The following is a 61,747-nucleotide window of genomic DNA, read 5'->3' as shown; positions in this document are numbered from 1 at the left end:
CATACGGTTCGTGCACATGCATATCCATATAATAATCTCGCTTCGAGATAATACTTAAAATATATACGCTGTCGTATCTGTCGTTGTTTTACGCGTAGGTGAGAGATAAAAAGTCTTTAGAAAAGTGCCCCACGGCCAGTGAGACAATCTTCATGCAAATGAACTTTTCCTCGCTGATCGTTTATCAGATATATACAACCGGTGAACCATATGGCGTAAAAGATTGGACGCTTTCTCGCAAATCTGGCATTTCTGGACTTTATTAAATCACGCTAAATTTCATACTCACGTTTTGCTTAAAACTTTATTATCTGGTGAATTGTGAATTTTTACTAAGAACCAATTTATTCCAATTTTCGAATATAGAATTGCTCATTTATATAAATTTTATTTTGTATTTTTATGTATTTTTTGTTAAAACCGTAAAATGTAAAATATAATTACTTAAGGGTATTATATTAATTATGATAACGTTCTATTTCGGTTCGTGTGATATGTAATAATTGATTAAAATAATTCAAAGTTGCATGAAAATAAAAATCAACGCTTATTGTTAATGTGCAAGATCGCGAAACCGGAATGAACACCGGTTAAAGCGAGCAAGCGGATTCTCGTGTCGGAAACGCGACGAATTCAATCGGCTTGTTCTTGATCTTTTTTTTCTCTCTCTTTTCCCCTCACAGAGAAAGTACTACCTGAAAGCATTTGCAATGTCGTTATACGCCATATATTTTCACGAATACGATGGACAATCTGGATACCTTTTTGCTTACTTTTTCTTTGATATAATTTATATCGAAATTTTTCGTGGTAGACAAGATGTTGTCATTACAAAAAAATATATGTACTAATCTTACTAAAATATTAAATATGATTTTTTTTAGAAGAATAAAGTTATTTCGGTTTAATATTACTCAATCTTGTATCATATGTTATAAATAAATAAATAGAAAATACGTTTGTCGTGCAATTGTAATGTTATCCTTTCTACATATTTTTTGTGATTATTGTTCATATTATTAACTATTTAAAGGGAAAAATGTAATTTAATAAAATTGGCTCTTTATATCTAATATCTTTTTTATATGTTGAATATAAACTTCAGTCGCGTCACTATTATTAATAGAAATTAATTTTTAACACGTTATTATTATTTCAATAACGCGTTTGTTATATATCCTACGAAATAATTTAAAAGATATTTTAATTTTAACAAGCCCAGGTGCTTTCTGGCTCTTCGAAAATAGATCCCACGGAAAAATATTTGCACTTTATTTGTGATTGCATTATTTAACAATCATCCTTGAAATTATTTCAATGGTCAGTGATGGTATTCCTCTATTTTGGTTTCAGAGGCAGCCTGGTACTGCTGTGTATATTGGTTATTGTGGTGCCAGCACTACCGTCGACAGTCAGCCAGTTCGATATTTCCGGTAAGCGCACTTTACCGCAGAAAAAAAAAGAGCATTACGTCTTGCGTTAATACATTATTCATTCATCTCGCGCGCCACTCTTAGCGAGGTGACGCTAACACCCCGCGGCCTGATTTCGCCATAGACTCGCGTCGTCGCCGCAACGTTTTTCAATCCCTGTCCGCGCAGCATCCTTGCAAATTGTTTTACATTTCCTTGAAAGAGGAGCTTAGCATGCCTAAAGTATCACCTTTTCTTTCACGTGCAACGTTGTATTTGTCAAGAAAATTAAGCCGGACGTATTATAACGCCGAGAATGATTTATGCTGACGTGTACGTATGGAGATAATGATAATTATAGTTAATGGTATGCACACGCAGAAAATGTGCAATCTCTCTCTATTGGGCGAATATATCCGGATTAATAAAATCCGACAGATGTCTGGTTTGCGAAAAGGATATGCAAGATCGGCATTTTTATCGGCATTTAAAAAGATAACAATTTTCACGGGACAAACTTCAACAGTTTGCACGAAGGCTTGCTTAGAAGAGACACGTATATATTAACGCTTCTTTGCATAGCTACTTTTTTTAATCCTCTCCTTATCTTCTTTTTTATCGATAGCATATATTTGTCAAGTGAAGTAATACGTTTAAAATATTTTGCGGATTATGAAATGGGATAAAATAGCATGCTTTGTTTATTTATTACGAGCATATACCACTTTAATAGGAGAATAAGAAGGAAACCATGACCATTCCGACGATTAACGTATTTTTTACATTTGCATAAATGTAATTGACCAGTATCAACCTTTATAACCGGTGGCGGTATCACCTTTGGACAGGAACGTTGAATAATTTACAAGAAAACACACGCTGACTAGCCTTGCAATTCTCAGAAATCCTTTAGCGTTTTTCAGGATGTAACCGTCAAATTGGTCTTGCACAAAAGACCACAATTACGTGATTGGCGAAGTAGTAGCATATAATTCTTTTATCGGTTGTTAATCGGCGATAATCTTCACAGTAGTTTCATAAAAAAATAAGAAAATTATCAAGGGGTATGTTGCGTGTACGTGTATATTGCGGCCTCGCTTTCTGTCTCTCTCTCTCTCTAAAATTTCATTAAAATATATATGGAGAGATAAAAGCCCAGGTGTAAGTCAAATTTTTTAAGATATTGACCCGTGTGCATAATGCAATCTATACAATATATAAATTGCATCTATGCACACGAGTCAATATTTTAAAAAATTTGACTTACACCACTATGACTTTTACCCCTCCATATATACAAATAAAATACTTTGTAAAAATCGATATGTATAGAAATATTTTGAAATATTTTCTGTATCGTAGTGATCTACTGATTTTGTCGTTCATTTAGGAGTGAATTGCTGAAATGTTAATTGTGTAAAGGAGGAAACGGAGACTGGCGTTACCAATTTAAAGGAAACGAAGAACAATAGTGAGACTGCTCTCACGTCGGCACGTAAAATCGGCTTATGAGACATTAGAATCGTAACATTGTAAGATTGCATCATGATTTGAGACGGAGGGAATCCTTCGTTAGGGATCTCAGTAAGCGCGATCGTTATTTAACCTGTGCCGCGTTACACGTGCTTTCTTTCATTCACGTATCTTTATCTCGTCACGTGTGCACGTGTTTGGCAATCGGTATCACGGCACAGGGATTTTAATTCTGAAGCGATACATGTTTGAAGCATGTATGCCAAGGATTTTTTGTTTACTCTCTGTTCGAAATATGTAAGAAAAATATACAATGCGATAAAAAATTTCTAATTTTTTCACAAAAATGATTATTATTCTTGGTAGAGCAATTCTAATATCTTTAGATATCACTTAATTTTTAAGGAACCAAATTCGTTCAAATTATAACCGTTGAAATAATTTTTATTTAAAAAGATAAATAATTTTACACTCCTAAATGTCAATGTGCATAACGCGATTTTTATATGTGAATGTGTTAAAAGATATAAATGTTTATAACGGTCTGCACATTTCTTGTTACAGAGTACGTCTACGGGGTAGATCATGATTTGCAAGCGAGAGCACGCTCGGCCATCGAGGCGGAGAGATTCGCCTATCGATCGTAAGTTAATCTCTGTTTTCGAAGATACAGATCGATCGCTAAAACAGCACTTTGTCACCCGGCCATAAATTCCTGAGAAATGCAACCCGGTGAAAACGCGCGTACTTTCCAAGTCATGCCGCCGCACGATTAACGACCGTAATATATTACAATCCGGTTTATTTTGCTTTTACAAATTCTGACGGCGAAATTTAAAATTTTGCCGAATTAACTTTTATATAATCTGTCTATTTCAATAAGATCCGTGATAGTACAGGAATTCCGAAAGCCACGTATGCGCGCACGCACGTCGTCGAATGTATAATGAAGTCGGGTCACGATCGGATCGGGAGAGAAAAAAAAATACTATTGTGGGCGTCAAGGAAAACGGATCTCTCTCTTCTCTCTCTCTCTCTCTCTCTCTCTCTCTCTCTCTCTCTCTCTCTCTCTCTCTCTCTCTCTCTCTCTCTCTCTCTCTCTCTCTCTCCTCTCTCTCTCTCTCTCTCTCTCTCTCTCGTCTCTCTCTCTCTCTCTCTCTCTCTCTCTCTCTCTTCTCTCTGATCGTCTGTAATTAATGAGAAATTAATTTTCTGGTCCGCGAGATAAAAGAGAATATTCGACTTCGAGAGAATGTTATTTCTCTATTAACATCCAAAACACCATCGATCAAGGATTACACAAATTTTTGGTATTGGTATCTATTACTTTTTTTAAATCTCTCTGAAATATATAAATGAATGAGATTTGTAATCTTATAACAACATGTATATTAGCTCGATAAGAGTCTTAAGGATACTCGTATATTAAAACTGATTTATTAGTTTCTGTTATATACATTTTATATGTTTTATGAGGTCAGACATCCTTATTGGAGTTGATAAATCATTTTAAATCACATGGATTTATATTACGAATGCATATATACAAAATAAATAATTTCTAAGAATGAAAGAATTGGAACTCAAAATATTTTAGCTTACAAAACAATATAAATGATAATAAAGGCGAATAAAACGTCTATTTTTTTGCATCATGTCAAATAGAAAAGAAAATTAAAAGAATATTAATTTTCGTAAAAACTAATTTTTTGAATTTGCTCTGTGTATATGCATCTTGCAAAAAATGATTCTGGAGAAAAGAATCCTTTGGATCTAAAAGATTTCGGAAATTTTAAAAATACAATATGCGAGGCCGGGTTTTAATTAATGTATCACTACCTCGTGACATCTGCCAGTGATATTCGCGGAAATTAGCTAGACAGTCGGCGCGCCAACAGTTTGCATAACATTTTTTATTTTTATAACTAAAACATTTATTAACAGCAATTAGCATGAAATCGCTGTAAAGGCGCATGAGAATGCAACCTATTTGCATCGTGGTCAACGTGAAATATAGCGCGATGTCAGATGTTTCACGTAAAATGAAAAAAAATGGCGCGCGTTAATATTATAATTTGTATAATGCTACGCGGTAGCGCTCAGCGATTTCTCTCTCTCGAGAAATTGAACTAAAATCAATATGCATAACGGAAGCTAAAATGTAGACATTGCTGTAAAACTGCCAATATATACTAAAGACGAACAGTGTTGACCGTCTTTTCGCAGGAATGTCGTCGATTTTACCAGGAAGGAAATTGATTCCGCCATGACGTTTGCGATTTACTTGCATTTTTCGCGTGCCGGTGACATAAGAACGAAATCGTCCGATTTTTTTCGTTTAAATAAACTTTTCTTTTAAATAAATTCAAGATTTCTTCTCTCCCCTCAACAAATATTATCTGACGTTATCATCAAATTCCCAAGTATAATTTTCCAAAAGATCAAATAAAACTGGAGATACATTATAAAAATAATTACATACGTTGTATATATTCTTATATTTTAAATCCTTCAATTATAAAAAAAATATGATCGATATAGATTGATCAAGAAAGTAGCTGTTTATCTCTGTTTCCAAATAGAAAAGCGCCGTTCCCAGCGGAAGTAACTCGTGTATCAACAGTTTTATTAGTTTCCTTTTGTCGACGAGAATGGATTTCTAGTTTATTGACTCGATCGACAAGTTGTCGCACGTGCTTCGACGAGCTGGCGACATTAGAGAACGACAATGATGACGACGGCCGATCATGGCCACGTGTACACATATGACATATCTCGCAATGTTCGTGCACGCCTCCTCCCGTGACCAGCAGCCTTCTCGAGGTCGAGGAAAGGGAATAGCGGCCGGCAATGGTGTTGCACGAGAAATCTTCCTCGTGACTGAAATGCCGATGCCGGATCGGCCGACATCGCCGGCTCTTTTCCTCGGCCATGAAAGTAAAAGCGCGCGCCGTGCGCGAGAAAAAGGGGGAAATGGAGCAGGAAGGACGCGTTCGCGGCTTCTAGCGGAACTGGATTCCGTTCTACCACCATCGAGCGAAAGGAAGCGTGTATAGATAGCGAGATCCGCGACGCGAGGAAAAAAAAAACAAGTCTTGCCAGCGGGCAGCAAAACCTACATGCTTTACACCGCCGTGACAAATATATCGTGATTATTATAGAATTCTTACGAGAGTTTTATTTGCAGAAAATCTCGTTTCAGTGAATCCGCAAATTGTTATAACTACGACAAATTGATTCTCACATATTTTGCTTTGGCAGTAAACTAAACAGTCGCACTTTTATTACAAAAAAATGTATTTAGTAAGATTTATCTATTTTTTCAATAAGATAAATTTTAATTATACCAAAGTATCTCTTTTTTCCATTTTGTTGCAAAATTCAGAAAATAATTCCGATCCCAGCGATAATATCGCGACGATTTGCAATAAAAAAAAAGAAAGAAACTAAGAGCGATACGTTATGTAAAGAAGTAAAGATGAAAGAGGCAATAGAGAAGAAAGAATGATGGAAGGGGAAGTAATAGCTATATTATGTTAACGAACAATTACTGTTTTACAGGAAATGATTGATATATTACTGGGAAGAGATTGCTATATTCACTCTCTGTAATGAGTATCAAGTGGTAATTTCCAGTAATAGACTATTACATACGCTGTATTAAATTACTATACAGACATTCCTAAGAATTTTAAATGACCTCTATATTATGTTCTCACGCATCTTACTCCGAGTGATTTATTTTTTTCAATAAGATTAGGAAGTTAAATTTTTTTCACGGTCGAAAAGATTTGAAAGAATTACGATTTAAAACCGTATACCCTACCAGTTCTATCACTCAAGCTTATATATACGCTTGCTGTTAGCGTATACGTTTAGCTTCGTTCCCTTCGATTCATCGTATCGTTTGCTCGGATATAATTAAAGTTCACTTCTCTTTCCAGGCGGGCAAACAAGATACAGTCTGTCAACGCAACTTGCCGAGTCCGTTCAGAAAGGCCCTGTCCACCGAGCAAGTACAGAACGCCCTCCGGCGCTTGCAATAATGTGAGACACCCTGCCTGGGGTGCCAGGGGTTCCCCGTTCCTCAAATTATTGCCATCGGAGTATTCGGATGGTAAGAAAATGCACAATATACCTTTTATATCTTCAGCACGTTGTTTCGCCCAAAATATTAAATTAGCTATTTGACAGAATAAATAAATAGAACGCGTTGATATCAATATAAATATGCGAGAGGTATTGAGCATTTCTAAATACCGTGAATAATGAGTTTAAAAACCGCATATACACAATCTATTTTTAGATCAGAAAATATCAAGACTCGAAACTTTCGTTCGTACAAATGATTACGTAATTGTTGAGGAATTCGGCCAGTAGCATCGTTGGCATTCGTAGTCGTCGCGAGAAAAATTATGAATTTCAACATTGAAAGTGAAGAGAGAACGTTAAAAATTAATAATAAGACATTGCCGTCTCCCAAATGATCTCCCTTCATTTAGATGATTGATGTTTATTGGAACAAGAACTTCCGTCTATTATCGTAATACCATCCCCCCCCCCCCCCCGATTGATGCAGCATCGAGAATGGAAAGTGAAAATTGGAACGCGCGTGTTAGTTAGACAAACGAGCCTAGATCCACTTCGTTGTCGGCTCGTTTGGTATGGCCGATACGCGGGGCCTTAGAGAAGGCGGATTAGCATGCGGAAAGGCGCGCGCGCGTGCTCGGGGGGAGGGGGCCCTGTTGAAATAGAGAGTTTCGTGAGTGGGTCTTCTCTCCGGCCTGCTGTGCGCTATATCAATTGCAACATCGCGTGTGTGCGCACGCAACACGGACACTTAGGTATAAAATAATAGAGGATCTCGCGCGCGATCCGCGAACGCGCGTCGCGCGTCGATCATTTGCGCCGGCCGTTACGTGTGCCCGCACCGCGTAACACCGTTACTTCTCTCTCTTTCATTCTCCCCTGTTTTTCCCGGAAAGAAAAAGCCTCTTCCTACCACCGGTCGCGTGCTTCTTCACCGCGCGGCGGCATGAGTGTCGGTTAGTTTTTTTTTTTTTTTTTTATGACGCCCGGTACTGATCACTTCTATCCTTGTTTCCGGGACATTCGTTTTGTGATGGATACGTGTATATGTAATCGCTTTTATACATAAAATCATATATTTGTTATATACGTTATAAATTTCGAAATCGAGCACTAAATAATTTCTTTCTCGCTCATTGTTAGGCTCTAGCATTAATAAACAGAAATATATTTAAAGTTTTTTATAACATATAGAATTGTGTACTTGAGGAGGATATTATAGTTCGGTCATTGTATTTGAGATAACGTTGGCGCAGAATTTTATTTATAACGTTTCGTGAAATTTGCTTTAGCAGAAAGATAAGGTTTTAAGGAGTTATTTCCGCATTGCAGAACTGCATCCAGTTATCAGTTATACTACATGAAAATATGGATATTGAGAGAGTATAAATGATAAATCGTCAAATTAATTAGCTCAATCTCTGATAAGACTCTACACTTAAAATTTATAATCCACACACATATAAAATTATAAATAAGAATATATACGCGTAAAATATATTATATTAATATATTATATTAATATATATATACTTTTAAATATATAAAATATATTTATATAATACATATAATAATATATTTTAATTATACGCGTATATGTTGTGTATTCTGATTCTTCAAATATTTTTCGTATTACAGTTACACGTAAAATTGTAAATAGAACTTTGCGAATTATGGGTTACCTAAAGTTAGTTGAACTCTTGATGTTTTCGTGCTAACTAAGCGAGAATTAAATTCGCACTACCAAATTATTCGGAGTCCGGACTTTTGGCGATATCCCGCACGTAAAAGAGAAGGAAAGGCAGGCAGCTGGCGCCCATCTCCGGGAAAAGAATTCAAACGAAAATATGAAAGTGAGAAGACCGAAGAAAGTGACTGTGGTTCTTCTGTGGGCAGTGGTTGCCAGACGGCGCCTTTCGACGTCGTTGACCCCAAAATACCTCGATGATCGCTGAATGCCTTTCTATAAATTTTCATTGCGCTTTTACGACAGAATGATCATGCGAGAAGATAAATACCTTGTTATATATTACGAAATAAAGAATTTTAGCTTGACAATTTTTCAGAATCAGTCATATTATGTAACAAAAGAATTGGTCGTATATAAATCTGATTTATGTCAAGTTATGTCAAGTTATTAATACAAGTCAAAAATTTTCAATTAATATACAAATATATTACGTCACAATTGGAACACACAATAAATGCACAATTCGTTCGTGTTTTATATACATAACAAGTTTCTATATTGAAATGAATCTGCATGAACGGTTTGTTAATAAAAAGCATTAAAAAAACGACGAGATTTAAGAGAAAATTTTTCCAAGTTTGTTTTAATAAATATGTAAAAATTACCGCAATTAGAAACAACATCACAATTAAAATAGTTCAGTATTTATCACAGTTAAAATAGTTTTAGTATTTATGGGTCTTATTTTTCCTACCGTTAGAAAAATCTCATTGATGAGAGCGGTGGAAGCGGAAAGGATGAAAAAATTAATCATTTTCCGCCGAGCATAAACGCGCTGTCGTCATCATTGATGAGTTGTGCGCGTCACGAATGAAAGGGCCACGCGTTCATTGTGTAGGAAGAAACCATTGGCGCTCTGTGTGTAACACTTACTGCGTGATCATTAAAGAGCGACGCCTGTGCGTAACCATGACACAGAATTTTGACACACATTGCACTTTTCGAGCCCGAACGAAGAGCCGCCTCCTTCGCGGCTCCTTCGCCGGTAGCGCGTGTCGGCGTGAGTCATCGTGTGCATCCGCATTTGAAACATCGTCAAATTTGTTCGCGCATTTTCATTAATATACACATTAAATATTTTTATATCTTTCTCTATGATTGATGCATTATTGTTGACGTTAATTTTATGATCATTACATCGTTCTATTTTGTTAATCTGCACTCACTTATCGAGTGCCGACATATTCAAACGTGGGATGCATTAATTGTCACCTTGTGCTAAGTATTCGCATCCCGATATATTCTCATATTGTCTCACTTCGCACTCCATGCGTAATGCTACACTCTTGATTTCCATTGTATTCATTTCGAAAAACTGCTTTCCGTTTAGAATAATCGACTTTATCATCACGCTCGCCATATTCGTGATCTTTGCAATTATCGAAGATGAAATATAAAACAACGTCATTGAAATTATGCCGTTCAAATTGGCAAAAGATAATTTTAATTTTCCAATTTCCGAAACTGTTTTCACAAAAGTGAGACATAATATTAAAAGATCTTATTTTAACATTTTTGATATGTCTTTTTATTAGAATCAATTCTTGTTTTGATTTTATCATAGTTATAAAAGATTTAAAGAAATTCTTTGAATTTTTCAATCATCAAATCTGTTTTTACCTTAATCTTTTATTCCTTCTGTTTGGATGAGTAACAGTCGCGAAGATAATTAGTCATGGATGTATTTAAGCTCATTAATACCATTCATCCTTTCTATTAGAGAGTTATAATTGCCTCAATAGCAACACTCATTCAAAGAAGTCTTCTTTAAGAAGAAACCATTCTTACCCATGGCATAAAAATAAAATGAAATAAGTGCAAACGATCGAAAGTTGCTTGTCCGGAAAAAACAAATGACATTGTACATGTTTCATGAACGTATTTCATAAATACAATTAACTGTTGCATTAAACATGCGAAGTAAATGCCATCATATTTCTTCATTTCCCTTGTTTCACACATAACTTTCTTCATTAACATTTTTTAGTCACACTTATATTTTCTCTTGTTAATTTAAACTAATTTCTATGTAAAGCACATCTATAAATACGAATTTATGAAATGTGAAAAGACTGTTGAAAATTCAGTGCTGCATCTAGTTTGCACTTTTTATTGATCTTGTCGATGACATCCTGCGAAGTAGTTCCCTCCCGGAGATCCGACTCGGGGACTATTTTACCTCCGAAATCTTTCATTCCAGAAGATGTCATCATTATCAGATCTCTGTATATACGTATTAATGTAGTAGAATTTCCCCTTTGTCTTTCACATCGCAGTATCACAACCGCCTAATCAGTGATTGGCGTCTGTATGTGTTCAGTATCGCGCCTGCCGAGAATTTTCTCCAGCCTCGACCTGATAGTGACTTAGCTGCTGCCCTATGTCACTTATTGTTCTTTTAGTCGCCTCTTACGACAGGCAGAACATACCATGGGACTATTCTACCCCGGTCCCATACAGGGAATAAGTTAAAATTCATATAACGTAAAAATTTTTAAGAATATTATTATAATTACGCAAAGCATCGATATAACGTAACGTTGAAAAACGAACGTTGCTTTTCTCTCTGTTTTAAAAAATTTATATAATTTTAATGGCATAATTATATCTAAAGCTAAAAAGAAAAATGAGAGAAAAATAAAAATATGGGGAAAAAAGAGAAAAAATATACAAAAAGCGAAGATACGAAGTTTCCAAATTCTAACGAGCTCGTATTTTTATATGTCCGCATCAGGCATCTCAAGACCGCGTCAATCGGTGGGCACTCACAGTCTACCTGCACCAAGCGACGTCATCTCCCGTATTCTGACATCCTCCCCGAGGGTGGGAAGTCACGAGGGTTTGACTAGTCTCTCCGGCGTCTGGTCGGAGCTGGTGCTGCAGGATATCGCTGCCACCATACATCCGTGGGTCCCGAGGATAAATGCTGTTCCAACGTGCAGCAGCATCCGGAGTGTTACGAGATGCGCGACGAAGGATTTGGCTGCAGAAGTTACTGGCGATCGGTACCGAGTTTAACGGTGCACGGTTGTCAATTCGAAACGCGGGAGCAAATGAACGGTGTCTCGGCGTATTTGGACGGTTCCGGTATCTACGGCGCCACCGATGACAAGCTGCATCTGCTCAGGACCTACGACGACGGCAAGGTCGACCTGAGCGCCTGCGAGTTGTGCAACCGGACCGATCGGGACGCGCTCGGGCTCCTGCATCGGGTCTTCCTGCGCGAGCATAATCGCGTGGCGGAGAGACTGGCGGAGGCGAACGTGCACTGGGACGACGCGAAGCTCTTCTTGGAGGCGCGCCGCATCGTCGTCGCGCAGCTCCAGCACGTCACCCTCAACGAGTACGTGCCGGCGATATTGCGGGAAGCCGCAGAGGTCGATCACGAGCTCAGACCACTCGCGAACGGCTTCTACGCTGGCTACTCTTCGTCCAACAAAGCGGGCACGTACCACGCAGTGGCGATGGCAGCTCTCCGCGCTCTCGTTTGGACGCGTGCCGATAAAATTGGGGACCTGGAGAGTCACGTTATCACTTCCGCTAATGCCATCGGTCTCGAATCCGCGCCGGACGCGGCCGCCTGGTCCATGCATATTGCACGAGATCACGGAGTGCCCGGATACATCAAGTTCCTGGTCGACTGTTTGGGAGAGAGTGTTAAGGTAAGCTCGATACCACAAATAAATTCTACGATTATTATCCTTTTTTTTATAAAAAGTAGTAGCAACGTGATTTTTTTATCTCTGAAGAACCGCCATCATTTTTACACATTTTTTAGTTTCCTAAAATAAAAATATAAGAAGTTGTCATGGTAAAATAAATATCATAAATCAAATTATACATTATTAAACATGGTACTCTTTTGTATTGTCTAATTGCACAATTAGAAAGAAGACTTATGAAACCAAAAATGGCGAACAAAGGTCAGCACGAGAGAGATATAATGATACTTTATAGCATAACATAGAATTAGATTTCAAAAAGGTCCCAAGAAAACTTGCATTTGAAATAACATTTTTTAACGATAAAATAAATTTCGTGAGTTAATAATCCAAAAATAATTATAAATGTGCCTATAAATCAGTAATCAATAAATTAATAATTTTTATTTTATCAAGAAACCTTTTAAAATCGTTCTTATTTCGGGGATATTTTCGATGTCTCTATACAATTGCTGTAATAATTATTTCAATTCGCTTTGATACAGATCGAAAACTTCACGGATCTAGCGAGAGTAATGCGATCCGAGCACGCGCAGATGCTAAGTACGATTTACGCGAACGTGGAGGACGTGGATCTTCTCGTGGGCGGTATCCTGGAGACTCCGGCTACGGGCGTCGCTGTGGGTCCAACGTTCGAGTGTCTTCTCAAGAAGCAGTTTGTGACGATGAGAAATTCCGACCGCTTCTGGTACGAGAACGACATCCCTCCGTCAGGACTGACAGCGACGCAGCTGGTCGAGATCAGGAAGGTGTCCCTCGCTAGTATTCTATGCGCCAACACCAACATCCGTAGGATCCAGCCGAGAGTGTTCATCCGACAGGACCAGTACCTGAACAGCAGGATCAACTGCGAGCAGTACGAGTCCCTGAATGTTGCGGCGTGGACCGAGGATCCGCTGCCACTTCCTGCGATGATGCAGCACAGCTCGATAAACACGAGCACGGGTGAGCCAGTGCAGCTTCTGCCGGAGATCAGCCCCGAGGTGCTCGCCGCCGCGGTGAAGAGAGCCGAGGAGGAGCTAATCGAGCGGAAGCAGTTGGAATATAACGCCTGGCTGGAGCAGAGAATCGCCGACCCGCGATCACCCGCCGGCACCGCGGCCAGCTTCTCGAAAGCCAACAAGGACGCCCTGCTGCTCGCCAACTCGTCCATCATGTACGAATTGGCTACGAATGAGATTCTAAATGGCGTGCACGGTCTTCGGCGCAGGAGGCGACAGATCTTCGACAACACGGAGAACGTCCTGGGCTTCCCCAACATGAACGAATTCTCCGACCTGCTGCAGAACGTCGATATCTCCGGTTTCCTGAATCACCATCACAAGCCGACGAATCACGAGGAGGTCCACTGTCCCGTGGACGATTCCCGATGCGATCCAACCACGCCCTACCGAACCCTGTCGGGTCATTGCAACAATCTGCGCAATCCCAGCCTTGGTAAATCGCTGACCACCTTCGCCCGCCTGTTGCCGCCCGCTTACGAGGACGGCGTTTCCAAACCGAGAAGCACCTCCGTTACCGGCGCGGCGTTGCCGAACCCCCGAGTGATCTCCACCGTGATCCACCCCGACATATCGAATTTGCACAATCGCTACACGCTGATGGTGATGCAGTTCGCGCAATTCCTGGATCACGACTTGACGATGACACCCATCCACAAGGGCTTTCAGGAGTCGATTCCCAGCTGCCGATCGTGCGACTCGCCGCACACCGTCCATCCCGAGTGCAATCCGTTCCCCGTGCCGCCGGGCGATCACTTTTATCCCACCGTGAACGTCTCGTCGGGCGCGCGTATGTGCTTCCCGTCGATGAGATCGTTGCCGGGCCAGCAGCATCTGGGTCCGCGCGAGCAGGTGAATCAGAATACCGGTTTCCTGGACGCGTCGGTGGTCTACGGCGAGAACTCGTGTATCTGCAACCTCCTGCGCGGCTTCAACGGCCGCATGAACATCACGACGCACCCGAATCGCGGCAGGGACCTATTGCCGCAATCGCCGACGCATCCGGAGTGCAAGGCGCGATCGGGGTACTGCTTCATCGGCGGTGACGGTCGCGCTTCGGAGCAACCGGCCCTGGCAGTTATGCATACCATGTGGATACGCGAACACAATCGCGTGATGGAAGGTTTGCGGCACGTAAGTCTTCTCTTTTGTCGTTCGACTTTTGTCGATTCAATGAAAAAACTTTCTGTCGTCATATATTCACTGTTAAATATTAAAGGATAAAATTCAAATCAATATCTTGAGTTAAATAATTTTTTGTTATTTTTAACTATTTATTATTTTAACTCCATTGGTTTAGTTAAATTAACATTACTTTAGTTAAATTGACGATATATGGAGTTAAGAGCAGTGGCGACCTAACAGAAATAGTAAAAATGACTTAAATTGAGTATAATTTGACACTACGATTTGGGGGATTGCTAACACCTCGCTAACCAGATAAAAACAATCTTTCCTTCGTTAATATGACAATTTTTTTAAACAGGTGAATCCTCACTGGGACGGCGAGAAATTGTTCCAGGAGACGCGACGCATCATTAGCGCGATGCTGCAACACATCACGTACAACGAGTTTCTGCCGAGGATTCTCGGCTGGAATGCCGTCAGCCTGTACGGTCTCAAATTATTGCCCCAAGGTTACTACAAGGAGTACTCGCCCACCTGCAATCCCAGCGTGCTCAATGAGTTCGCCACCGCGGCCTTCCGAATCGGTCATTCCTTGCTGCGGCCGCACTTGCCGCGCATGGACCGCAACTATCAGAACATCGATCCGCCCATCTTGCTGCGTGACGGATTCTTCAATCCGGACATGCTCTATCAGGAGAACATGATCGACGAGATGATATGTGGCTTGGTCGCCACGCCGATGGAGACGTTGGATCAGTTCATCACCGGCGAGGTGACCAATCACCTGTTCGAGCAACGCGGTATCCCGCACTCCGGCGTGGATCTGATAGCCCTGAACATTCACCGGGCTCGCGATCACGGACTGCCGTCGTACAATCACTACCGAGCGCTCTGTAACTTGAAGAAGGCCACCACGTTCGAGGATCTGTCCAGGGAAATGGCGCCGGAAGTGATAGCTCGGATGAAACGCATATACGCCTCCGTGGACGACATCGATCTCTTCCCGGGCGGTATGAGCGAGCGACCGCTTCAGGGTGGCCTGGTCGGGCCCACCTTCGCCTGCATCATCGCCATTCAGTTCAGACAGTCGAGGAAGTGCGATCGTTTCTGGTACGAGACCGACGATCCCAACATCCGCTTTACCGAGCATCAGATGGCGGAGATACGCAAGACTACCCTGTCCAAGGTGATGTGTGAGAACATGAACCACCAAATGGACATGCAGAGAGCGGCGTTCGACCTACCCAGTAATTTCTTGAACCCGCGCGTACCGTGCAGCTCCATGCCCCACATGGACTTCTCCGCCTGGCGAGAGACCAGACACGGCTGTCAGATCGGCGGAAGAAACGTCGCGGTCGGCGAGTCTGGCTTCCCTACGCCTTGCACTAGTTGCGTTTGCACCAATGAAGGCGTAAGTATGTTCTCTGAATGAAAAGAAAAGCATAAAAGCTCGAATCTTCCTGTTTCCAACTCGAACCAAAGAAACTTCATCTTTTTACCATATATAGAAAAAAAGAAGTGTTAAATCAACACTTATGTACTCGTATACATACAACAATCTATAATCTTGAAATTAGATCTTAAAACCAAGTCTCTTTTTTTGCAGACGCAATGCGCCTCACTGAGAGTCACGGACTGCAATCAACTTCTACGAGAGGCTTCTCGAGAGGCGATTCTGCGGGACGACGTGTGTACCGCCCAATGCGGTTTCGTGCTGGCAGCCTCGGAGAGTAACGCGAGGCTACAACAGTTCACCACTCCTAGCGGCTCGGGTTTCTCTGGTTTCCCGCCACACACGAACAATATAAGAAGTTCGCCGACGCCAGCCTCATTCAACGGCTTCAAACTGCCCGACCTTTCGCAATTCATCGGCTGAATCCGAAAGAGATGGGAAGACTTAAAATTCATAACTCTTTGTTAACTGATTTATCGTATTGTACGCAGGAAACGCACTGCCTTTACTTCGAGAGACTGTACGACAAACGCGATCCTAAAATTTCATAACCGGTCAGTCGTGCTCAAGCTCAATACTATAAAGGGAAAAAAACAAATACAGCGGACAGACAGGGGAGAGGGACAGTGAGCATGTTTTAAACATACGCATGACGTAGGAGATACTTAACGGAAGATAAAAGAAAGAGTACCTGTCGGCGTGTAAATATAGATGATAAGACGCAAGTAGTTCACCGAAGGAGATCGCATCGTCGAAAAATAAAAGAGAGCGGAAAGACACGCGAACGGGACATGGAACTTCTTGAATTAGGAGGTAGCGATGGTTTCAAGACACATTGAATCATGTAGAATATAACATAAATTTTGAATATTATTCGAAACAGAAAAATTGTTGAAAGTGACTTTCCGGTTTCGAATAATATTCGAAGCAATTTGAATTTTTACGTAATTAGATTATATTTGATATCTTTTCAAAAGGAGATTAGAACACCTGTCACATTGCCAGGACTAACGCAGTAGATAAACGCACGTACAAGTAAACGGCTTGTATTGGATTGTCGTGCTGTACATTATGGCGATATTACGTTACCGCGGAAATTAAGATCGAAATGATTACAAAGCATGTCAAAATAGACACGCGATATCATGTGTGCTGTGTGGTACGTGTCAGCGTCACGTATCGATATGTCGTTTCGTGTGTTTGAATGATGAACGGTATCGGCTCGGAAGAAATACAAATGCAACGTTCGTTATGAACTTGTCTTTCTTTCTCTCGTTACATCTCTACCTAATTTTGTATTATAATAACGTGACATGTATAATGTTAATAAATGTTAATATTTCTTTTTCATTGTTGTTTCTCCTCGTAATACAAACAATCCCGTATCCCCCGCACTTCCGCGAGCTCTGAAATTGGTCCTCACTTGTAGTTTTGGAATAAAGGCCACGGTGGAGGCGGGCGATCTCTGTCTAGATGGATGAGTTATTTACAAGAATTTCCGGCGGCCCAAATCATAAATATTCGACGCGTTTTAATTTACAGAATATTCATCCACTCGAGTTTGGTCCGAGAGGTCTGCTTTTAGGCTTTCGGAAAGACATCTGGAGATTTTCTTGTCTTATTGAGGTTCAAGTTTAACTTGCAGGAACTTCTTGTTTATTATTAACCACGGCGACATTTTCTTGTATTGTGGGCGGCTGTTCCACGCAGCGCCATAATCCGTAGGTTTTGCCGACTACGGTCTGCCACAGTCTCAAGGTACCATCCTCGGATCCGCTAGCGTACAATTCACCGTCCGGTGAAAAGCGTACGCAGTGTACAGGCCCAAAGTGTCCCTTGAAAGATTCTGTAAATTCAAATTTTACATACAGTCAGGATTTTTTTTATTAAAGTTGCTAAATTACAGAAAATAAAAAAATTTTACCTATTTCCGCCCCTGTACTATAGTCAAACTTGTACATTTTGAAGTCCTCCCCACCACACACAAAAATAGTACAATCCGGATGCAAGCTGACACTGTTGACTTGAGTCGGGGCATAAATTCTTTTATCTTGGTTAATCTGACAAATTGAAAAATTGAAACAATTATTTCCATATGAAAACAGCGTTAATCTTCATTATTATAAAAATGTTTTGATATTATTTTAATATTTAATATTTTATAGGATGCTTGGCAAAAAGCCTATATCCTCTTCTCAAATTGGAGCAAAACTAGGAGAAACCCAAGGTTTCTTTCGTCTAGAATGACTCTTCGAAGAACTGTTACAACAAGGAGAAAAAATGTTACGTACTCTTTGCTGTCCCAAAAGGTAACAATGTTAGAGTGAGCGGTAGTAATAATGCTTCCATCTTTCGACACCTCCATGGAACTTGGAACCGCAGGGAAGTCTAGTCTCTTAACTTCTTGCCCGCTATTTCTGTCCCATACCCTCAGTGTCTTGTCATCTGCGCAGGTAATTAAAGCGGTGTTATTGTCGAAGAAAGTGACGTGCCTAATACCGCTGGTGTGACCTGAGAAGATCTGAAAAAGAAAGAAATCGAAACATTTTACATTAACCCAGATAATTATTGTAAATCGTATTTATATCATTCCCCGTCTGTGCTTTTTCGAAGAACGTCCTGAACTGATTGACACATTGGTGCGATAAGTTAGAGTAAAACAAAATACTTGTCTCTCTAACTTATTGTGTACTAGTGCGCCACCAGTTCGGGAAGTTCCTCGATAAAGAACAAACGGTTTATCAGTTTATATAATTTTACCTGTGGAGCTGCTTCTGGTTTATTAAGATCATAAATGCGTACAATCTTCTCGTTAGAGCCAGTACACAGATGATTGGAATCGGTACTAAAATTGACAGATTTAACTATATGATTGTGCTGAAAGGAATGGACTTCCTCTCCTTTAATCGCGTCCCAGACTTTGGCATTAAAATCTGCTGCGCCAGTCGCAGCTCGCGTAGCCTCTGGATTTAAAGCTACACCCCACACTGCCCCTTTGTGTCCTTCAAACGTACCGATCCAATCTCCAGTGTCGCCTTGCCGCAACATAGGTTTGCCATCTAAAAAAAATTATTTGCTTCTAAATATTTCATCCACATAATATCATTTATAATAATTAAATGTGTCATTGATAAATATATATGTATAACATAAAAAGACATTTAAGTCGATTTATTTCCAAATAATTACAAAAATATAATTGATAACACATTGAATTAGGATTAGGAAATAAGCAATTTTAACTCTTTCGAAGCTTCAGCTTTCGCAAAAATTATTTCACAGGATAGACATATTCAAAACATATTTTACTGTAAACAATACTCTTTTCCAAAGCTTTTTTTCCAAATATTTTAACTTAATATATCTTTGACAGAAAAGCAATGTTTTTATACCAAATATTATATTACGCAATACATTTTATGCTTCAAAAATATCTATTTTGTAGAATATTTAGAGAAGTTAAAGCTCGGAAAGAATCAAAATTGCTTATCATTTTATAATCCAAAAATTTTCATGTATCAAGCATATGACTTGCGTGGAACATCGTGGAAAATAAAAGCGTTTAAAGCTCTTCGATTAACCTCAACTAATAATAATGACTCATCAAACTACATTTGCTGCAGTGCGTCACACACGGGGCACGTTAATGGTTTAATTAATCCCGTTCAATCTCCTGACGCGAATCGAGCTGCCGTCGCGTCGCGACAGGCAGGAAGAGATCGCGCGCGAAGCGGCGTCGAGGTCGAGAGCGTACGCGCATATATAACCTCGAAGAGCCTCGCGGAGCCTTGGGAGCGACCGGAAAGAATCGGGCCAAGGCGATCGAGAATCGGACGTGCGGCCGAACCGATCGGGAGTCGGGAGGGAAGGGGGAAAAGAAATCGGAGCGAGAGACGCGACGACGATCGGTCTAGGCCGATCGGGGTCTCGCCCCCGTGTTTCGCGCAAAACTCATGTCTCACCTTTGCACGCCGAGATGAGGAAGTACCCGGACTCGGTGACGTCGGAGAAGGCGAGGTGGACCACGGGTCTCGTGTGGCCGCTGCACGTCAGCGGGGTCTGCCTCAAGCTGGCCATCGCTCCGTTTTCCTGGTCGCCGTCGGCCCCCGTTTTCCTTATTTTTTCCTTCGTTTCCTCTTCCTTCCTAACGACGACGGGCGGATGGATGGTGACGCGCGCACGCTTCCACGCGACTTCCACTGCGTCCACGTGCGCTCGACTTGGCCGCTCGGCGTACGAAACACGACTGAACTGACGCGGGAGTCGGGACGCCGACGGCCACGACGGCGCGGTGCCGATCGCCCGCGTACCGACAAATTAAGTCCCGAGGCAGGAAGAGCGTCGCGGACGCGCGGCCTCGTCGCCGCGTCCTCGTCTCCCTTTTTCTCTCGTTCTCCCGTCTACGTTCCGCGAATATATCGCTCTTTCTGCCTTTCCGAAATGAGGCGCGATCGTTATTTACGCGAGCCCCAGCACTCGCCAAGCGCAAAACTCTGCCCGAACTTTGCAAATTTATGCAGTTCTCCGCGTCGCGGGATTCGGAGTTGACTTGGCATTGGTGCTTCTAGAAGACATCTGGGTCGCGCACGAATTCATTTTTATCTCAACAAATAAGATATATGTTATCGTATAATGTAGAAATAAAAATATAGACATGTTGAAATATGTATGTACGTGAAATATATTCTTTTTGCGTGACAAATAAGCGGCTTAAGGGGATTCGAAGGCGGGATAAATCTTCATCGATTTTAGATTTAACGACGGAAGATTACTGGAAGATTACGCAGATTGTTGTTCGTCGCACGTCACAGGAAACACGTTGAATTGTCCACGTTTAAATTGTCAACACACCGAGGAAGCGAGCAAGCGGATACTCCAATGTTACTTGCACGCTGTGCGTAATAATACACTATTCTGAAATAGCACTTATTATTCAAGATTCAAACGTTTCGCATATCTCGGTCAAAAAGAACCAAGAAGTATCTAATTTGGTGGAGTAACGAAAAATTATCCATGAGAGAGTGTTTCCTTTAATAATCCAGTACGTTTTCCGATGGAAATATACTCGTTAGAAGTATAGATATCAAAATCTGAGCGAATCCAAGATCTATTTTTTAATTTTTATATATATAATAAAAAAAGATGAAGATATATAATACATACGGTTAAATATTATCGAATGAAATTTAAACCTATACATTGAGTTAAATAATATTTTGTTATTTTTATACCACGTCGTGTCGAAATTTATTATTTTAACACCAAACAGTGTTATTTTAACTTCATTGGTTTAGTTAAATTAACGACATGTTAAGTAGGGGAACACTGGCGACTTATGGGAATGGTTAAAATTGACTCAAATTGAGTATAATTTGACACTACAAATTTAACAATAAGTATACAATGGTTTACTTTTTCCTCTTTTCTTTACTGCGTGTGCTTCTATTATATATCCACGCATTTTATTGTCGGAACATATATCGCCTTGGCCCTGTAAGTGGTTTCTTCCAGATCCTTCGCTCGAATCACGACCATGAATTAAAACAGCTCTCCCTCCCTTCCGCTCTTGGTAAGTAACCTTAGCATTTCATAGAATGCGCGTTTTTGCAACGTGCGTTTACTGTCAATCACTTGACATACGAAGGATAAGATTGGAAAAAAAAAATTGGAGAAAATTTCAAGATGATTGCAACACATATGAATCTGACCCCGATACTAATCAATATACCAGTGATTAATATTGCCTCGTAAATAACTGTCTTAATTATGCAGAATTTACACGATAGAAAGTGCAAATAAAAAAAAGTGAGGACAAAATCTACATCGATAAAAAATATTATTCATTTTTATAATATTTTACTCTAAATGATGAGAAATCTCATAACGTCTAAATATGACAACAGAAATTCAGTATAAAGTTTATTGATTATTTAGAAATTTCATTCGTTTTTCGAAAAATATTTGAAAATAAATAAAAGCTAGATTAAATGAGAATTACACAATTATGTACTGTAATTTTAAATAATACGTATGTACAATTAATTGACGATATCTCGATGTCTTTATATATAGAATCATACGTGACTTGCGTATATTGTAAGAGTGCCTTTTCAGACTGCCAACGAACGTCCTCCTCACGAGCCGAAATAGCTCAGTTGGGAGAGCGTTAGACTGAAGATCTAAATGTCCCCGGTTCAATCCCGGGTTTCGGCAGAAGCAAATTTTTTTTTTCTTCTTACTAAACGACGTTAAGGAAAACGATTTATTAATCCTATTCGCGTATAAAATACACCCCAACCTCAAAAACTTCTAAATTCATAGATATTAAAACTTTTTCTTTCGATCGAATGCTGCACAAATTGTTTCACAATTGAGGAAGAACGCTTATCTTTTACGCTTGTCTTTATCTACAAGATAAATAGAATACTGTCAACTTTTATTTAGAAGATAAATAGAGTATTACCTACTTTTATTTAATTGTAAATTAGCAAAGAGAACAACGAAAATTGAAATATAATGTTGGGATATAAAATACACTCCATATGGCTACGTTCGGGGAGCGCGCTATTAGCGCTATTGCATCATTCTGTCTTTATCGCTCATCAGGTATAAAACAAGGATAGAATAAGCAAATAGCGCTGATAGCGCGCTCCCCGAACGCAGCCTAATTAACGTTAAAAAGAACGTTAAAATTACTCACCGTGTAAACAGTGTAGGGTTAATAGCCAATTAATAATAAATAAATGCATGTCAAACACTTTAACTCGGGAAGCGCTTCCCGGGTGATTTTTACACGAAAAATCGCGTATCGAAAAAATGAAGCTCACATCACAGTAATTTCAATGTGCTCCTTTCGTTTTTATTTATTTGTTTTGTTTTCCGTATACTTTTTTCAATGTTGCATAAATCTATATATACATATTGTCCTCGAATACTAATAAATTATAAAACAATCAAAAATATGCAATATGTAATTAACAATAATGACTAATTGGAGCGTAAAAATCACCCCAGGTGATTATTTATGCAGAAAAATTCAAACGCCCGTTCCCGGGTTTAATCTTTTTCATCTTTTTTGCACATTGCTCCATTTTATCGAAGCATACCTTTAAAGTCCAGTTACGAAATACCGAGAGATATAGCTACAGCATTTCAGACATTCCAATAGATCAACTTTTAATCAAAGAATACAATGCAACGGCAATAACGGCGTGATTGCATTGAACGGTATATGCAACCTCATTGCTTTGGAAAAAAAAACTTGGGAAAATTGAGAAAAATGCGTTCTCGATGAATTAGGACGATGAATTGATTCCTCAAGTTTTAAAAGGGGTAAAAGTCAATCTTTCTCGGTACTTTCCTCTCGAACCTCGAAAGCTGCGAGCACACGCGCTCGCGGCTCGCGAGAATCCTCGTCGTTTCGAGTATCGGAGCAGCAGCAGCCGGGGCGGCAGGAAGAAGAACAGAGGACGAAGCGACGCGACGGTCCCGTGGTGCGCATACTCCCGAGGAGAGGACCCGCTGCACCTGCCGTGCCGCGGTTGGCGTATTGAGGATTGGTCGCTCGCAGTTGGACCTTGATGTGCGTGGCGTGAGTATGTCGACCGCTGGCTGCGCTGGCAGCCGCGCATACACGTAGAGCGAAGGGCTACCGAGGGGGAGAACTCGCCTTCCGCGGCGACGGCGACGGTCGCCCGTGCTCCAAGGCCGTTTCAAGGCCCTCGACCTCGAATGTCAGCGTAGAGAAGCGAAAAAAAAAAAGACGCGGAGGGAGAAACGCGCGTCCGTGGCCTTCGTCCCGGGGGGGTAGTCGCGCCGCGCGAGAGCTGCCACGAGGTTTCACGTGCCTTTCGCCGATTCGGCGCTTCCCAAATTAGCCGGCTCTCCGTATTCCACGCTTCGCGGAACGATGATGAGGCTCCCGCGGATGCTGCTCGTCGTCGGTTATCTGCTGCGCTGTCACGTCGCCCGTTCAATAGCCGGTGAGTGTATTGTACGAATTTCGCACGTATTTGCGAGTGTACATATGTTTCCTCGCGCACACCTGCCGCATTTGTGCCTTCCCCAATTGTCGCCGAATGAGGATGTATGTTATTAAATTTTAGATTTAAATTTAAAAATATATTATTGCGTTTTGTGAAATTGCATTAAATTTCTTGGTACATTTAACACGTTCTGCATTTGAAAAATGTACGAATATAGATTGCACGTGCAATGTTTAAATTTTGAGAGAAGAATTTAATCGCGGAGGGAGAAACGCCATATCCGACGCTGTTCCTCGTGTGAAAATAAACACGAATAGAAGCACACTTTCGTATCGAAAAAATACTGCAAGGATTAATTTTGCAACTCTCAATCTCCTGAACATCTGAAAAACACCCAGCTAGAAAATTATTTAAGCTGTTCATATCATGTTCTAATCATTTTTTTTAATATATAAATTGTTTAGATTGATATATCAAAATATGAAAAATACGAAGCAGTCAATTTGATTTAACAATTGGTAACTAAATAAAATATTTATTTAAAAAAAATTATTTGCATAAAAAAGTAAAAAAATCACTTTATTTAGAAAAAAATACATTTTCCTGAATATCCTTTCTAAATATCAGACACGTCACTTTGATATCGTTTCTTTAAAATTTTACTTTCTACTAAAAACAGTGATCTTATTTAAAATTTAATTTAAATTTTAATTACAACCTTTACGCTGTTAAAAAGCTCTACTTGTATATAAAGAAAACACCTATGTAAGTTTTTAAAACTATTTACCGTAGTTTTAATTTATTGCAATTCGCAAAATGTGTAACGATAAATATAACTAGATATATTGTTCCCTGCGGCACTTTAAAGTTTGATAAGAGTGCTTAATAAATATTGCGCAGTGTGGCAATTAGTAGAAGAGATTTATAACTCTCTTTCTCTGTCTCTCTTTCTCTTTCTCTCCTTCCATCCAAACTCTTTGTCATATGTTATAAAAGAATGGCGCGCCTTCTAAAATAGGATAAAATACGGCATACCCTATTATATTTCATAGTGTTCTAGGGTTAATATTTTAATTTTCAATTTTTAATTTATTTTTTAGATATATATTATTTAAAAAAAAGCTTTTTTTTGAAATACAGACATACATTATATTATCATTAATAATTAACCCGTTAATTCTTCCGTTTACTTTATAGTAATATATTATAATGTTATTATTTGTCCATTGTCGTACATCATTCATTATCTATATATTTGTGCAGCATATACGATTATAATAACATCATGCAGCGAGCAATTAATAATCGAGGGCGATGATCTAATATTATTAAACACAAAATTATTAATATTTTGAGTGTTTCAATCGCCAAGATAGCCGGGGGCAAAAATATTGATTCTTGAATATTGTAATATTATTTAACATCTCTACTGATGCGCGCGGAATAATAGGCAAAATTTAGCGCAGATTATGCGACATCCGTGGTCGCTGCATGCCGTAGATAAGACGCTTAACACCACCATTTCGAAGTATTACATTATATTATATTTTAAGTAATCGCGAAATTTTCAAGTCCTTTTGCAAATTCACAATAATCGATGCGTGTCCGAATACATATTCTCGATCAGAGACTTCTACGATTTGTTTCGCGTATCCAAAATGATATACAGTAAGATAATTTGAAAATTATTTTATTCAATCTATTTTTGCAAAAGAGGTGAAAAAGATTCAAGGATATTTCGCGCAACAATTTACAGATGCGTTAAATAAATTAGTTTGGTCAGTGATACCGTATTAATGACACGATTAGCTGTAATAACAGTTAAATTAACACGTTTTAATTGCAAGCCATATCTCATCCATTGATTAATTTTATATGGTAGGGGGAGGAGGTAAAGTGCAGTGGAGATAAAGCAACGCAGTTGATTTGCTGAATTAATGACGCTTTAGCGGACACTTTGCTAACGAAGAGCCATTGTTCACGATTTCAAAAGATTCTTCGAATGACCACCTTGTTAATCCAAGAATCGATTTGTTAAAAAGGTGATAAAAGCGGGTTGTTACATTTATCTGTTCGTTAAAAATATTGTACGATATCGTATATAATTATATATTAAATGCAATGGCACGCGTGTAAGTTACGTGTGTTAATATGTATAATATACAAGGGTACAAAATTATTATTATTGAAGTAAAATATACCGATTAAAACTATTAATGTTCTTATTTAGGTACGTTCTCAGATTGTCATACGATAACACACAATATGTATGACAAACATAAAAAATGTTTTGAAATGTTTTTGTTTAATTCATTGGTGTTAATAAAAAATTATATATATGACTCGGAATTATGCGTATTGCATCTAAGTACTTTTTTCAAGAACGCGTTATTTGCTTGAATATGTAGTTCAGTAATTTATTTAATCAGTAGTTCTACTTTAAATTTTTTAATTAACGTCAAAGCAATCTTGTAACGCACGAGTGTCTCTGTACTTATATTACTGTGTAAGAATAAAGTAATTTTTATGCTTGAAAAATCTGTATTAATTAAAGTATTAATACATATGTTACACTTGAATCTCAAACACAAATACAAATAGCGTAAAACTTTAAAGTTGCGGTATTCGTGTATTTCAGAACTTGATTACTATATGTTATAGCTATCAAAGCTTGATTACTGGAAGCTCTGATAAATGTTTCTCGGTCACATCGGAAGCAGGAAATACGATTTATATCGATACATGTTATACGTTGCAGCGTGCCTATGGGCATTTAAGAATCTAATTTAAAATGCTTTCGTCAGGCACGGTTTAAAACAAAAGGAATTTTTGAATAGAGGTTCTCCACGCTCTCACGTAATGACTTGCACAGTAGCAACGAGTCGCAAGAATAGCGAGAAACAAGAGAAAAAGATCCAAGTCACTCATTACTTTGCGTTCGTTTGCGGTAGCTCAGCGTCGTAATTTGCCCTAGAAAAAGCTGCATTTAACTCAGGACTCGTGCAATAAACTTCCAATTTTATAATTTACAACACGTAAATATACACAGAATGACAGTCGAGAAGTTACTGAAACTAAATAACTGTTACTTTGTTCACAAATATATAGATAGAATAAAATAGATTAAATACTGTCTTGTGGAAAAAAATTCGTTTTTTTTTTAATCATAATATAACAAGATTATACATTGATAAACTCGTCAAATAAACAATATGAAAAGCAAAAAATCCGTTTCTTTTGTAATATATAATTTTCAAAGCCCAATTAATGCAATTTTATTGGACTTGGTTTATTTCGGATTAATTTCTTTTTTTAAAAAGTTCAAAAGCAATATTTAATTAATCTTAAGTCTAGATATTCCTGTATAAAAACGACACGAGATTCTAACTTTAGTATTTATAAATGTTTTATACGTGTAGAAGATTAAACACACAAAGATTGAAGATGAATAATAGATGAAGATGAATAATAAATGTCATATACAATATTAAATAAATCAATAGAACTATAATTCTGAATATTTCAAGTGCACGAATAGAATATCTAGACACGACAGATGCTCCGAGTATGTTAAAATTATCGTAATTCTAAAGAATTATTGCAAATATGATAAAATATATGATATTGGTGTGCACGGTAAATGCTGTTTGCACATACAGCATTCTTATTCGTTGATTTGATTATTATATCTATTGGCGTATTCGCTGAATCGTTTATCCGTAATTTTGGTGTCCTAAATTATTAAAGATCGCAAATACACATCGTCTGTATATAAAGCAGAAAGTACTGCCTTTTTCATTCTGTTAACTATAAGCTCGATTGATTAATATCCTAGTGTCGTCCCAAAGCTTCATAGCTCATCACGTAGCTACAACATTTATTTGTTTAAGTACGACGTACCATCCTATTTTCTTCGCGTATCGATCTCCTTGTCTCGCTCGTTATCCTACACCACGTTTTGTATCTCATCACATTCGTCGCGTCGCTTCAATATGCAATATCTTTTATCTTTTGAGAGATACCCAAGATCAATATGTGTTCTTTTGGGTATAGATAGTTCTTCAAAATCTTGAAGTCAATTTTTTTCAATTACAATATAAAAAACAATAATTGTTCAGTGATTCACGAATTGAGAGAAAAAGTTTCTAGCTGATTAGTTTCAGAATCATATATAATATTAATTGGAATTAATTAGTGGAACTTTCTAAAGTATTTTCTGCTTTTTAGACTGTTTATTTTATTATTTAAAACATCGTTTTTTTTTTAAATCCACGTGTGAACTTTCTACATCGTAAAATTGGTCGAGGCTACACCAATTTATTAGTTCGATCTTACTCGATCGAACGACCGTCCGATGAACTTTCACGACTGTCTAAAATAATGACCCAATATACAAATAGTTCTCACCGAACAAAGTGAAATTTTAGCTTTAACATGGATATGCGATGACATTATTGCATAATTGTACAAAATTAGTATAATTAGAAGAAAGATGTAACTTTTTAGAAAGTCGTAAATATTTCTTACATTAATTTAGCAAATAATCTTCCTTAATTTTTATCGTAAAAGAATCGGACTTTTTAAAGAATATAATAATAGATATTAATTTATTAACCTTTTGATTTGTTTTTGAAAATCAGATATTTTAAACATATTCTGATTTCGTGATACAATTGTACAAAATACCTGAGAGTTCAAAAAAGTACGACAATTCCACTATTTCAAGTCTTTTCTATCTAGGACAAAAAGATTATTTAAAAGATTATTTTCGTACAACTGATGGACTCAGGTCACGATAGACTCTAAGTCGTGCAAGGCGCAGTCATAATTGCTTGCTCTAATTATGAAATTGGGTTGTGGAGCACATGAGTACGCTTTCGTATCACATGTGCAAATTTTCGCGAGCGGATTCAATTAAAACGATCGTTTAATTATGTACGATTTCGTTAGAGAATGCTACACAAACGACAGATTGCACGATAACTATGATTAGAGATTAACGAGTGATTTAAAATAATCACATATCTTTGAGATAAATAGTGATTCGACTAAAGAAGAAAATTTGAAATTTGAATTATTGAAACAGCAGCTGAAAAAAGCAATTCTTCAGCTATTGACGATCTTTCATTTGGTTACAGCACCTGCGAGAGCGACAAGTCAGGCTTTATTGGATGAAAACGACGTTACGTTTAGAGACGACGGTGATGATGACGTCACTACAGAGGACCCGTTTTTCAAAAAGTGCATTGTAGACGGAAATTCCTATTCTCACAGCCAAACGGTAACCACTGAGAAGTATACTGGCGAATGTCGATAGAGAAAATTTCTTTTCAGTGCACAGTACAGCAAACAATCGTCAAGAAAAAAAAATATTGAATTAATAAGAAACTAGTTTAAAAAATGTAACGAACAGTATTAATAATAACACAAATTTTTTATTTTTAAATAAAATAAATTTTATATAAGATAAAAATCATACGCTTGTGCACTTATACATTTGCAAGTAAAAATTTTTTCTCTTTTCTCTCTCCTTTTCTCGTATCGATCTTTCCCTAAGTGTTGAGAAAGTGTTGAGAAGGATCATCATTTATCACAGTTTCAGAATCTTTATATAGCATTATATCTCTGTAACTAACTTTCTCAGAGATCAGGGGATTCTATTACGGTAAACTTTACTAAAATAAACTGATGAAAGCAACTACGTAATCCATTTGGCTCTCTCAAGTTTTGTTCGTGAAAAGATGTTCTTTTTACAATTATTCGTAACTCAAACATTGTTGACATCTCAACATTGAGAAAGATTCTATTCCAAATTAGAAAAATCTATCATTAAAAAATAATGTGAATGCGAGAAGTGGAATTATTTTGTCCTTATATCCTCCAACGTAATAATCAACATATACTGAATTTTTATATAATTTTTTTCTCTTATATTTTTCTTTTACTAACTCTTTTACTAAACGCATTACCTCCTCCCTCAGATACCGTCGTACGACGCGAATTCGCATTGCCTATGCGTCGTCGGCGAAGTTTACTGTTGGTGGCAAAATTATAATTCGAACACCGCCTCGTCGCTCGACCCGTCTTCTCTGCGATCGACCGCGGTGGAAAGCAATTACACTTCATCCCTGGGAATGAGTACGGACATTGTGGATGGGTTCGAGGCTTCCGGAAATTTTGACTCGTCGGTCAGCCAACAAGGACATAAAGAAATTAACGGCACTCTGTCAAGCACAACGCCTTCTGCACCGGCCATTTGCCTCGTGATGGGTATTAATTAATTTTTCTTTCCTAATTAATCTCTCTTAATATTTTAATAAATCTCTAATATTTTTATATCGACCGTCGTAAACAATATGATTAATATTACGCATATACTTATAGAAAATATAAACGTTATTACATATTTATTTAATCTAATTTTAATAGATTTCTAGAGACGTTTTAATATTATTTATTTTCCAAAACATTTTTATTATAGCGTAGTTATTATCTTTTAAACAAATCTCTGAAGATTTGTTTAAAATTTATTTTGTACCTTACATCGTCTTAGAACACAATTTACGTTTAATATTCATAGCGTCTCGGCGCGAGATAAAAGCGTATGAGCTTTTATATACTTTGACAGCCTATATTTTCTTTTATATATATTATAAAAGCCGCGCGCGTTCATGTATACATACGCGGTTCCAGCCTTTTTATACGAGAAAAATTCGTATGTACTATGAAACTTGAATTACAGGAAGAGAGTATCGACAGGGTGAGACACTACCACACTCAACCGGAAACTGCGTTGAATGCAGCTGCGGCTCCGAAGGCCGCATCGAATGCTCGCCGAGAGACTGTGTGGCACTGCGACCCGAGATATTAGTCGCACCTGATAAACCCGAGGTACCCGACGGCGATTTCGAAGTTTTCAACTTAGCGCGGGATTGGGATATCGGCGAAAATTTCTAAAGCATTTGATAACGAGTTATGCAAAGTCCTGCTCGGACTTCTGATTACTGCGATATTATTAACGTTGGTCAAAAGGCTAGCTTAATCGTTTAATTAAATGTGACTTTAAGAACAAAAAGTTCTTAAAAGAAGGACAGATTTCTGCGAAGGAAAACAGATCCCCGAGAGTAGACTGATTCTAAAGTATAATATTTAACGATGAAAATCGGAAATAGATCTGGGGCGTTTACAGTTTATTGGTCAGCGTGAATAATTGAATGACGTTTATATCAAACTCTTCTTAATACTTATTTTTAATGTAATCTCATACTTTTTAAATATAACAAAATAATTTGGTTATGAAATTATAGAATTATAGAATTTGCGCTTAGCGGTTCTTTACCATTAAGGGATCATCTCGCGTCTTTTTTTATCATAAAAGAGAATTATTTCTTTCCATCGAGGATGTGCCTTCAATTATTTGTCTTACATCATGGATGTAATCAAAAACGGCGTAGAAGGCATAGTCCTAAAATGTTTAGTCTAGATTTTTCCTATAAAATCTTCAACGAGTGAGAAAAAAGAGCCTATTCGAATGTCTTTTTTACGTAGATGGCCTTATCAAGAATCTTTTGGACATTAATTGATAGACTGAATACTCTTCACGTAGGAGCCCTTTGATAAATTAAAATCTATACATTTTACCAGATATAAAAGATAGAACTTATTATTTTCTATTTAAATACTACGTGAAATTCTTCCATTTTAATTTATTTGATATGGATTCAGTTTATAGATCCCATAGTTATAGTAATTTAGTAATTTATTCGGTGAATAAAAAATTCGTATCTGTATAGATTCGATATAAGAATGTTTTTGTAGACGACGGCCTATAATCCATAAATTAATCACAACACATGTACATCAGCCCGCCTTATGTACGTGTAAAAAACAATATTAATGAGCTTAGTCATTACTAGTCGATCACAATAATATAACATAAAAGGTTTAACAATACTCTTCGTCATACCTCATATCCTAATAGGTGCATAATCAAATATTGTAGTGAAGATCGTGTAATTTACCACACACACGTGTGTGTGTGTGTGTGTGTGAAATAATATATACCGCCATACATAATCTTACATATTTACAATAGAATAATGCCAATGACGAATAACGGAAATCCCTTGTTGCAATAGTTTACAACATTTACATGATACATATAAAAGATTGAATAACAGTAATAGAAATGTAATCAAGTGAAAAATCGTACCAATAAGAAAAATGACCTTTAATAAAACCCTTAACATTTAACATATCTTATATATGCACAATATATATTATATATACATTATATATCTTTGTACACGTATATAAATATTATATATATGTATACGTATATATGATATTTACTATTATATTATTATATATTACATCATACATATATATGGAGTAATGTATAATAAAATATTTTAACGATAACTAATCATATTATACCAAAAAACCAAGTATTAAAAAAAAGAATAATATCGAATATAACCCGCATGACGATAATGTGCAATATTACGATTACAGTCAAATCTCCATATTATTAGCATGTCAGGACCAAACTCCCTCCCTCTTCTTAACTCTTACCCTCAATTTCTGCACGTGTTCCAATGACATATGAGATAGAATGAAAATATCGTTTCAATCATGCGAGTATTTTGGCTGACATAATACATATAATGAGAGAGAGAGAGAGAGAGAGGAGAGAGAGAGAGAGAGTGAGAGAGGAGAGAGAGAGAGAGAGAGAGAGAGAGAGAGGTGAGAGAGAGAGAGAGAGAGTGAGAGAGAGAGAGAGAGAGAGAGAGAGAGAGAGAGAGAGAGAGTGAGAGAGAGAGAGAGTGAGAGAGAGGAGAGAGAGAGAGAGAGCGTGAGAGAGAGAGGAGAGAGAAGATAGATAGAGAGAGAGAGAGACGAGGAGAGAGAGAGAGAGAGAGAGAGAGAGAGAGAGAGAGAGGAGAGATGAGAGAGAGAGAGAGAGAGAGAGAGAGAGAGAGAGAGAGAGAGAGAGAGAGAGAGAATTAATAGCACAAGAGAAAATGTTAAGAAAATTAAAGGAGGCTTTAAGATATTCAGAATACAGAGGTTCGACTGTATTCGATGACATTTATAGTTTTGTATAGGTAAACCGCGATATTTGACTTTTGTAAACGCAGTCCTTGCTTTCTCGATTTTGTAAATACTCTCCAGCTAGTCTCGAAGATTGGTTACTTTCTACGACTCCTGGATGTGCGAAATAATCGCGTCTGACAATGAATACCGTTTTTGAGTATATAGACAATAGCGATGTAGCAGTAATTTATTATAAGCGGCTTTGTTAAACGTATATGAAGGATGTTTCCAAAATGTTTTTTATCATGTTGAAAAATTACTTTTCAACGTGAGTCGTATCGAAACAATATTCTTTTTCATGACTAATTGTAAGAGACCAGGCAATACGTGAAAGTGACGATAGGATTGTATACTTTTGCGACAAGAAATCGGTTGTTTAGATAGTTGTTAGATAATTATAGATAAGTAGTCTCCAATGTGACATATACATCACGAAGGATAATTTTGTCTAACGGTTTACAAGTTTAGGTCGGAGAGTTTGTTCTTTCATAAGGATTCATAGAATGTCTGATTACTACTATTGATTTTGACAATTTTAGAATATAGAATTGTAATACGAATAAAAAATTTATTTTTCAACGTTTCAACGTTTCTTAACAATCGAAGGAATGCATAAACATATAAAACAATGAAAATTAGATATCGCGTCTCTTGTTTCTATCAATTTTTAAATCATTATTCATTAGCGATCTCATAAACGAAAAATAAAAAAGAATTGAACTAAATTATTTCTGTGTAATTAAAAAACTATTCTTTCATCTGTGAAATCAATTAAAAACTTTTGGAATATCTATCAAATATTAATTTTTAAACAATTTTTTGCACACTTTTTTAAATTTTTCATTATCCCTTGTCAACATAAATTGACAGCTGTAAAATTTAAATATTTTTTTTGTCCGTTTATTTTTGTCGTATTGGAAACGATACATATCTATTTTTCATTCGATTGTTCCTTCAATTATGATCTTTATTTAAATATTTAAATATTTAATAAGTTAATATTTAACGACATATGTTCTTTAATAGTAATGTCTATGAACAAAGAAACTGATAACATATTCGTTGCATTGTTAAGAAGAATCGTAAATAGCAGACAGTCATGAAAATAATATTTTTGAAAATTCGTCTATACAAAGGTTAGTTATAGTTGGAAATTAGTTATTGAAGTTAGTTATAGAATATCTAATTTCTTAGGATAATCTTCCAGTTACTGACAATCCTCATTCGTCGAATCGATAATAGTATAAAACATCGACATAAATTCTGTCAATATTTTGCTCACATATAAATATAATTAAACATAATATTTTAATTTAATGCAAACATATGCTTGAAAATTACAAAAGAGAGACTTAATTTACGTAAGTTACTCGAAATGCTTAATTTTTGTTTTATAACGAAAGAGTGTCTAAGAATTCTAAATTGTCTTTTTTTGTAAGTCCTTTGCTTTATACCATATCCCATAGTTTGTGATCCAGGGAATTTAAATCAGAACTGCCGGAAAAGAACAATCTTTAATAAAAATCACCTCACTCATACATTTGCAACACTTTTGATCATCCTGATCAATTGTATGTTGTTTAGAAGTTTATTGACAGAATTTATAATTGTGTACGGTATCTTTCTTATGTATGGAAATCATTTTTTAGAAAATTTCTCGTAAGGCGAAAGTGGCACATCATCGCGGGGACCATTTAACGAAAATATACCTTAGACCATCCATTATTGGTTTCGTTCACACTTAAATAACGATCTCGTACGTCTTCCAGTTATCTTACGTGGAATTGTATCTATACCGTGTTCCTGCGATTATACACATATGTCTTCGCAGAAAAATTGTATTCCAAATAAAGAAAGATCTCATGAAACACGGATGGACATTTATATTTTACCATCTTACATTTTATATATACATATATATGTGTATAAAACTTTTTTCCCCTTCAATCTTATGCAAAAACAGAGGTATGTGCCAAAATTCAGCTTGCTAACATTTTTTTCTTAACAAGGTTTCGTTCGATTTTTGTCTAAAGTGACTGAGTTAATATGACAAATACGATCGAGCTTTTGAATAAGATTATCGACTTTACGCTTGATTATCCTTCCGTGATTGAGCGCATTGAAGCGGCGCGGCGGCTGTGTGTTTATCGAAGTGAATATTTCGCGCGGCTTATTTATTCGAAAGAGTCGAAGTAGAAAGATTATAGTATATTACGGACGCGCGATAGAAACTTCTTTAAGTTTCCACGGTCGGATTAAAATACATCTCGCGCTTTAAAGCCTGCATCGATAGAAATGCGATTCGACCGCTGTTTCCAGATTATGAGCACGAAATCGCCGAATCAAACGGCTCGGGTAATTCAGTGTCGTAATTTTTCCATACAGTTTATTAATTACATTACGGTCAGTTTCAGTGGACAATTGGCGAATTGGTTAGTTCCACTCAATTAATTATTTAATTGTTCGCGACGATTATATGACGGTAATGGCTATTTCGTGAAGCGCTTTTTACGGACGCTCTTTTATTAAACGCAAACGCGATAAGATAGGCAATTATAAACTATTTTATTTAAAAAAGTGAATACTTTTATTAGAAAAAATCCTTATGTCACGATTTAAAGATTAATTTTTAATATAAAAAAAAAATAATGTATTAACAGTTAATAACGGTCTAAATAAAAATAATTTTATTTAATTTAATAACAGTATTAATTAAATAAATAACATTTCATTGAAACACGAGTATCATACATTTGTTTCATTAATATACTGTCATTGAATTAACAGTATTATTTTTAATTAGACTGCTATTAGCTAATGCTGTTAATTTAATATTATTTTTTTCACGTAAGAAATCATTTTGGAAAACCGAGGATCGAAGACTAGTTACCCGTTGAAAGTATCCGTGGCCATGGCTACGTAGTTCAATATACACGTGGTTGTGCATATAGAGGCGCTAAGACAGGTTCCACTACTTCCATTTAAAACATGTCTACTCTTCAGGCTTCTCTCTCTGTCATTATATGTCTGTGATCTCACCTCGCTGTATATATTCTACAATACATACACAGATTGTGTGATAACGATAATATCCTGGAATCCTGGATAGCTAAATCTGTCGAGGATAGATTTTAAAAATATCTACTACAAATTTTGTCGATAGAATCCCAACTGATATAGAATCTGTTAATAGACTATAATGGCAGATGAGTGCAGAAACTGAACTATTTGAATGTTTACAAAAAGACAGATTCTATGCGGTTTCTGTCGACAATCTGCTGTCAGATTATATCGGCAGGCTCTGCTAGGAACACGAGTTTAATGCGGATACAGATGATACCGGATCTGCAATAACTAGCTATAAGCAAATCTGCTGTCAACTTGTTGTTTAAATATAGATTAGTATGTCATAAAATAATTCAAATAAAAAATATGCATAATAACAATATGTTAATATTCATTTTCTGTCTGTGAATTGATAATGAGGTATGCACTCTAATTCGTAATACTTATATTTGCAAATAAAATCTTATCTATCTTACTGGATGACGAAGCTGCGATATTTATACAGATCGTGCCATTAATACAAAATTACTAAATTACTGGAGTATTTATAGGTTAAATTATTTTCAACGAAAGACTTGTTAGATCTCTTTTATATATTTTAAAATATCTAAGTAATAAAAAACCGTGACACTCCAGTCTGTCAAAAATATTTTGCAAAATAGAACGTCAACAGAAATATGACAGAATCTGTTGACAGGAATATGATGGCAGATTGACTGCAGAAATCGAACAAAATCAGTTACTTTATATAATGATATGATTTATTTAATGCATGATTACGAGTGATAGATTTGTTCAACTTCTATCGGCAATCCACTGTCAAATTATGTCGACCGGCTCTTGCTAACAGAATGTTGCAGCGATTAATAACAATCTGCCGCGATATTCTGCTCGGGTGTGCTGATAATTGTTAGCATCCTGCTGACCTTGCTTACTGGGTTAACACAGATTCTGCTTCGCTTTCATTCATCTTCCCGATAACTGCCAGCAGATAACAGTGTCGAAGATTAGATAATTGGAACTGTGATTTCACCGCAGAGTAACATATCAAAAACCATGAACTATTTTTTCTAGAATGAGTTATCGTAACCGTGAGTATTTCCGGTGATAGCTGCACAGGAAGGGTCATTACGTCAGTTTACTGTTGTGGAAATTGAAATTGCAACCATGGAATGCAGCAACAGCGTGTCAGAAACCACTGGGATGGCAAGCGGCGTCGAGGCAAGAGAATCCCAGCCTTTTAACACATTGGCAGAATTGTACAGTACCCTGGAAGATGGGTTAACAGAATCACCATTGGCATACATCACAGGAATCGGTGGATTATGTGTACCGAGGCTCAGATATCGTCGCACAGAAGATTCCGCTGGAAAGGGTGGATAGGGCCGAGCAACCCAGAACCCTGGTCTGTCATGATATGAAAGGTGGTTATCTCGAAGACAGGTAATTTAACAAAATGTCTAAGCTAGAATAAACGCAATTGTGATTTTTAATCATGTCTGTGTTTGTTTTATATCTCTATACAGATTCCTACAGACTTCTCGCTTGCATAATCATAAGTTTTTTGGTTTGTAGGAATCTGTATAGAGATATAAAACAAACACAGACATGATTAAAAATCACAATTGCGTTTATTCTAGCTTAGACATTTTGTTAAATTACCTGTCTTCGAGATAACCACCTTTCATATCATGACAGACCAGGGTTCTGGGTTGCTCGGCCCTATCCACTCTTTCCAGCGGAATTTTCTGTGCGACGATATCTGAGCCTCGGTACACATAATCCACCGATTCTGTGATGTATGCCAATGGTGATTCTGTTAACCCATCTTCCAGGGTACTGTACAATTCTGCCAATGTGTTAAAAGGCTGGGATTCTCTTGCCTCGACGCCGCTTGCCATCCCAGTGGTTTCTGACACGCTGTTGCTGCATTCCATGGTTGCAATTTCAATTTCCCAACAGTAAACTGACGTAACGACCCTTCCTGTGCAGCTATCACCGGAAAATACTCACGGTTACGATAACTCATTCTAGAAAAAATAGTTCATGGTTTTTGATATGTTACTCTGCGGTGAAATCACAGTTCCAATTATCTAATCTTTCGACACTGTTATCTGCTGGCAGTTATCGTGGAAGATGAATGAAAGCGAAGCAGAAATCTGTGTTAACCCAGTAAGCAAAATGTCAGCAGGATGCTAACAATTTATCAGCACACCCGAGCAGAATATCGCGGCAGATTGTTATTAATCGCTGCAACATTCTGTTAGCAGAGCCGGTCGACATAATTTGACAGTGGATTGCCGATATAGAAGTTGAACAAAATCTATCACTCGTAATCATTTAAATGAATCATATTATTATATAAAGTAATTGATTTTGTTCGATTTCTGCAGTCAATCTGCCATCATATTCTGTCAACAGATTCTGTCATATTTCTGTTGACGTTCTATTTTGCAAAATATTTTTGACAGACTGGAGTGTCACGGTTTTTTATTACTTAGATATTTTAAAATATATAAAAGAGATCTAACAAGTCTTTCGTTGAAAATAATTTAACCTATAAAATACTCCAGTAATTTAGTAATTTTTGTATTAATGGCACGATCTGTATAAATATCGCAGCTTCGTCATCCAGTAAGATAGATAAGATTTTATTTGCAAATATAAGTATTACGAATTAGAGTGCATACCTCATTATCAATTCACAGACAGAAAATGAATATTAACATATTGTTATTATGCATATTTTTTATTTGAATTATTTTATGACATACTAATCTATATTAAACATCTCAGTAAGCATAAACTGCTCGCAGTATGATAACAAGTTGACAGCAGATTTGCTTATAGCTAGTTATTGCAGATCCGGTATCATCTGTATCCGCATTAAACTCGTGTTCCTAGCAGAGCCTGCCGATATAATCTGACAGCAGATTGTCGACAGAAACCGCATAGAATCTGTCTTTTTGTAAACATTCAAATAGTTCAGTTTCTGCACTCAATCTGCCATTATAGTCTATTAACAGATTCTATATCAGTTGGGATTCTATCGACAAAATTTGTAGTAGATATTTTTAAAATCTATCCTCGACAGATTTAGCTATCCAGGATTCCAGGATATTATCGTTATCAACACAATCTGTGTATGTATTGTAGAATATATACAGCGAGGTGAGATCACAGATATATAATGACAGAGAGAGAAGCCTGAAGAGTAGACATGTTTTAAATGGAAGTAGTGGAACCTGTCTTAGCGCCTCTATATGCACAACCACGTGTATATTGAACTACGTAGCCATGGCCACGGATACTTTCAACGGGTAACTAGTCTTCGATCCTTGGTTTTCCAAAATGATTTCTTACGTGAAAAAAATAATATTAAATTAACAGCATTAGCTAACAGCAGTCTAATTAAAAATAATACTGTTAATTCAATGAACAGTATATTAATGAAACAAATGTATGATACTCGTGTTTCAATGAAATGTTATTTATTTAATTAATACTGTTATTAAATTAAATAAAATTATTTTTTATTTAGACCGTTATTAACTGTTAATACATTATTTTTTTTTTATATTAAAAATTAATCTTTAAATCGTGACATAAGGATTTTTTCTAATAAAAGTATTCACTTTTTTAAATAAAATAGTTTATAATTGCCTATCTTATCGCGTTTGCGTTTAATAAAAGAGCGTCCGTAAAAAGCGCTTCACGAAATAGCCATTACCGTCATATAATCGTCGCGAACAATTAAATAATTAATTGAGTGGAACTAACCAATTCGCCAATTGTCCACTGAAACTGACCGTAATGTAATTAATAAACTGTATGGAAAAATTACGACACTGAATTACCCGAGCCGTTTGATTCGGCGATTTCGTGCTCATAATCTGGAAACAGCGGTCGAATCGCATTTCTATCGATGCAGGCTTTAAAGCGCGAGATGTATTTAATCCGACCGTGGAAACTTGAAGAAGTTTCTATCGCGCGTCCGTAATATACTATAATCTTTCTACTTCGACTCTTTCGAATAAATAAGCCGCGCGAAATATTCACTTCGATAAACACACAGCCGCCCCGCGCCGCTTCAATGCGCTCAATCACGGAAGGATAATCAAGCGTAAAGTCGATAATCTTATTCAAAAGCTCGATCGTATTTGTCATATTAACTCAGTCACTTTAGACAAAAATCGAACGAAACCTTGTTAAGAAAAAAATGTTAGCAAGCTGAATTTTGGCACATACCTCTGTTTTTGCATAAGATTGAAGGGGAAAAAAGTTTTATACACATATATATGTATATATAAAATGTAAGATGGTAAAATATAAATGTCCATCCGTGTTTCATGAGATCTTTCTTTATTTGGAATACAATTTTTCTGCGAAGACATATGTGTATAATCGCAGGAACACGGTATAGATACAATTCCACGTAAGATAACTGGAAGACGTACGAGATCGTTATTTAAGTGTGAACGAAACCAATAATGGATGGTCTAAGGTATATTTTCGTTAAAATGGTCCCGCGATGATGTGCCACTTTCGCCTTACGAGAAATTTTCTAAAAAATGATTTCCATACATAAGAAAGATACCGTACACAATTATAAATTCTGTCAATAAACTTCTAAACAACATACAATTGATCAGGATGATCAAAAGTGTTGCAAATGTATGAGTGAGGTGATCTTTATTAAAGATTGTTCTTTTCCGGCAGTTCTGATTTAAATTCCCTGGATCACAAACTATGGGATATGGTATAAAGCAAAGGACTTACAAAAAAAGACAATTTAGAATTCTTAGACACGCTTTCGTTATAAAACAAAAAATTAAGCATTTCGAGTAACTTACGTAAATTAAGTCTCTCTTTTGTAATTTTCAAGCATATGTTTGCATTAAATTAAAATATTATGTTTAATTATATTTATATGTGAGCAAAATATTGACAGAATTTATGTCGATGTTTTATACTATTATCGATTCGACGAATGAGGATTGTCAGTAACTGGAAGATTATCCTAAGAAATTAGATATTCTATAACTAACTTCAATAACTAATTTCCAACTATAACTAACCTTTGTATAGACGAATTTTCAAAAATATTATTTTCATGACTGTCTGCTATTTACGATTCTTCTTAACAATGCAACGAATATGTTATCAGTTTCTTTGTTCATAGACATTACTATTAAAGAACATATGTCGTTAAATATTAACTTATTAAATATTTAAATATTTAAATAAAGATCATAATTGAAGGAACAATCGAATGAAAAATAGATATGTATCGTTTCCAATACGACAAAAATAAACGGACAAAAAAATATTTAAATTTTACAGCTGTCAATTTATGTTGACAAGGGATAATGGAAAATTTTAAAAAAGTGTGCAAAAAATTGTTTAAAAATTAATATTGATAGATATTCCAAAAGTTTTAATGATTCACAGATGAAAGAATAGTTTTTTAATTACACAGAAATAATTTAGTTCAATTCTTTTTTTATTTTCGTTTATGAGATCGCTAATGAATAATGATTTAAAAATTGATAGAAACAAGAGACGCGATATCTAATTTTATTGTTTTATATGTTTATGCATTCCTTCGATTGTTAAGAAACGTTGAAACGTTGAAAAATAAATTTTTATTCGTATTACAATTCTATATTCTAAAATTGTCAAAATCAATAGTAGTAATCAGACATTCTATGAATCCTTATGAAAGAACAAACTCTCCGACCTAAACTTGTAAACCGTTAGACAAAATTATCCTTCGTGATGTATATGTCACATTGGAGACTACTTATCTATAATTATCTAACAACTATCTAAACAACGATTTCTTGTCGCAAAAGTATACAATCCTATCGTCACTTTCACGTATTGCCTGGTCTCTTACAATTAGTCATGAAAAAAGAATATTGTTTCGATACGACTCACGTTGAAAAGTAATTTTTCAACATGATAAAAAACATTTTGGAAACATCCTTCATATACGTTTAACAAAGCCGCTTATAATAAATTACTGCTACATCGCTATTGTCTATATACTCAAAAACGGTATTCATTGTCAGACGCGATTATTTCGCACATCCAGGAGTCGTAGAAAGTAACCAATCTTCGAGACTAGCTGGAGAGTATTTACAAAATCGAGAAAGCAAGGACTGCGTTTACAAAAGTCAAAATATCGCGGTTTACCTATACAAAACTATAAATGTCATCGAATACAGTCGAACCTCTGTATTCTGAATATCTTAAAGCCTCCTTTAATTTTCTTAACATTTTCTCTTGTGCTATTAATTCTCTCTCTCATCTAGCTCTCTATCTCTAGCTCTCTCGATAGCATATCTCTAATAGATGATCAGAATAGCATACAAGCTCATCTATCTATCTCATCTCAAAGATACTACTCTCTATCGACGCTCTCATCTCTATCTCGCTCTATCTCTCTCTCGCTCTCACGCTCTATCTCTCTCCCCTCTCTCTCTCTCTCTCTCTCTCCCCTCTCTCTCTCTCTCTCTCTCTCTCTCTCTCCTCTCTCTCTCTCCGCTCTCTCTCTCTCTCTCTCTCTCTCTCTCATTATATGTATTATGTCAGCCAAAATACTCGCATGATTGAAACGATATTTTCATTCTATCTCATATGTCATTGGAACACGTGCAGAAATTGAGGGTAAGAGTTAAGAAGAGGGAGGGAGTTTGGTCCTGACATGCTAATAATATGGAGATTTGACTGTAATCGTAATATTGCACATTATCGTCATGCGGGTTATATTCGATATTATTCTTTTTTTTAATACTTGGTTTTTTGGTATAATATGATTAGTTATCGTTAAAATATTTTATTATACATTACTCCATATATATGTATGATGTAATATATAATAATATAATAGTAAATATCATATATACGTATACATATATATAATATTTATATACGTGTACAAAGATATATAATGTATATATAATATATATTGTGCATATATGAGATATGTTAAATGTTAAGGGTTTTATTAAAGGTCATTTTTCTTATTGGTACGATTTTTCACTTGATTACATTTCTATTACTGTTATTCAATCTTTTATATGTATCATGTAAATGTTGTAAACTATTGCAACAAGGGATTTCCGTTATTCGTCATTGGCATTATTCTATTGTAAATATGTAAGATTATGTATGGCGGTATATATTATTTCACACACACACACACACACACACACACACGTGTGTGTGGTAAATACACGATCTTCACTACAATATTTGATTATGCACCTATTAGGATATGAGGTATGACGAAGAGTATTGTTAAACCTTTTATGTTATATTATTGTGATCGACTAGTAATGACTAAGCTCATTAATATTGTTTTTTACACGTACATAAGGCGGGCTGATGTACATGTGTTGTGATTAATTTATGGATTATAGGCCGTCGTCTACAAAAACATTCTTATATCGAATCTATACAGATACGAATTTTTTATTCACCGAATAAATTACTAATTACTAAATATGGGATCTATAAACTGAATCCATATCAAATAAATTAAAATGGAAGAATTCACGTAGTATTTAAATAGAAAATAATAAGTTCTATCTTTTATATCTGGTAAAATGTATAGATTTTAATTTATCAAAGGGCTCCTACGTGAAGAGTATTCAGTCTATCAATTAATGTCCAAAAAGATTCTTGATAAGGCCATCTACGTAAAAAAGACATTCGAATAGGCTCTTTTTTCTCACTCGTTGAAGATTTTATAGGAAAAATCTAGACTAAACATTTTAGGACTATGCCTTCTACGCCGTTTTTGATTACATCCATGATGTAAGACAAATAATTGAAGGCACATCCTCGATGGAAAGAAAATAATTCTCTTTTATGATAAAAAAAGACGCGAGATGATCCTTAATGGTAAAGAACCGCTAAGCGCAAATTCTATAATTCTATAATTTCATAACCAAATTATTTTGTTATATTTAAAAAGTATGAGATTACATTAAAAATAAGTATTAAGAAGAGTTTGATATAAAACGTCATTCAATTATTCACGCTGACCAATAAACTGTAAACGCCCCAGATCTATTTCCGATTTTCATCGTTAAATATTATACTTTAGAATCAGTCTACTCTCGGGGATCTGTTTTCCTTCGCAGAAATCTGTCCTTCTTTTAAGAACTTTTGTTCTTTAAAGTCACATTTAATTAAACGATTAAGCTAGCCTTTTGACCAACGTTAATAATATCGCAGTAATCAGAAGTCCGAGCAGGACTTTGCATAACTCGTTATCAAATGCTTTAGAAATTTTCGCCGATATCCCAATCCCGCGCTAAGTTGAAAACTTCGAAATCGCCGTCGGGTACCTCGGGTTTATCAGGTGCGACTAATATCTCGGGTCGCAGTGCCACACAGTCTCTCGGCGAGCATTCGATGCGGCCTTCGGAGCCGCAGCTGCATTCAACGCAGTTTCCGGTTGAGTGTGGTAGTGTCTCACCCTGTCGATACTCTCTTCCTGTAATTCAAGTTTCATAGTACATACGAATTTTTCTCGTATAAAAAGGCTGGAACCGCGTATGTATACATGAACGCGCGCGGCTTTTATAATATATATAAAAGAAAATATAGGCTGTCAAAGTATATAAAAGCTCATACGCTTTTATCTTGCGCCGAGACGCTATGAATATTAAACGTAAATTGTGTTCTAAGACGATGTAAGGTACAAAATAAATTTTAAACAAATCTTCAGAGATTTGTTTAAAAGATAATAACTACGCTATAATAAAAATGTTTTGGAAAATAAATAATATTAAAACGTCTCTAGAAATCTATTAAAATTAGATTAAATAAATATGTAATAACGTTTATATTTTCTATAAGTATATGCGTAATATTAAATCATATTGTTTACGACGGTCGATATAAAAATATTAGAGATTTATTAAAATATTAAGAGAGATTAATTAGGAAAGAAAAATTAATTAATACCCATCACGAGGCAAATGGCCGGTGCAGAAGGCGTTGTGCTTGACAGAGTGCCGTTAATTTCTTTATGTCCTTGTTGGCTGACCGACGAGTCAAAATTTCCGGAAGCCTCGAACCCATCCACAATGTCCGTACTCATTCCCAGGGATGAAGTGTAATTGCTTTCCACCGCGGTCGATCGCAGAGAAGACGGGTCGAGCGACGAGGCGGTGTTCGAATTATAATTTTGCCACCAACAGTAAACTTCGCCGACGACGCATAGGCAATGCGAATTCGCGTCGTACGACGGTATCTGAGGGAGGAGGTAATGCGTTTAGTAAAAGAGTTAGTAAAAGAAAAATATAAGAGAAAAAAATGATATAAAAATTCAGTATATGCTGATTATTACGTTGGAGGATATAAGGACAAAATAATTCCACTTCTCGCATTCACATTATTTTTTAATGATAGATTTTTCTAATTTGGAATAGAATCTTTCTCAATGTTGAGATGTCAACAATGTTTGAGTTACGAATAATTGTAAAAAGAACATCTTTTCACGAACAAAACTTGAGAGAGCCAAATGGATTACGTAGTTGCTTTCATCAGTTTATTTTAGTAAAGTTTACCGTAATAGAATCTCCTGATCTCTGAGAAAGTTAGTTACAGAGATATAATGCTATATAAAGATTCTGAAACTGTGATAAATGATGATCCTTCTCAACACTTTCTCAACACTTAGGGAAAGATCGATACGAGAAAAGGAGAGAGAAAAGAGAAAAAATTTTTACTTGCAAATGTATAAGTGCACAAGCGTATGATTTTTATCTTATATAAAATTTATTTTATTTAAAAATAAAAAATTTGTGTTATTATTAATACTGTTCGTTACATTTTTTAAACTAGTTTCTTATTAATTCAATATTTTTTTTTCTTGACGATTGTTTGCTGTACTGTGCACTGAAAAGAAATTTTCTCTATCGACATTCGCCAGTATACTTCTCAGTGGTTACCGTTTGGCTGTGAGAATAGGAATTTCCGTCTACAATGCACTTTTTGAAAAACGGGTCCTCTGTAGTGACGTCATCATCACCGTCGTCTCTAAACGTAACGTCGTTTTCATCCAATAAAGCCTGACTTGTCGCTCTCGCAGGTGCTGTAACCAAATGAAAGATCGTCAATAGCTGAAGAATTGCTTTTTTCAGCTGCTGTTTCAATAATTCAAATTTCAAATTTTCTTCTTTAGTCGAATCACTATTTATCTCAAAGATATGTGATTATTTTAAATCACTCGTTAATCTCTAATCATAGTTATCGTGCAATCTGTCGTTTGTGTAGCATTCTCTAACGAAATCGTACATAATTAAACGATCGTTTTAATTGAATCCGCTCGCGAAAATTTGCACATGTGATACGAAAGCGTACTCATGTGCTCCACAACCCAATTTCATAATTAGAGCAAGCAATTATGACTGCGCCTTGCACGACTTAGAGTCTATCGTGACCTGAGTCCATCAGTTGTACGAAAATAATCTTTTAAATAATCTTTTTGTCCTAGATAGAAAAGACTTGAAATAGTGGAATTGTCGTACTTTTTTGAACTCTCAGGTATTTTGTACAATTGTATCACGAAATCAGAATATGTTTAAAATATCTGATTTTCAAAAACAAATCAAAAGGTTAATAAATTAATATCTATTATTATATTCTTTAAAAAGTCCGATTCTTTTACGATAAAAATTAAGGAAGATTATTTGCTAAATTAACATAAGAAATATTTACGACTTTCTAAAAAAGTTACATCTTTCTTCCTAATTATACTAATTTTGTACAATTATGCAATAATGTCATCGCATATCCATGTTAAAGCTAAAATTTCACTTTGTTCGGTGAGAACTATTTGTATATTGGGTCATTATTTTAGACAGTCGTGAAAGTTCATCGGACGGTCGTTCGATCGAGTAAGATCGAACTAATAAAATTGGTGTAGCCTCGACCAATTTTACGATGTAGAAAGTTCACACGTGGATTTAAAAAAAAAACGATGTTTTAAATAATAAAAATAAACAGTCTAAAAAGCAGAAAATACTTTAGAAAGTTCCACTAATTAATTCCAATTAATATTATATATGATTCTGAAACTAATCAGCTAGAAACTTTTTCTCTCAATTCGTGAATCACTGAACAATTATTGTTTTTTATATTGTAATTGAAAAAAATTGACTTCAAGATTTTGAAGAACTATCTATACCCAAAAGAACACATATTGATCTTGGGTATCTCTCAAAAGATAAAAGATATTGCATATTGAAGCGACGCGACGAATGTGATGAGATACAAAACGTGGTGTAGGATAACGAGCGAGACAAGGAGATCGATACGCGAAGAAAATAGGATGGTACGTCGTACTTAAACAAATAAATGTTGTAGCTACGTGATGAGCTATGAAGCTTTGGGACGACACTAGGATATTAATCAATCGAGCTTATAGTTAACAGAATGAAAAAGGCAGTACTTTCTGCTTTATATACAGACGATGTGTATTTGCGAATCTTTAATATTTAGGACACCAAAATTACGGATAAACGATTCAGCGAATACGCCAATAGATATAATAATCAAATCAACGAATAAGAATGCTGTATGTGCAAACAGCATTACCGTGCACACCAATATCATATATTTTATCATATTTGCAATAATTCTTTAGAATTACGATAATTTTAACATACTCGGAGCATCTGTCGTGTCTAGATATTCTATTCGTGCACTTGAAATATTCAGAATTATAGTTCTATTGATTTATTTAATATTGTATATGACATTTATTATTCATCTTCATCTATTATTCATCTTCAATCTTTGTGTGTTTAATCTTCTACACGTATAAAACATTTATAAATACTAAAGTTAGAATCTCGTGTCGTTTTTATACAGGAATATCTAGACTTAAGATTAATTAAATATTGCTTTTGAACTTTTTAAAAAAAGAAATTAATCCGAAATAAACCAAGTCCAATAAAATTGCATTAATTGGGCTTTGAAAATTATATATTACAAAAGAAACGGATTTTTAGCTTTTCATATTGTTTATTTGACGAGTTTATTAATGTATAATTTTGTTATATTATGATTTTAAAAAAATAACGAATTTTTTTCCACAAGACAGTATTTAATCTATTTTATTCTATCTATATATTTGTGAACAAAGTAACAGTTATTTAGTTTCAGTAACTTTTCGATTGTCATTCTGTGTATATTTACGTGTTGTAAATTATAAAATTGGAAGTTTATTGCACGAGTCCTGAGTTAAATGCAGCTTTTTCTAGGGCAAATTACGACGCTGAGCTACCGCAAACGAACGCAAAGTAATGAGCGACTTGGATCTTTTTCTCTTGTTTCTCGCTATTCTTGCGACTCGTTGCTACTGTGCAAGTCATTACGTGAGAGCGTGGAGAACCTCTATTCAAAAAATTCCTTTTGTTTTAAACCGTGCCTGACGAAAGCATTTTAAATTAGATTCTTAAATGCCCATAGGCACGCTGCGCTGCAACGTATAACATGTATCGATATAAATCGTATTTCCTGCTTCCGATGTGACCGAGAAACATTTATCAGAGCTTCCAGTAATCAAGCTTTGATAGCTATATATATAGTAATCAAGTTTTGAAATACACGAATACCGCAACTTTAAAGTTCTATTTGTATTTGTTTTGAGATTCAAGTGTAACATACATATTAATTCTTTAATTAATACAGATTTTTCAAGCAAAAAAGTTACTTTATTCTTACATAGTAATATAAGTACAGAGACACTCGTGCGTTACAAGATTGCTTTGACGTTAATTAAAAAATTTAAAGTAGAACTACTGATTAAATAAATTACTGAACTACATATTCAAGCAAATAACGCGTTCTTGAAAAAAGTACTTAGATGCAATACGCATAATTCCGAGTCATATATATAATTTTTTATTAACACCAATAAATTAAATAAAAATATTTCAAAAACATTTTTTATGTTTGTCATACATGTTGTGTGTTATCGTATGACATAATCTGAGAACGTACCTAAATAAGAACAGTAATAGTTTTATAATCGGTATATTTTACTTCAATAATAATAATTTTGTACCCTTGTATATTATACATATTAACACACGTAACTTACACGCGTGCCAATTAATATACGATATCGTACAATATTTTTAACGCACAGATAAATGTAACAACCCGACTTTTATCACCTTTTTAACAAATCGATTCTTGGATTAACAAGGTGGTCATTCGAAGAATCTTTTGAAATCGTGAACAATGGCTCTTCGTTAGCAAAGTGTCCGCTAAAGCGTCATTAATTCAGCAAATCAACTGCGTTGCTTTATCTCCACTGCACTTTACCTCCTCCCCCTACCATATAAAATTAATCAATGGATGAGATATGGCTTGCAATTAAAACGTGTTAATTTAACTGTTATTACAGCTAATCGTGTCATTAATACGGTATCACTGACCAAACTAATTTATTTAACGCATCTGTAAATTGTGGCGCGAAATATCCTTGAATCTCTTTTTCACCTCTTTTGCAAAAATAGATTGAATAAAATAATTTGCAAATTATCTTACTGTATATCATTTTGGATACGCGAAACAAATCGTAGAAGTGTCTGATCGAGAATATGTATTCGGACACGCATCGATTATTGTGAATTTGCAAACGGACTTGAAAGTGTCGCGATTACTTAAAATATAATATAATGTAATACTTCGAATGGTGGTGTTAAGCGTCTTATCTACGACATGCAGCGACCACGGATGTCGCATAATCTGCGCTAAATTTTGCCTATTATTCCGCGCGCATCAGTAGATGTTATAATAATATTACAATATTCAAGAATCAATATTTTTGCCCCCCGGCTATCTTGGCGATTGAAACACTCAAAATATTAATAATTTTGTGTTTAATAATATTAGATCATCGCCCTCGATTATTAATTGCTCGCTGCATGATGTTATTATAATCGTATATACTGCACAAATAGATGATAATGAATGATGTACGACAATGGACAAATAATAACATTATAATATATTACTATAAAGTAAACGGAAGAATTAACGGGTTATTAATGATAATATAATGTATGTCTGTATTTAAAAAAAAAAAAGCTTTTTTTTTAAATAAATATATATCTAAAAAATAAATTAAAAATTGAAAATTAAAATATTAACCCTAATAGAACACTATGAAATTTAATAGGGTATGCCGTATTTTATCCTATTTTAGAAGGCGTGCCATTCTTTTATAACATATGACAAAGAGTTTGGATGGGAAGGAGAGAGAGAGAAAGAGAGACAGAGAAAGAGAGTTATAAATCTCTTCTACTAATTGCCACACTGCGCAATATTTATTAAGCACTCTTATCAAACTTTAAAGTGCCGCAGGGAACAATATATCTAGTTATATTTATCGTTACACATTTTGCGAATTGCAATAAATTAAAACTACGGTAAATAGTTTTAAAAACTTACATAGGTGTTTTCTTTATATACAAGTAGAGCTTTTTAACAGCGTAAAGGTTGTAATTAAAATTTAAATTAAATTTTAAATAAGATCACTGTTTTTAGTAAAAAGTAAAATTTTAAAGAAACGATATCAAAGTGACGTGTCTGATATTTAGAAAGGATATTCAGGAAAATGTATTTTTTTCTAAATAAAGTGATTTTTTTACTTTTTTATGCAAATAATTTTTTTTTAATAAATATTTTATTTAGTTACCAATTGTTAAATCAAATTGACTGCTTCGTATTTTTCATATTTTGATATATCAATCTAAACAAATTTATATATTAAAAAAAATGATTAGAACACGATATGAACAGCTTAAATAATTCTCTAGCTGGGTGATTTTCAGATGTTCAGAAGATTGAGAGTTGCAAAATTAATCCTTGCAGTATTTTTTCGATACGAAAGTGTGCTTCTATTCGTGTTTATTTTCACACGAGGAACAGCGTCGGATATGGCGTTTCTCCCTCCGCGATTAAATTCTTCTCTCAAAATTTAAACATTGCACGTGCAATCTATATTCGTACATTTTTCAAATGCAGAACGTGTTAAATGTACCAAGAAATTTAATGCAATTTCACAAAACGCAATAATATATTTTTAAATTTAAATCTAAAATTTAATAACATACATCCACATTCGGCGACAATTGGGGAAGGCACAAATGCGGCAGGTGTGCGCGAGGAAACATATGTACACTCGCAAATACGTGCGAAATTCGTACAATACACTCACCGGCTATTGAACGGGCGACGTGACAGCGCAGCAGATAACCGACGACGAGCAGCATCCGCGGGAGCCTCATCATCGTTCCGCGAAGCGTGGAATACGGAGAGCCGGCTAATTTGGGAAGCGCCGAATCGGCGAAAGGCACGTGAAACCTCGTGGCAGCTCTCGCGCGGCGCGACTACCCCCCCGGGACGAAGGCCACGGACGCGCGTTTCTCCCTCCGCGTCTTTTTTTTTTTTTCGCTTCTCTACGCTGACATTCGAGGTCGAGGGCCTTGAAACGGCCTTGGAGCACGGGCGACCGTCGCCGTCGCCGCGGAAGGCGAGTTCTCCCCCTCGGTAGCCCTTCGCCCTACGTGTACCGCGGCTGCCAGCGCAGCCAGCGGTCGACATTCTCACGCCACGCACGTCAAGGTCCAACTGCGAGCGACCAATCCTCGATACGCCAACCGCGGCACGGCAGGTGCAGCGGGTCCTCTCCTCGGGAGTATGCGCACCACGGGACCGTCGCGTCGCTTCGTCCTCTGTTCTTCTTCCTGCCGCCCCGGCTGCTGCTGCTCCGATACTCGAAACGATGAGGATTCTCGCGAGCCGCGAGCGTGTGTGCTCGCAGTTTTCAAGGTTCGAGAGGAAAGTACCGAGGAAGCTTGACCCTTTTAAAACTTGAGGAATCACTCATCGTCCTGATTCATCGAGAACGCATTTTTCTCAATCTTCCCAAGTTTTTTTTTTCCAAAGCAATGAGGTTGCATATACCGTTCAATGCAATCATGCCGTTATTGCCGTTGCATTGTATTCTTTGATTAAAAGTTGATCTATTGGAATGTCTGAAATGCTGTAGCTATATCTCTCGGTATTTCGTAACTGGACTTTAAAATATGCTTCGATAAAATGGAGCAATGCGCAAAAAGATGAAAAAGATTAACCCGGGATCGGGCGATTGCATTTTTCTGCATAAATAATCACCTGGGGTGATTTTTACGCTCCAATTAGTCATTATTGTTAATTACATATTGCATATTTTTGATTGTTTTATAATTTATTAGTATTCGAGGACAATATGTATATATAGATTTATGCAACATTGAAAAAAGTATACGGAAAACAAAACAAATAAATAAAAACGAAAGGAGCACATTGAAATTACTGTGATGTGAGCTTCATTTTTTCGATACGCGATTTTTCGTGTAAAAATCACCCGGGAGCGCTTCCCGAGTTAAAGTGTTTGACATGCATTTATTTATTATTAATTGGCTATTAACCCTACACTGTTTACACGGTGAGTAATTTAACGTTCTTTTTAACGTTAATTAGGCTGCGTTCGGGGAGCGCGCTATCAGCGCTATTTGCTTATTCTATCCTTGTTTTATACCTGATGAGCGATAAAGACAGAATGATGCAATAGCGCTAATAGCGCGCTCCCCGAACGTAGCCATATGGAGTGTATTTTATATCCCAACATTATATTTCAATTTTCGTTGTTCTCTTTGCTAATTTACAATTAAATAAAAGTAGGTAATACTCTATTTATCTTCTAAATAAAAGTTGACAGTATTCTATTTATCTTGTAGATAAAGACAAGCGTAAAAGATAAGCGTTCTTCCTCAATTGTGAAACAATTTGTGCAGCATTCGATCGAAAGAAAAAGTTTTAATATCTATGAATTTAGAAGTTTTTGAGGTTGGGGTGTATTTTATACGCGAATAGGATTAATAAATCGTTTTCCTTAACGTCGTTTAGTAAGAAGAAAAAAAAAATTTGCTTCTGCCGAAACCCGGGATTGAACCGGGGACATTTAGATCTTCAGTCTAACGCTCTCCCAACTGAGCTATTTCGGCTCGTGAGGAGGACGTTCGTTGGCAGTCTGAAAAGGCACTCTTACAATATACGCAAGTCACGTATGATTCTATATATAAAGACATCGAGATATCATCAATTAATTGTACATACGTATTATTTAAAATTACAGTACATAATTGTATAATTCTTATTTAATCTCTATTATAGCTTTTATTTATTTTCAAATATTTTTCGAAAAGCGAACGAAATTTCTAAATAATCAATAAACTTTATACTGAATTTCTGTTGTCATATTTAGACGTTATGAGATTTCTCATCATTTAGAGTAAAATATTATAAAAATGAATAATATTTTTTATCGATGTAGATTTTGTCCTCACTTTTTTTTATTTGCACTTTCTATCGTGTAAATTCTGCATAATTAAGACAGTTATTTACGAGGCAATATTAATCACTGGTATATTGATTAGTATCGGGGTCAGATTCATATGTGTTGCAATCATCTTGAAATTTTCTCCAATTTTTTTTTTCCAATCTTATCCTTCGTATGTCAAGTGATTGACAGTAAACGCACGTTGCAAAAACGCGCATTCTATGAAATGCTAAGGTTACTTACCAAGAGCGGAAGGGAGGGAGAGCTGTTTTAATTCATGGTCGTGATTCGAGCGAAGGATCTGGAAGAAACCACTTACAGGGCCAAGGCGATATATGTTCCGACAATAAAATGCGTGGATATATAATAGAAGCACACGCAGTAAAGAAAAGAGGAAAAAGTAAACCATTGTATACTTATTGTTAAATTTGTAGTGTCAAATTATACTCAATTTGAGTCAATTTTAACCATTCCCATAAGTCGCCAGTGTTCCCCTACTTAACATGTCGTTAATTTAACTAAACCAATGAAGTTAAAATAAGACTGTTTGGTGTTAAAATAATAAATTTCGACACGACGTGGTAATTAAAAATAACAAAATATTATTTAACTCAATGTATAGGTTTAAATTTTATTCGATAATATTTAACCGTATTTATTAAATATCTTCATCTTTTTTATTATACATATATATAAAAATTAAAAAATAGATCTTGGATTCGCTCAGGTCTTGATATCTATACTTCTATAACGAGTATATTTCCATCGGAAAACGTACTGGATTATTAAAGGAAACACTCTCTCATGGATAATTTTTCGTTACTCCACCAATTAGATACTTCTTGGTTCTTTTTGACCGAGATATGCGAAACGTTTGAATCTTGAATAATAAGTGCTATTTCAGAATAGTGTATTATTCGCACAGCGTGCAAGTAACATTGGAGTATCCGCTCGCTCGCTTCCTCGGTGTGTTGACAATTTAAACGTGGACAATTCAACGTGTTTCCTGTGACGTGCGACGAACAACAATCTGCGTAATCTTCCAGTAATCTTCCGTCGTTAAATCTAAAATCGATGAAGATTTATCCCGCCTTCGAATCCCCTTAAGCCGCTTATTTGTCACGCAGAAAGAATATTTTACGTATACATATTTCAACATGTCTATATTTTTATTTCTACATTATACGATAACATATATCTTATTTGTTGAGATAAAAATGAATTCGTGCGCGACCCAGATGTCTTCTAGAAGCACCAATGCCAAGTCAACTCCGAATCCCGCGACGCGGAGAACTGCATAAATTTGCAAAGTTCGGGCAGAGTTTTGCGCTTGGCGAGTGCTGGGGCTCGCGTAAATAACGATCGCGCCTCATTTCGGAAAGGCAGAAAGAGCGATATATTCGCGGGACGTAGAACGGGAGAACGAGAGAAAAAGGGAGACGAGGACGCGGCGACGAGGCCGCGCGTCCGCGACGCTCTTCCTGCCTCGGGACTTAATTGTCGGTACGCGGGCGATCGGCACCGCGCCGTCGTGGCCGTCGGTGCGTCGGTCGTCGGCGTCCCGCGTCAGTCGTCGTTTCGTACGCCGAGCGGCCAAGTCGAGCGCACGTGGACGCAGTGGAAGTCGCGTGGAAGCGTGCGCGCGTCACCATCCATCCGCCCGTCGTCGTTAGGAAGGAAGAGGAAACGAAGAAAAAAATAAGGAAAACGGGGGCCGACGGCGACCAGGAAAACGGAGCGATGGCCAGCTTGAGGCAGACCCCGCTGACGTGCAGCGGCCACACGAGACCCGTGGTCCACCTCGCCTTCTCCGACGTCACCGAGTCCGGGTACTTCCTCATCTCGGCGTGCAAAGGTGAGACATGAGTTTTGCGCGAAACACGGGGGCGAGACCCCGATCGGCCTAGACCGATCGTCGTCGCGTCTCTCGCTCCGATTTCTTTTCCCCCTTCCCTCCCGACTCCCGATCGGTTCGGCCGCACGTCCGATTCTCGATCGCCTTGGCCCGATTCTTTCCGGTCGCTCCCAAGGCTCCGCGAGGCTCTTCGAGGTTATATATGCGCGTACGCTCTCGACCTCGACGCCGCTTCGCGCGCGATCTCTTCCTGCCTGTCGCGACGCGACGGCAGCTCGATTCATTCGCGTCAGGAGATTGAACGGGATTAATTAAACCATTAACGTGCCCCGTGTGTGACGCACTGCAGCAAATGTAGTTTGATGAGTCATTATTATTAGTTGAGGTTAATCGAAGAGCTTTAAACGCTTTTATTTTCCACGATGTTCCACGCAAGTCATATGCTTGATACATGAAAATTTTTGGATTATAAAATGATAAGCAATTTTGATTCTTTCCGAGCTTTAACTTCTCTAAATACTCTGCAAAATAGATATTTTTGAAGCATAAAATGTATTGCGTAATATAATATTTGGTATAAAAACATTGCTTCTCTTTCAAAGATATATTAAGTTAAAATATTTGGAAAAACTAAAGCTTTGGAAAAGAGTATTGTTTACAGTAAAATATGCTTTGAATATGTCCATCCTGTGAAATAATTTTTGCGAAAGCTGAAGCTTCGAAAGAGTTAAAATTGCTTATTTCCTAATTCAATGTGTTATCAATTATATTTTGGAATTATTTGGAAATAAATCGACTTAAATGTCTTTTCATATTATACATACATATTTATCAATGACACATTTAGTTATTATAAATGATATTATGTGGATGAAATATTTAGGAGCAAATAATTTTTTTTAGATGGCAAACCTATGTTGCGGCAAGGCGACACTGGAGATTGGATCGGTACGTTTGAAGGACACAAAGGGGCAGTGTGGGGTGTAGCTTTAAATCCAGAGGCTACGCGAGCTGCGACTGGCGCAGCAGATTTTAATGCCAAAGTCTGGGACGCGATTAAAGGAGAGGAAGTCCATTCCTTTCAGCACAATCATATAGTTAAATCTGTCAATTTTAGTACCGATTCCAATCATCTGTGTACTGGCTCTAACGAGAAGATTGTACGCATTTATGATCTTAATAAACCAGAAGCAGCTCCACAGGTAAAATTATATAAACTGATAAACCGTTTGTTCTTTATCGAGGAACTTCCCGAACTGGTGGCGCACTAGTACACAATAAGTTAGAGAGACAAGTATTTTGTTTTACTCTAACTTATCGCACCAATGTGTCAATCAGTTCAGGAACGTTCTTCGAAAAAGCACAGATGGAATGATATAAATACGATTTACAATAATTATCTGGGTTAATGTAAAATGTTTCGATTTCTTTCTTTTTCAGATCTTCTCAGGTCACACCAGCGGTATTAGGCACGTCACTTTCTTCGACAATAACACCGCTTTAATTACCTGCGCAGATGACAAGACACTGAGGGTATGGGACAGAAATAGCGGGCAAGAAGTTAAGAGACTAGACTTCCCTGCGGTTCCAAGTTCCATGGAGGTGTCGAAAGATGGAAACATTATTACTACCGCTCACTCTAACATTGTTACCTTTTGGGACAGCAAAGAGTACGTAACATTTTTTCTCCTTGTTATAACAGTTCTTCGAAGAGTCATTCTAGACGAAAGAAACCTTGGGTTTCTCCTAGTTTTGCTCCAATTTGAGAAGAGGATATAGGCTTTTTGCCAAGCTATCCAGCATCCCATTATAAAATTATTAAATATTAAAATAATATCAAAACATTTTTATAATAATGAAGATTAACGCTGTTTTCATATGGAAATAATTGTTTCAATTTTTCAATTTGTCAGATTAACCAAGATAAAAGAATTTATGGCCCCGACTCAAGTCAACAGTGTCAGCTTGCATCCGGATTGTACTATTTTTGTGTGTGGTGGGGAGGACTTCAAAATGTACAAGTTTGACTATAGTACAGGGGCGGAAATAGGTAAATTTTTTTATTTTCTGTAATTTAGCAACTTTAATAAAAAATAATCCTGACTGTATGTAAAATTTGAATTTACAGAATCTTTCAAGGGACACTTTGGGCCTGTACACTGCGTACGCTTTTCACCGGACGGTGAATTGTACGCTAGCGGATCCGAGGATGGTACCTTGAGACTGTGGCAGACCGTAGTCGGCAAAACCTACGGATTATGGCGCTGCGTGGAACAGCCGCCCACAATACAAGAAAATGTCGCCGTGGTTAATAATAAACAAGAAGTTCCTGCAAGTTAAACTTGAACCTCAATAAGACAAGAAAATCTCCAGATGTCTTTCCGAAAGCCTAAAAGCAGACCTCTCGGACCAAACTCGAGTGGATGAATATTCTGTAAATTAAAACGCGTCGAATATTTATGATTTGGGCCGCCGGAAATTCTTGTAAATAACTCATCCATCTAGACAGAGATCGCCCGCCTCCACCGTGGCCTTTATTCCAAAACTACAAGTGAGGACCAATTTCAGAGCTCGCGGAAGTGCGGGGGATACGGGATTGTTTGTATTACGAGGAGAAAACAACAATGAAAAAGAAATATTAACATTTATTAACATTATACATGTCACGTTATTATAATACAAAATTAGGTAGAGATGTAACGAGAGAAAGAAAGACAAGTTCATAACGAACGTTGCATTTGTATTTCTTCCGAGCCGATACCGTTCATCATTCAAACACACGAAACGACATATCGATACGTGACGCTGACACGTACCACACAGCACACATGATATCGCGTGTCTATTTTGACATGCTTTGTAATCATTTCGATCTTAATTTCCGCAGTAACGTAATATCGCCATAATGTACAGGACGACAATCCAATACAAGCCGTTTGCTTGTACGCGCGTTTATCTACTGCGTTAGTCCTGGCAATGACAGGTGTTCTAATCTCCTTTTGAAAAGATATCAAATATAATCTAATTACGTAAAAATTCAAATTGCTTCGAATATTATTCGAAACCGGAAAGTCACTTTCAACAATTTTTCTGTTTCGAATAATATTCAAAATTTATGTTATATTCTACATGATTCAATGTGTCTTGAAACCATCGCTACCTCCTAATTCAAGAAGTTCCATGTCCCGTTCGCGTGTCTTTCCGCTCTCTTTTATTTTTCGACGATGCGATCTCGTCTTCTTCGGTGAACTACTTGCGTCTTATCATCTATATTTACACGCCGACAGGTACTCTTTCTTTTATCTTCCGTTAAGTATCTCCTGCGTCATGCGTATGTTTAAAACATGCTCACATGTCCCCCCCTGTCTGTCCGCTGTATTTGTTTTTTTCCCTTTATAGTATTGAGCTTGAGCACGACTGACCGGTTATGAAATTTTAGGATCGCGTTTGTCGTACAGTCTCTCGAAGTAAAGGCAGTGCGTTTCCTGCGTACAATACGATAAATCAGTTAACAAAGAGTTATGAATTTTAAGTCTTCCCATCTCTTTCGGATTCAGCCGATGAATTGCGAAAGGTCGGGCAGTTTGAAGCCGTTGAATGAGGCTGGCGTCGGCGAACTTCTTATATTGTTCGTGTGTGGCGGGAAACCAGAGAAACCCGAGCCGCTAGGAGTGGTGAACTGTTGTAGCCTCGCGTTACTCTCCGAGGCTGCCAGCACGAAACCGCATTGGGCGGTGCACACGTCGTCCCGCAGAATCGCCTCTCGAGAAGCCTCTCGTAGAAGTTGATTGCAGTCCGTGACTCTCAGTGAGGCGCATTGCGTCTGCAAAAAGGAGAGACTTGTTTTTAAGGTCTAATTTCAAGATTATAGATTGTTGTATGTATACGAGTACATAAGTGTTGATTTAACACTTCTTTTTTTTCTATATATGGTAAAAAGATGAAGTTTCTTTGGTTCGAGTTGGAAACAGGAAGATTCGAGCTTTTATGCTTTTCTTTTCATTCAGAGAACATACTTACGCCTTCATTGGTGCAAACGCAACTAGTGCAAGGCGTAGGGAAGCCAGACTCGCCGACCGCGACGTTTCTTCCGCCGATCTGACAGCCGTGTCTGGTCTCTCGCCAGGCGGAGAAGTCCATGTGGGGCATGGAGCTGCACGGTACGCGCGGGTTCAAGAAATTACTGGGTAGGTCGAACGCCGCTCTCTGCATGTCCATTTGGTGGTTCATGTTCTCACACATCACCTTGGACAGGGTAGTCTTGCGTATCTCCGCCATCTGATGCTCGGTAAAGCGGATGTTGGGATCGTCGGTCTCGTACCAGAAACGATCGCACTTCCTCGACTGTCTGAACTGAATGGCGATGATGCAGGCGAAGGTGGGCCCGACCAGGCCACCCTGAAGCGGTCGCTCGCTCATACCGCCCGGGAAGAGATCGATGTCGTCCACGGAGGCGTATATGCGTTTCATGCGAGCTATCACTTCCGGCGCCATTTCCCTGGACAGATCCTCGAACGTGGTGGCCTTCTTCAAGTTACAGAGCGCTCGGTAGTGATTGTACGACGGCAGTCCGTGATCGCGGGCCCGGTGAATGTTCAGGGCTATCAGATCCACGCCGGAGTGCGGGATACCGCGTTGCTCGAACAGGTGATTGGTCACCTCGCCGGTGATGAACTGATCCAACGTCTCCATCGGCGTGGCGACCAAGCCACATATCATCTCGTCGATCATGTTCTCCTGATAGAGCATGTCCGGATTGAAGAATCCGTCACGCAGCAAGATGGGCGGATCGATGTTCTGATAGTTGCGGTCCATGCGCGGCAAGTGCGGCCGCAGCAAGGAATGACCGATTCGGAAGGCCGCGGTGGCGAACTCATTGAGCACGCTGGGATTGCAGGTGGGCGAGTACTCCTTGTAGTAACCTTGGGGCAATAATTTGAGACCGTACAGGCTGACGGCATTCCAGCCGAGAATCCTCGGCAGAAACTCGTTGTACGTGATGTGTTGCAGCATCGCGCTAATGATGCGTCGCGTCTCCTGGAACAATTTCTCGCCGTCCCAGTGAGGATTCACCTGTTAAAAAAAATTGTCATATTAACGAAGAAAAGATTGTTTTTATCTGGTTAGCAAGGTGTTAGCAATCCGCCGATTCCTAGTGTCAAATTATACTCAATTTAAGTAATTTTTACACTATTTCTGTTAGGTCGCCACTGCTCTTACTCAATTAATATATCGTTAATTTAACTAAACCAATCGATTAAAATAATAAATAGTTAAAAATAACAAAAAATTATTTAACTCAAGATATTGATTTGAATTTTATCCTTTAATATTTAACAGTGAATATATGACGACAGAAAGTTTTTTCCCATCCATATTTTAATAAAAAAGAGAAGACTTACGTGCCGCAAACCTTCCATCACGCGATTGTGTTCGCGTATCCACATGGTATGCATAACTGCCAGGGCCGGTTGCTCCGAAGCGCGACCGTCACCGCCGATGAAGCAGTACCCCGATCGCGCCTTGCACTCCGGATGCGTCGGCGATTGCGGCAATAGGTCCCTGCCGCGATTCGGGTGCGTCGTGATGTTCATGCGGCCGTTGAAGCCGCGCAGGAGGTTGCAGATACACGAGTTCTCGCCGTAGACCACCGACGCGTCCAGGAAACCGGTATTCTGATTCACCTGCTCGCGCGGACCCAGATGCTGCTGGCCCGGCAACGATCTCATCGACGGGAAGCACATACGCGCGCCCGACGAGACGTTCACGGTGGGATAAAAGTGATCGCCCGGCGGCACGGGGAACGGATTGCACTCGGGATGGACGGTGTGCGGCGAGTCGCACGATCGGCAGCTGGGAATCGACTCCTGAAAGCCCTTGTGGATGGGTGTCATCGTCAAGTCGTGATCCAGGAATTGCGCGAACTGCATCACCATCAGCGTGTAGCGATTGTGCAAATTCGATATGTCGGGGTGGATCACGGTGGAGATCACTCGGGGGTTCGGCAACGCCGCGCCGGTAACGGAGGTGCTTCTCGGTTTGGAAACGCCGTCCTCGTAAGCGGGCGGCAACAGGCGGGCGAAGGTGGTCAGCGATTTACCAAGGCTGGGATTGCGCAGATTGTTGCAATGACCCGACAGGGTTCGGTAGGGCGTGGTTGGATCGCATCGGGAATCGTCCACGGGACAGTGGACCTCCTCGTGATTCGTCGGCTTGTGATGGTGATTCAGGAAACCGGAGATATCGACGTTCTGCAGCAGGTCGGAGAATTCGTTCATGTTGGGGAAGCCCAGGA

The 61,747-nt window shown here is 37.2% G+C and overlaps 5 protein-coding genes, 2 non-coding genes and 1 pseudogene across 9 annotated transcripts in view; 4 read left to right on the top strand and 4 right to left on the bottom strand.

The window, feature by feature from the left end:
* Window positions 1–1,327: 1,327 nt before the first annotated feature.
* LOC139824874 (uncharacterized) lies at window positions 1,328–17,378 on the top strand. The gene is given in 8 exon segments (XM_071797434.1): window positions 1,328–1,433; window positions 3,450–3,528; window positions 6,830–7,002; window positions 11,459–11,629; window positions 11,632–12,386; window positions 12,932–14,581; window positions 14,934–15,986; window positions 16,182–17,378. Coding segments are annotated over 8 exon segments (4,257 nt in total). The 3' UTR covers window positions 16,452–17,378.
* Window positions 17,274–20,313, bottom strand: LOC139824875 (serine-threonine kinase receptor-associated protein-like; annotated as a pseudogene).
* Window positions 20,314–22,168: 1,855 nt separating this feature from the next.
* Trnaf-gaa (transfer RNA phenylalanine (anticodon GAA)) lies at window positions 22,169–22,241 on the top strand. The gene has a single exon. It is a non-coding gene; the product is annotated as a tRNA-Phe (tRNA).
* A 1,343-nt stretch (window positions 22,242–23,584) lies between these two features.
* LOC139824878 (uncharacterized) lies at window positions 23,585–36,712 on the top strand. 2 transcript variants are annotated; one of them, XM_071797439.1, is made up of 5 exons: window positions 23,585–24,010; window positions 29,152–29,294; window positions 29,995–30,283; window positions 30,756–30,904; window positions 34,759–36,712. In XM_071797439.1, exons 1-5 carry the CDS (start codon window positions 23,938–23,940, stop codon window positions 34,852–34,854), a joined length of 750 nt encoding a protein of 249 aa, XP_071653540.1. In that variant the 5' UTR covers window positions 23,585–23,937; the 3' UTR covers window positions 34,855–36,712. The 2 variants fall into 2 exon arrangements, with proteins under 2 accessions (XP_071653540.1, XP_071653541.1); XM_071797440.1 differs by lacking the exon at window positions 34,759–36,712 and having other exon boundaries at window positions 23,587–24,010; window positions 30,756–31,314.
* A 1,032-nt stretch (window positions 36,713–37,744) lies between these two features.
* On the bottom strand, window positions 37,745–51,860 carry LOC139824879 (uncharacterized). Of its 2 annotated transcripts, XM_071797441.1 has the most exons (4): window positions 51,432–51,860; window positions 46,147–46,289; window positions 45,158–45,446; window positions 42,668–44,684 (listed from the first exon to the last, which is right to left on the bottom strand). In XM_071797441.1, exons 1-4 carry the CDS (start codon window positions 51,502–51,504, stop codon window positions 44,470–44,472), a joined length of 720 nt encoding a protein of 239 aa, XP_071653542.1. In that variant the 5' UTR covers window positions 51,505–51,860; the 3' UTR covers window positions 42,668–44,469. The 2 variants fall into 2 exon arrangements, 1 of the variants encoding a protein (XP_071653542.1); XR_011735332.1 differs by lacking the exons at window positions 42,668–44,684; window positions 45,158–45,446; window positions 46,147–46,289; window positions 51,432–51,860 and adding exons at window positions 37,745–37,754; window positions 37,838–38,780; window positions 38,866–39,540.
* A 1,329-nt stretch (window positions 51,861–53,189) lies between these two features.
* On the bottom strand, window positions 53,190–53,262 carry Trnaf-gaa (transfer RNA phenylalanine (anticodon GAA)). The gene has a single exon. It is a non-coding gene; the product is annotated as a tRNA-Phe (tRNA).
* Window positions 53,263–55,123: 1,861 nt separating this feature from the next.
* Window positions 55,124–58,182, top strand: LOC139824877 (serine-threonine kinase receptor-associated protein-like). The gene is made up of 5 exons (XM_071797438.1): window positions 55,124–55,452; window positions 56,356–56,654; window positions 56,893–57,122; window positions 57,366–57,502; window positions 57,581–58,182. Exons 1-5 carry the CDS (start codon window positions 55,338–55,340, stop codon window positions 57,790–57,792), a joined length of 993 nt encoding a protein of 330 aa, XP_071653539.1. The 5' UTR covers window positions 55,124–55,337; the 3' UTR covers window positions 57,793–58,182.
* Window positions 58,078–61,747, bottom strand: part of LOC139824876 (uncharacterized) — a 16,051-nt gene continuing 12,381 nt past the window's right edge. Inside the window, exons 5-7 of the mRNA XM_071797435.1 lie at window positions 60,855–61,747; window positions 59,473–60,525; window positions 58,078–59,275 (exon numbers count right to left, since the gene is read on the bottom strand). The exon at window positions 60,855–61,747 is cut by the window's right edge and continues 757 nt beyond it. Of these exons, the coding sequence (XP_071653536.1) occupies window positions 59,006–59,275; window positions 59,473–60,525; window positions 60,855–61,747 (2,216 nt within the window). The 3' untranslated portion in view covers window positions 58,078–59,005. The remainder of the gene's footprint in view (window positions 59,276–59,472; window positions 60,526–60,854) is intronic.

Source organism: Temnothorax longispinosus, unplaced genomic scaffold (genome assembly GCF_030848805.1).
Source record: "Temnothorax longispinosus isolate EJ_2023e unplaced genomic scaffold, Tlon_JGU_v1 HiC_scaffold_63, whole genome shotgun sequence".
Lineage (NCBI taxonomy): Eukaryota > Metazoa > Arthropoda > Insecta > Hymenoptera > Formicidae > Temnothorax > Temnothorax longispinosus.
This window is presented reverse-complemented; position numbering and strand designations above follow the sequence as displayed.

Coding starts and splice junctions, on each gene's coding strand:
- LOC139824878 (XM_071797439.1), top strand. CDS start 23,938: ATGATGAGGCTCCCGCGGATGCTGCTCGTCGTCGGTTATCTGCTGCGC. Junction 29,295..29,994: donor CCTATTCTCACAGCCAAACG/GTAACCACTGAG, acceptor CTCCTCCCTCAG/ATACCGTCGTACGACGCGAA. Junction 30,905..34,758: donor TCGCACCTGATAAACCCGAG/GTACCCGACGGC, acceptor ATCATTTTTTAG/AAAATTTCTCGTAAGGCGAA.
- LOC139824879 (XM_071797441.1), bottom strand. CDS start 51,504: ATGATGAGGCTCCCGCGGATGCTGCTCGTCGTCGGTTATCTGCTGCGC. Junction 46,290..51,431: donor CGTCGCCCGTTCAATAGCCG/GTGAGTGTATTG, acceptor ATTTGGTTACAG/CACCTGCGAGAGCGACAAGT. Junction 45,447..46,146: donor CCTATTCTCACAGCCAAACG/GTAACCACTGAG, acceptor CTCCTCCCTCAG/ATACCGTCGTACGACGCGAA.
- LOC139824877 (XM_071797438.1), top strand. CDS start 55,338: ATGGCCAGCTTGAGGCAGACCCCGCTGACGTGCAGCGGCCACACGAGA. Junction 56,655..56,892: donor AACCAGAAGCAGCTCCACAG/GTAAAATTATAT, acceptor TTTCTTTTTCAG/ATCTTCTCAGGTCACACCAG. Junction 57,123..57,365: donor ACCTTTTGGGACAGCAAAGA/GTACGTAACATT, acceptor TCAATTTGTCAG/ATTAACCAAGATAAAAGAAT.